Below are 72,089 nucleotides of genomic sequence, written 5' to 3' on the forward strand. Positions count from 1 at the left end.
AGATCTTCCCGACCCAGGAATCAAAGTGCCTCCATTGCAGGCAGATTCTTTACTAACTGAGCTATCAGGGAAGCCCAAGAAAGATAGTACTGTCTTGTGATCCCATGAACTGTAGCCTACCAGGCTCTTATGTCCGTGGGATTCTCCAGGCAAGAATACTGGAATGGGTTGCCATTTCCTTCTCCAGGGGAACTTCCCAACACAGGACTGAACCCAGGTCTCCTGCATTGCAGGCAGATGCTTTACTGACTGAGCTATGCAGAAAGTCCAATGTTACAGCATTAGGATACAAATATTCAGATCTATAATGAATAAATATTAGCAATGTGTTCCTTGCAATGATTTTCAAAATTAATCTAAAAATATGTATTTTAAATTATTAAACAGTACACAAAGGCAATCCACATAAATACACGTTATTCTACTTGGTAAGACAAAAATTTCCCACATTTAATGTTCTATTAATTTACAATTAACTTTGAAAACTGTAGTAAAATTAAATATAAATTATAGCAACTTGTGTTTTTCCTTAATTCTTGATAATGAGATATTTATACAATGCATTTCTATTTAATTTATATTTGTTTCACTTCATACTTCTGGAAATTTACCATAAAGTTTTTGGCATCGTGTTAAAAATGACACGTCCAAGTAGAGGGTATATTTGATAAGGATATGCAGATGACACCACCCTTATGGCAGAAAGTGAAGAGGAACTAAAAAGCCTCTTGATGAAAGTGAAAGTGGAGAGTGAACAAGCTGGCTTAAAGCTCAACATTCAGAAAACGAAGATCATGGCATCCGGTCCCACCACTTCATGGGAAATAGATGGGGAAACAGTGTCAGACTTTATTTTTCTGGGCTCCAAAATCACTACAGATGGTGACTGCAGCCATGAAATTAAAAGACGCTTACTCCTTGGAAGGAAAGTTATGACCAAACTAGATAGCATATTCAAAAGCACAGACATTACTTTGCCAACAAAGGTTCGTCTAGTCAAGGCTCTGGTTTTTCCTGTGGTCATGTATGGATGTGAGAGTTGGACTGTGAAGAAGGCTGAGCGCTGAAGAATTGATGCTTTTGAACTGTGGTGTTGGAGAAGACTCTTGAGAGTCCCTTGGACTGCAAGGAGATCCAACCAGTCCATTCTAAAGGAGATCAGTCCTGGGTGTTCTTTGGAAGGAATGATGCTGAAGCTGAAACTCCAGTACTTTGGCCACCTCATGTGAAGAGTTGACTCACTGGAAAAGACTCTGATGCTGGGAGGGATTGGGGGCAGGAGGAGAAGGGGACGACAGAGGATGAGATGGCTGGACGGCATCACTGACTTGATGGACGTAAGTCTGGGTGAACTCTGGGAGTTGGTGATGGACAGGGAGGCCTGGCGTACTGCGATTCATGGGGTCGCAAAGAGTCGGACACGACTGAGCGACTGAACTGAACTGAACTGATATTCATTATAAGAATTATGACCTTAAAGGTTTTACTGTGTTTGGGAAGGTTTGAAAGTGTTAAGAAGTATTAGTTAAAGGGCTTTTATATGTTTGCTGGGGAGACTATGAAGTTATATGAGATTTACAGCAAAAGCCTGAAGTATTTAACCATAATTCAAGCCTAAAGCAGTATTTTCTAGTATTCTACAGGCAAAGAGGAAGGCTTTTCTTAAGTAGCACTGAGACACTAAAACATTATGGTACTTCCCTATCTAAGCTTGCTTTATTCTTGGATACCTAAAACAAATAGAAAATCATAGACATTTTGCTTATTTTTGCCAAATTTGTGTCTTTCTCTTAAGAAATGAATGCTCATGGGATTTATGATGGAGCACACTGAACAGCTCCCCAGTAGAAATCATTCTAGTCTTTTAACACCTTGGAAATGGCAGTGTTTTATATGGCAGAAACTAATCACATGTGGCTTACTGAGCACTGGAAATGCGGCTCGCCTGAACTGGGATGTCCTGCAAGTATAAAATACATACCAGATTTCAAAGACTTAGTATAAAAAAAGAAATCTAAAATATCATTATTTTATTTGATTAGACATTTAAATGGTAACATTTTGGATATATCGAGTTAAAAAAATATATTTTAAAAATTAATTTCACCTGTTTTTTTTTTTTAATTTGGCTATTAGAAAATTTTAAGTAACACATATGGCTTGCCTCTTATTTCTAACTAGACAGTACCACCTTAGAATCTGAGGATACCAAGCCAGTAAGTGCTAGCATCTCAAAAATAAATGATAAAGAGATAACTAGTATGTGGACACAGAGAAGGCAATGGCACCCCACTCCAGTACTCTTGCCTGGAAAATCCCATGGACGGAGGAGCCTGGTAGGCTGCAGTCCATGGGGTCGCCAAGAGTCGGACATGACTGAGCGACTTCACTTTCACTTTTCACTTTCATGCATTGGAGAAGGAAATGGCAAGCCAGTCCAGTGTTCTTGCCTGGAGAATCCCAGGGACGGGGAGCCTGGTAGGCTGCTGTCTATGGGGTCGCACAGTGTTGGACACAACCGAAGCGACTTAGCAGCAGCAGCAGCAGCAGTATGTGGCAGAGGTTAGGGGCATCCATGAAAAGTGATTTGGTTACAGGTAAAATGTGTTTGGAGTAGTCCAAGGAAATCACATCAACTAATATTACAGAACTAAAAAGGTATTTCCTCTAATTATTAATGGAAATTATTTAACCTTATAATCCATTTCTCTAGTACCCTAAATACGGATACATCCTAAGATTCAATTCTCTTACTTTTGCTCATGGTCTCTACACTCTTCCTCAGAGACCACGTTCATCATCAAAGTTTCATCTATCAGATCCGTTCTTCAATTTTCCCCAACTTTACTGAGATAAACTCACATATAACATTGTGTAACTTTTAAGGTTAACAAGGTATTGATCTGATACACATATATTGCACTATAATTATGACTGCAGTGTTAGTTAACACCTCCACCACTCCACATACCATTTCTTTTTTGGGGTGAGACCATGTAAGATCTATTCTCTCTGCAACTTTCAATTATATAGTATGGTATTTTTATCTATAATCACAATGCTGTGCATGAGATCCTCAGAACTTAGTCATCTTCGAACCGGAAGCTTGTACTCTTTGACCAACTTCTCCCTATTTCCTGCTAATCCACAGCAATCCTTCATTTTTCCACACATTCTCATCTCTCCTTGTACTTCTTTCAATTACACAATACAGGTTTAAGCAGCTACATGCCTTAAATTGAGATTAAATGCCCTAAAAACTGCTCTAGATGTCTCCACTTCTATGAGTTTTATTGTCATCTTAATCATTGTCTTCAGCTATTTTCTCTTTTCTCCATTTCTAATCACTGCTGCTGCTGCTGTGGCTAAGTCACTTCAGTTGTGTCCGACTCTGTGGGACCCCATAGATGGCAGCCCACCAGGCTCCCCTGTCCCTGGGATTCTCCAGGCAAGAACACTGGACTGGGTTGCCATTTCCTTCTCCAATGCATGAAAGTGAAAAGTGAAAGGGAAGTTGCTCAGTCGTGTCCAACTCTAGCGACCCCAGGGACTGCAACCCACCAGGCTCCTCCGTCCATGGGATTTTCCAGCCAAGAGTACTGGAGTGGGGTGCCATTGCCTTCTAATCACTAGGCAGTATCAATTGTTCTTCTTGGTGACTGCCACCATCTCAGATGGTAAAGCGTCTGCCTGCAATTCGGGAGACCTGGGTTCGATCCCTGAGTTGGGACGATCCCCTGGAGAAGGAAATGGCAACCCACTCCAGTACTCTTGCCTGGAAAATCCCATGGACTGAGGAGCCTGGCAGGCTACAGTCCATGGGGTCACAAAGAGTCAGACACGACTGAGTGACTTCACTTTCACTTTCACCATCACTACCAATGCCCTGATTCTTACTCTCTCTCACAGAATTACTACAATAATCTCCTATCTGGATTTCCTGCTCCCTACCTCTAACCCCTTTACATTCCCCAGTACGTTTTCCACATTGCAGTCAAGAGTCCTCTTCCTGAAGCACAGCCCTGTCACTTAAATACCCACTTCAAAATTCTCTCAAATTCTGTTACCTCAGAATAAAATCTAGATTCTATTATTCAAAATCCTCCATCAACTGGCCTTCACCCAATCTCTAAATTAATCTTCCACCAGTCCAAATGCTACCCAATTAATGACCTATTAATACCAATTACCCCAACTTTTCTCCTTTTTTTTCTTCTACATATGAAGTGAAATATATTTTAAATTTTAACATCAAAGAGGATGTGAAAATACTGATGGAAAAAATGAAAGGAGAACTAATAAAATAGTGTATGGCATCAGCAATGCCGAATGTATAATCAGAAGGGTTCTGGGGTTAACACTTCATAGAGGTGGTACTTACATGAATAAAAATTTATCCAGCTATACGTTTAGCAACAGCGCACTTTACACTAGCATTATACTTAGTGAAAACTTTAGGAACAAAAAATGACTTCCTTTCAGCATTGTTCTAGTCCGTCCACAAAATGCTGACAGCTGCTGTTGGAGGAGGAAAACAAACTTTTCACCTTTAATGGCTTCCCACTGCTAGAGCATTTTAAAAAAATTTAGCTCCAACCTACCTTTTATAGCCTTCATCCCCCTATTCCTTGCAATAAATATTCTGTACTCAAACAAAAGGAATTATTCCCTCTTCCATAAATAATCACATACTTTGATGCCTCTGGGTCCTACTTCAGATTTCCCTGTCTGGCAAAAACCTACTACCTTTCAATGTTACCTTCTATTTAGAGTTTTCCCTAATGCAGTTCCAAAGAGGAAAAAATTTCTTTTTCTTCTCTTTTTCTGTGAAACTTCTTCATGCTGCTAATATAGTACTTAGTACCCGTATAACTGTCTCCTCCCACTGAACTGTAAATTCCAAGAGGTCAAGGAATATGAATACAGAAGGGGGAAATGTGCAATCAGTGACAGGTTTTATTTTCTTGGGCTTCAAAATTACTGTGGACAGTGACTGCAGCCATGAAATTAAAAGACGCTCGCGCCTTGGAAGGAAAGCGATGACAAAACTAGACAGTGTATTAAAAAGCAGAGATGTCACTTTGCCAACAAAGGTCCATGGAGTCAAAACTAGGGCTTTTCCATTAGTCATGTAGGAATGTGAGAGTTGGACTACAAAGAAGGCTGAGCACTGAAGAATTGATGCTTTTGAACTGTGGTGCTGGAGAAGATGCTTGAGAGTCCCCTGGACTGCAAGGAGATCAAACAAATCAATCCTAAAGGAAATCAACCCTGAATACTCATAGGAAGGACTGATGCTGAAGCTAAAGCTCCAATACTTTGGCCACCTAATGCAAAGGGCTGACTCACTAGAAAAGACCCTGATGCTGGGAAAGACTGAATGCAAAAGGAGAAGGGGGTGGCATAGGATGAGACGGTTGGATAGCATCAATGGACATAAATGGACTCAATGGACATGAATTTGAGCAAATGCCAGGAGACAGTGAAGGAATGACAGGGAAGCCTGTGCTGCAGTCCATGGAGTCTCAAAGAGTCAGACACGACTTATTGACTGAACAACAAAAGGAATATACACCTAGAACAGTGGGTGGCACAGGTTACTCAATAAAAATTGGTTTAAATGAATACATGATTCTGCAAATATCCAAAAAGCAAAAAATTGTGTTACAAGATAAAGAAGTAACCAGAATGAAAAAAGCCATAAAGATAACAGATTAAAACAGAAAAACAAAAAAATATTTTCTATATGCCCGTGTGTGTATGTACGTGTGTGCATGCATGCTCAATTGTGTCTGACTCTTTGTGACACCACAGACTGTAGCCCACCAGACTCCTCTGTCCATGGGATTTCCCAGGCAAGAATACTGGGTAACTGCCATTTCTTTCTCCAGGGGATTCTTCCTGATCCAGGGACTGAACCCAAGTCTCTTGCGTCTCCTGCACTGGCAGGCAAATTGTGTACCACGAGCGCCACCTGGGAAGCCCTATATTTGGGAAAAACAAGTTCTCAAGGAATTTATAAAACAAACCTGACTGGTTGTCTCTGGGAAAGGAGTCTGGGCTCTGGGTAGGGATGAAGATTAATTTTATATTACAATCTTTTCTATTATCAAAATTTTTTGCCACATCAAGGTATTTAAGAATGACTAAAAATACTAATTACAAAGATTATGAAGGATGAAGAAAAAGTTATGTCAATGTTAAGCATTTAAAAAAAGGAAGCAACAAAATGACGAGTAATTAATAATATATCTGAAGGTATATAAGGACTAGAAGAAAAACATGAAAAGCAAAAAGCTTATAAATTATAAGGTGTCAATTTTAATTTTAAAACAAATTACTTTGATCTGTAATTTTTCAAATTTCACATTCTCCAACATTTCCTCTAAAATATACAAAGTAAATTATAGACATTAGACTATTGTTTATAATAGGCTGTAGTGAATAAGGAAAAATAAAATATTGTAAGTGGCTTCAACTTGCTTTACTTAGTTACTATATTTAGTTACTATCGTTCTGCTGTGTTTTTCAAATAAACTACATCAAATTTTTATTTAAAATCTTTTATCAGTGATAGCTTTGCTACGACTCCCCTACAGCAAAAAATGGCAAATGAGCAATACTAAGCACTATAAATTTTTACTGATACTATGTACAGGAATTAATTTTGTAAATAAACGCAGCCCTTTGCACTCGAAACATTAAATTTTTAAAAGGGGTTTTAATGTAGTCCCTAAAGGCTGATTCCTTCTCATGTTTTAGGTCTCAGCTCAAATGTTACCTACTCAGAGAAATAGGGCAAAGGCTAACAGACTTTTGCCAAGAGAATGTACTGGTCATAACAAACACCCTCTTCCAACAACAGAAAGAGACAACTCTACACACAGATATCACCAGATAGTCAATACCTAAATCAGACTGACTATATTCTTTGCAGCCGAAGATGGAGAAGCTCTATACAGTCAGCAAAAACAAGACCGGGAGCTGACTGTGGCTCAGATCATGAACTCCTGACTGTAAAATTCAGACTTAAATTGAAGAAAGTAGGGAAAACCACTAGACCATCAAAAATGAAAGTGAAAGTGAAAGTCACTGAGTTGTGTCTGACTCTTTGCCACCCCATGGATTCCTCCATGGAATTCTCCAGGCCAGAATACTGGAGTGGGTAGCCTTTCCCTTCTCCAGAGGATATTCCCAACCCAAGGATCAAACCCAGGACTCCTGCATTGCAGCCAGATTCTTTACCAGCTGAGCCACAAGGGAAGCCCTCTAGACCATTCAGGTATGACCAAAATCAAATCCCTTACAATTATACGGTGGAAGTGACAAATACATTTAAGGGATTAGATCTGATAGACAGAGCACTTGAAGAACTATGGACGGAGGTTCGCAACACTGTACAGGAGGTGGTGATCAAAACCATACCCAATAAAAAGAAATGCAAAAAAAAAAAAAAAGAAATGCAAGAAGGCAAAACAGTTGTCTGAGGAGGCTTTGCAAAAAGCTGAGAAAAGAGAAGTGAAAGGCAAAGGAGAAAAGGAAAGATATATCCATATGAATGCAGAGTTCCGAATAGCAAGGAGAAATTAGAAAGCCTTCCTAAGTGACCAATGCAAAGAAATAAAGGAAAACAACAGAATGGGAAAGACAAGAAAATTAAAGATACTAAGGGAACATTTCATGCAAAGATGGGCACAATAAAGGACAGAAATGGTATGGACCTAACAGAAGCAGAAGATATTAAGAAGAGAAGGCACGAATACACAGAAAAACTATACAAAAAAGAGCTTCGTGACCCAGATAATCATGATGGTGTGATCACTCACCTAGAGCCAGATATCCTGGAATGTGAAGTCAAGTGGGCCTTAGGAAGCATCACTATGAACAAAGCTAGTGGGGGTAATGGAATTCCAGTTGACCTATTTCAAATCCTAAAAGATGATGCTGTGAAAGTGCTGCACTCAATATGCCAGCAAATTTGGAAAACTCAGCAGTGGCTACAGGATTGGAAAAGGTCAGTTTTCATTCCAATCCCAAAGAAAGGAAATGCCAAGGAATGTTCAAACTACCACACAACTATATTTACCTCACATGCTAGGAAAGTAACGCTCAAAATTCTCCAAACTAGGCTTCAACTGTACGTAAACTGAGAACTTCCAGATGTTCAAGCTGGATTTAGAAAAGGCAGAGGAACCAGAGATCAAATTATCAACATCCACCAGATCATAAGAAAAAGCAAGAGAGTTCCAGAAAAACATCTACTTCTGCTTCACTGACCACGCTAAAGCCTTTGACAGTGTGGATCACAACAAATCGTGGAAAATTCTTAAACAGATGGGAATACCAGACCACCTGACCTGCCTTCTTAGAAATCTGTATGCAAATAAAGGGGCAACAGTTAGCAGCAGACATGGAACAATGGACTGGTTCCAAATTGAGAAAGGAATACGTCAAGGCTCTATATTGTCACCCTGCTTACTTAACTTCTATGCAGAGTACATCACATGAAATGCCAGTCTGGATGAAGCACAAGCTGGAATCAAGATTACAGGTAGAAATATCAATAACCTAGAGATACAGATGACACCACCCTATGGCCAAAAGCAAAGAGGAACTAAAGAGCCTCTTGATAAAGGTGAAAGAAGAGAGTGAAAAAGCTGATTTAAAACTCAACATTCAAAAAACTAAGATCATGGCATCTGCTCCCATCACTTCATGGCAAATACATGGGGAAACAATGGAAACAGTGACTGACTTTATTCTTTTGGGCTCTAAAATCACTGTGGATGGTGACTGCAGCCATGAAATTAAGACACTTGCTCCTTGGAAGAAAAGCTATGGCCAACCTAGACCACATATTAAAAAGCCAGAGACATTACATTACTTTGCTGACAAAGGTCCATCTAGTCAAAGCTATGGTTTTTCCAGTAGTCATGTATAGATGTGAGAGTTGGACTACAAAGAAGGCTGAGCGCCGAAGAATTGATGCTTTTGTACTGTGGTGTTGGAGAAGATTCTTGAGAATCCCTTGGACTGCAAGAAGATCCAACCAGTCCATCCTAAAGGAAATCAGTCCTGAATATTCATTGGAAGGACTGATGCTGAAGCTGAAGCTCCAATACTTTGGCCACCTGATATGAAGAACTGACTTGTTAGAAAAGACCCTGAAGCTGGGAAAGACTGAAGGCAGGAGGAGGAGGAGACCACAGAGGATGAGATGGTTGGATGGCATCACTGACTTGATGGACCTGAGTTTGAGCAAGCTCCGGAGTTGGTGATGGACAAGGAAGCCTGGCGTGCTGTAGTCCACAGGGTTGCAAAGAGTCAGACATGACTGAGTATCTGAACTGAACAGAGAATCCTTTCCTGACCTATCTATCCAGAGCAGCCTCTTTCTATATATAGATATCAAGGACTGAAATAACCATGCTTATTCTTTGTTTACACACTTATTTTCTATTATTTACCACTTGAATAGAAGATTTCAAGAAGACAGGAAACTTATCTCCTTTCTATTGCTGTATTCCCATAGGAATTCAATATTTACTGAATAAATTGGGGGGCATTACAGAACTGATCTGTTCACTTTTTTTCCTGTTTATTTTTTAAAAATATTTATTTACTCAGCTTCATTGGGTCTTAGTTGCGGCCCATGGGCTTAGTTGCTCCCCAGGCATTGTAAGGCTGATTCTTAACCACTGGACACCAGGGAGGTCCCCCCTTCCCACCCCATCGCCACCCAACACTTTACTTTTAACAAGCATTATTACCCATTTCATTCTCCCAGGGACTGTTTGGAATTTAAATCTCTAGAAGACACAATAATGGACCTACCTTTAAGAAGCTTATTAAAAGAGTCACATCAGGCACCATTTGCAAAGTATAAACCACACATGCTACAGAAATATGAGACACGGGATTAAAATGAGAAGCTGCTACGGAGGTAATTGCCCCATTTGTGCTGAGTCTTGAAGGCTGGCTAACTTGGATAGTTGAAGAATAGGAGTAAGAGGAGCATTCTAGACAGAAGAACTGCCATCAAGATGTGGAGGCAGAAGATTTTGACAAGAGTCAACAGGATGGACTAGCCAAACATCAGTATTATATTAGGAAAAGTTGATAACAAAGTAGGCTGGAGCAGGTTATAAATCTTCAAATGCAGACTAAGTGTCTGAAAAGATCTTTAGGCACAAGTGCAGGGTATCTCTCTGCAGGTCTTTTTAAGCATGATCATAGCTCAATACTATTACAGGAAAACCAGTCTGGTCAGATGAACTGGAGTGAGAAAGAACAAGGCTTGGAGGCTCATATAGGCTACTGAAACAGACTGGGCAAAAAATAAGGCTCTGAACTGAAGTTTAAACATTATAGAAAGTCATAGGTCACATAGAAACTCTGCAACCAAAAAGATCTGGATTGGAATACTAAGTCTATATTTAACAGATGTATAAGGTTTTTTTAAAAAATGGCTTTATTATGATTTACATATCATATAACTCACCCAAAATATACAATTAAATGGCTTTCAGTATATTCAGAGCTGTATGCTTATCACTGTAATCAATTTTAGAACATCGCATTACTTCAAAAGGAAACCCAGTTCCTTAGCCATAATTCCCACATCTCCCCAGCCTCCCTAGACATAAGCAACCACAAATCTACTTTCTACTAATCTCTATATATTTGCCTATTCTGGACATTTAATATGATTGGAGTCATATGGTTCTTTACGCCTGGCTTCTTTTCATTTGGCATAGTTTTCCAAGGATCATCAATACTGTAGCATGTATCAATACTTCCTTCTTCTTATTGCCCAATAATATTCCATTATATGGACATACCACATGTTATTAATCCATTCACCAGTTGATGGGCATTTGGGCTGTTCTGACTTTTTGCGTATTTAGAATGCTGCTACTATGATAATAGGTATATTAGCTTTAACATCTGTTAAAGAGATAATAATTCTTATTAAGTTTTAATGTTTATAAAGAATAGTGCCTGGCACAGAGTAATGTTGAAAAAATATTAATTCCCTTCTTCCTACTTTGCAGGTAAACTGAAAGTTACTTATCTTTCTACCCTCATCAAACTGTACTACCCTGCTACTGCTACTGCTGCTGCTAAGTCGCTTCAGTTGTGTCCGACTCTGTGCCACCCCATAGACGGCAGCCCACCAGGCTCCCCCGTCCCTGGGATTCTCCAGGCAAGAACACTGGACTGGCTTGCCATTTCCTTCTCCAATGCATAAAAGTGAAAAGTGAAAGTGAAGTCACTCAGTCATGTCTGACTGTTAGCCACCGCATGGACTGCAACCTACCAGGCTCCTCCATCCATGGGGTTTTCCAGGCAAGAGTACTGGAATGGGGTGCCACTGCCTTTTCCGATACTACCCTAAGCCGAGCAAAACCTTTTCCCAGTCAAATATGATTCTCCTACCTCTGAAGAGATGTCCTCATTTCTTTCAGACTCCATCTTCTTTAGCTAACAGAATTCAGGGGCTCCCACTTCTCTACTCACTAAATGTTGAATGAATATTATCCTTTTAGTTATGGTCCTGTTTACACAGGACTTCCCTGGTGGCTCAGACGGTAAAGCATCTGTCTACAATGCAGGAAACCCAGGTTTGAGCCCTGGGTTGGGAAGATCCCCTGGAGAAGGAAATGGCAACCCACTCCAGTACTTTTGCCTGGAAAACCCCATGGACAGAGGAGCCTGGTAGGCTACAGTCTATGGCATCGCAAAGAGTCGGACACGACTGAGCGACTTCACTTTCACTTTCCTGCTTACACTACAATTTCAAAAACTATTTTTTTGAATCCTTATAACACTTTTCTTCGTTCATCATCCCCTCTTCTTTATCTTACACTCCATGTTTATATCCTGGTGCTACATCAAGTTAACAGCACAAGATGGAAATTTTGTTATCTGTAAACTCCCTCTTGCCTCGTTTCCATGCTATCAACACTAATGTTACTAACATTAACCTTTTTTTTCCTGACAAATGCTGATGTTAAGGACCGTTTTGGAAATTATTTATACAACACAATTCATTACCTATTTTCATATATATATATATTTAAATACGACTGTGATTTTAAAACATTATCAACTCTTAAAAGTGACCCATATAAATTCTGAAAAACAAAATGGTAACCTTATAATTGTGTGTAAGTCACTCAGTTGTATACGAATCTCTGCGACCCCATGGACTGTCCATGGAATTCTCCAGGCAAGAATACAGAAGTGGGTTGCCATTTCCTTCTCCAAACCTTATAATTATCCAATTAAAAAAAATGTTACAACTTTTTTCCCCCTTTCTATTTATACACTTGTTTCTAGTACCTGATATGTTAAGGAATACGACAGCTATCGATTTGGAGTTTTAATTTTACACAAGAAACTCTATAACCCCCAGAATTTTATTAACTCAGTCATTATTTCTGTTCTTGCTCAACAAGCCAGAACCAGAAATACTAATTAGATGTTATACCCCTTTCCACTACTGGGCCATAATTACTTTGAACCCAGCAAGGCCAAACAATGATGGTTCTTCCTGTCTGGCCGTTTCATTCTCTCTCTAAGGTCGCAGACACAGGTTTGGAGTGATATTTACGAAAGTTGTAGACGACACGGCAGAATGGCAGAGTGTCAGTCACCAGTAAGTGGTGAAGCCCTAGATGAAAGGCGTGGCTCCGAGAGTGTAAAGAAAGAGGTGAAGGTGCAACTTTGCCCCGAGATACACTCATTCCCGTGGTCCCTTCTCAAGAACTCTTGAGAAAGTGGGTTCTTCTAGAAAGAAAGAAGGGTCTGTTTTTTTTAAAGGACAGGCATGGCAAAGTACAGGTGTAAAATTCTCCCGGATACTAAGACGAATGAGCAGAATACGCAGTCTTCGGAAACTCAAGTGTGGGGAGACGCGGGGGGACGGGATAAAGGAACACAGTGCTCAGATTGTCTCGGGTGGAGAGACATCGCCTACTGGTGGGGCCCAGGCAGGGGTGCGGCCGAGATCCGCGCAGGGGCCCCGGGCGGAAAAGCTGGGCCGGGGGCCGCTCATCCAGGACGGGACGTCGCTGTCAGGGCCCGGCCGAGCAGAGCCCAGACGGTGGCGGACGCCGGCATTCAGGCCTCGTCCTCCCGCTCCCAGCCTATCTCTGGCGCCGCCAGAACGCCAGAGGGCTGGGAAGGAAAGAGGAAGAAATCCTAACAGGAAAAACAGGAAGAAATCCTAACAGGAACCTGGGAGCCAAAGCAACAAGTGCCCACCGCGGCTCTCCAAGACACTGCTGGTCTGGGAAAGGAAAGCAGGGCCCGGAGCCACGGCATGCTGGCCTTCCCTTTCTCAGCCTCTGCCCCACCGAACTCACTCTGCCACACGACGCTCTTCAGCCCCCTTTCCGTCACCGGCGGCGCCATCTTCCCAAACGCTGTGGAGGAGCAGCCACCGCCTCCCACTCGCAACCTACTTCTCTGTGAGAGGGAGTTCTGGAGGGCCCCGCCCTTCGCTGCGGGGACAGCCCCGCCCACACCCACGGGTCACGCCCACAAGTAACTTCACGAGCTTCTCATGGGATTCCCGCCCAACCCCGGACTGAGGCTGCGCAGTGTGGGTGAATTCTCCGTGGGCAATTGCGCGCCCCCTAGCGGGAGGCTCTCAGCCGAATCTCGGCGTCCTGGGATGTCAGAAAGTGAAACCGTACCAATGGATTGTGAGCTAACACCGCCTAAGAAACTCGAATTCACGCATAGGATTCATGAAAAAGAGAAGGGTTCTTCGGTTTACAAAAGAATTCTTCACTTTGAGAAGCGATTTATAATAGACTTCACTCAGTCAGCTACCGAATAGAAAATTTAGCCTCCAAAAAGTTTATTCACTTTTCAAGGACATAATAATTATGTAGAACCATGAGGTGCAGCCCACTGTGCCCAGAACTGTGTAGGACGTTCAGGCAAGGCAAAGAAAGGAGAGACCCACTTCTGAAGAAAAATCTAATTAGCTCAGTTCCTGGCATGCTTGAAGGCAGTCAAATATTGGTTGAAATAGTGAATGCCATAATGATGACAATATACATAAATGAACCAATAAAACAATACTTAGTCAACAAACATTAATTCATGTGGAAGGGACTATCAGTGCTTTCGATTTAAAAGAGGGCAATTATTGCTGATTCACAAAGGAGATGATCTGAGCTCAGACTTAGAGAAAGTTTAGGCAGAGATCTGTTTCTTGAGACGGTCATTTTGAGACTTGAAATCAAGGTAATCAATCATAGGGGAATTCCTTGGAGGTTCAGTGCTTAGGATTCCAGCACTTTCACTGATGAGTGGGTGGGTTCAATCACTCATCCGCGGAACTAAAATCCCACAAGCCCTGAGACCAACAACAAACAAGTTATCAATCATGAATTAAAGCAATTTAGTTTCTGAGACCCTCAACTGTAACATAAACAGCATATACACTAGCAAAAAGCAGACTTTCTCACAACTGATTTGCAAAGAACAAATGGTCTTATTTCGAGTTGGTCACATAGGGAAGTGGAAATGGTTAGTTACTACAAGTAATAATATTGGCTAATATTTACTGTGGATGTAGTATATGCTAGGCAGCATGCTAAATGAATTATCTCACTGATCCTCAAAGCAGTCCTCACAGTCAAGGAACCTGAGGCTTAGTGAAACTAAATAACTTGCCAAGGATGCACAGGAGTGGTGTAGTGGGAAGGAGAATAAGGTTTGAGTTACACAGATAAGGCAGGCTGTGAGATGACTTGCAATTTTTGCTCTTTAGGAGAAGGAAAATGAAGAATAAAAACAACCATAAAATGGGTTCAAGTAAAAACCTATGGCATGAATGACTTTCCATTATAGACTTGATTGGGCTCTGGGGCTCTGGCCTCTTTCAAATCTACTTTAAATAGACTTAGCTGCTCAAAATTTTAAACAAATGCATATATTATATTTCTCTACCTTTTCAATTTTAAATCAGATTCTGCTCTGTATAGCAGGGTTGAGCCCCCAGCCATAAAAAAAAAAAAAGACATGTTACAGACTCACACTTCTAAAATGAAGCTCCTTGTCCTCAAGGGTCAAACCGAGACAGAGGAATGAGGTGGGTGAAAGTGTCTTGAGAAGAATGACCACGTGCCAAGGGTAACACAGAAAGGACCTTCTGGGTTGGAAGTTTGACTTGGGTCACATGGGGTATAGCTGTGATTCATGCTCCTGAAGGCCAGATTCCAAGGTGGCAATGCGTGGAGCAAATGTGGGCATTAGGAGCATGTAGACATGTGTCCACAAACCCTGGATTGGCCTCTTATTAGTAGCATGACTTAAAACAATTCAGTGTCATTGCATTTATATATTGAAGGTGAGTATAGTATCTCAAACCTCACAACAACCCAACAAGATGATAATCTTTATAGCAATTTTACAGATGTGAAAACTGAGATTCAGAGGGAGACATTAAATTACGTAAGATCTCAAGACGGCTCCCAAACCACTGGCTTTTCCATCATACTACGTTGCCTAACCTCACTTGCCCTCCTAGTTTCGCATAACCTCTTTGAGCTGTCTCTCTAGTCTCCTCTAGTTGGTTTACCTAAACAGATTGAACGAAAAATTTGAATTCCCTGAACAGGATATAGCAGAGTGGAAGACAGAATCCACCAATGCTAATCAGAGATGAAAAATCTGCATTGCATAATTTGTAGAGCAGATACACAGTTGAAATAATTGAGACTGAATGTAAAAGCTCTTGAGTTAAGGCAGATCACTCACTCACCATCCTATATCCAGGTCTTCTTTTCTAATAATTTATCAATTAATCATGATAACCCAGATAGACATTTTCCATAAAAATATCATAGATTAGCAGGTCTGATCAATGCTACATACATACTTGGCCCCCTGATAATCTGTGTTTCAACTGGTTAGCTGTGAAAACATGGATGAATTCCTTGACTTTTCTGGGTCTCATTTTTGTTATATATATATAAAGGAATATTATCATTTAGCTCAGAAAGTTGTTATGAGAATGAGTATAGGAAAAGCACTTAAAAGCATGTAGTATGTGTGACATCCATGTTTTGGTTTTACATTCACCCAATATGGATCACATTGTCTTCTGTGGAATTCTGACCAAAGCAGCCCAGAATTAGATGCCTAGCTAAGTAGACAGCCATTTCATTTTTTCTGTATTCTGGTATTTGTAGGGTATGAGTGCACTGGTCCCAGCAGCCCCCTAGTGTCCTGGGACCAGGGATCCTGGCCTTCCATTTGGCTTTTGCCCTCGGCTCTTTGCCTGTTCCAGTCAGCCATGGACACAACTCTTATCAGAGGGCACACATAAGACAACCACTATAGCTACATAGCTATTGGTTTTATAGCCAGTCAAATAATATCCTTGCTTTGCTTCCACCTCTTTTCAGTAAAAGTCTCCCCCTCCCACCAACCCCTGCCCCCTGCTCCTGTCAGTAGAGTATTCCTAATCGTCTCAGTTTTGGTGCTGCTGAATTCAAATCAATTTTTGCTCAAATAAACTCTTAAAATTTTTAACATGCCTCAGTTTATCTTTTAACATGTTTCAGCTTCCCATCGCTGAAATTTTGCTTCAAGGAAGAATGGGGCCAACGCAAGTCTTTTAAGGTTCCCAAACTTGGCCACCAGGCAGAAACACTTTGTGAGTTTGTTAGAAGTATAGATTCCCAGGTCTGGTCCCAAACCTGCTGAGTTAGAATCTCCAGGGGATGATACCAGGAAGTCTGTATTAAATAATGAGCTCCCCAGCTGATGTCAATGCACCTAGTCCGACTCCTGTTCACCCAGTAGTGCTTAGGAACAAAAGTGAACTAAATTCGGTCCTCTTCTGTGTGTACTGTCTGACTCAGTGATTTCTATTTTTCTGGAATCTAAGTTCTTTGACTTGCCTTCTTTTCAAGTGCAAATGCTCTTGAGTATCTCATCAGTGGCACATTTGTATCTCAGTCTCACACAGAAAGGGAAAGCAGACACAGAAAAGGAAGTTTGCTGTTCCCTCCCAGTGTACCTCAAGCCTAATTCCATGCTCCAATTCCCTCTGGGCAGAGTTCCATGGTTGTTCCTAACTACAGACAGTCTTAGTTCCACAGCTAGGCTTCTGGGGAGCAAACACTTTAGTTACATGTGTTACACAAGTCCAGCTTGCACTATCTTTTAATAAGGTTTCTGGCACTCAAAGCACAATTTTTTTTTAGGTACAACAGAGTTATCATTGTCTTTTCTCTCGAAAAAAAAAAAAATTACAGTGTGAGTGAGCAATAGAGCCAACAAGATCAATGGTCCTTCCCTCCAAAGATGCATGTATGTCAGTCTGCCACAGTTTGGGGCTCTGGCTCTGAGTATCCCTCCATCTGAAGTCTTTGCTCATTCAAAAGCATGACTACAGTCATTCCAGTAACAGGCTAGCAACTCTGCTTTCCCAGACACTCACACAGAGGCGTCAACACATGATGCTTTCTCTCGCTTGGGAAAGCCTGCAAGTGGCTCGGCTTTCTCCTAACTTTAGATGAGGGTGTTATTTCCTACAGGTGGCCCTGGCAGCTGCTGCTATCCAACCTCAGCCGAAGTCCTTGTCGAGTTTTGTTCTGGATGAGTGCAGTCAATGTGTGGTGGCTTGATTTTGACTTCTCTGGGAATGGATGCTTCCAACTCTTGAATGGCTAGAAAGCTGCATGGCAAGTGCTGGGTCGTTGAAACACTTATGAAGTGGGTGTGTTGTAGTATGTACTATGTCTGGGTGTAAGAAATCTCCAAGAATTTCTGCTATGCAGACCTTTCATATCTCCAGGACTTTCCCCGTGTGCTGGCTCATTCTGGCAGCCTTCCACAAGACTTTCTGGATTAATTTCTTCCCTGAGTCTTCTCTGCAGCAGATCTTGAACTCCTTGCCATTGAGGACACACCTGACCTTGAACTCAGGAAGTGGAGTCAGAGCAGTTCTTCTAAAGGCCAAAGGAGCTTGTCCTAGCCTAGAGGAATTTTGTATTCTAATAGACTTTTTCCAGCTCTAATCACACTAACAATTAAAGAACCTCTGCAAAAGATATGGGAAGAAATTTTTAAAGCAAAAAAAAAAAAACCACTTTGCCTTTGAATTATAACATTTCAATTTAAATTACTCACTAGACAAGTCTCTGTTTTTATCCGTGGTTTACTGTGTCATTCCACATTTCTCTTCCCTCTGTAAATCACTAAAAAGGCAAGGAAGGGAGGAAGCCACAAAATGCATTAGTATGCAGACATTTTCTTAAGTTAAAAAGCCCTCAGATGTCACTGAGGTTCAGATTAGCGTTTCGATTTGAAATGCTATTTTTGCAGCACTTCCCAGCAAGTAAGCAGAAAAGTAAGATAAACTGAACCATTCAAAGGGCAAGAAGAAACTGACCATCAGGGTCTAACTAACCAGGATGTTCTCTCTCCTGCTTTGTGAAATGAATCCTCCCCAAGAGTCTCTTGGAGCTCAGACTACTGACCCAAGACAAAGGACTTTCCTCTCCACCCCCAAGACTTTTATTTACTGAGCCTACTTTGAGCCTGTCATTGGGTCTAACAATTTATATCTCCTTTAATCTTCATAACATCTTATGAGAAGTTTGTTCCAGTTTTCAGATGAGGAAACCTGTACTTAGAATTGAAGCACCTTACCTAAGGGAAAGGGACAGTGGCAGGATTTGAACCCAGATCTGTCTCTTAAAAAATCCATTCATGCTGTTGAAAAGCTTTAGGATAACCCAAGAGTTAAGTAAGACCAAAAGCCTTAGACCAACAAGATTCCCAAGGTTTCCCTTAGCGTATCTAGAGGCCCCATGCCAGCTAGGGACCTACTCTGACTAGTCCTGTGTATAGAGAGGAGAAATGCTGAAATTGGACAGCAATTTAGAATTTCTCCCTTAATACAGTGAATTATATATGATGTAGAGACCCCCAAATAATCATTTTTGATAGTCTTGCAGAATTTCTACAACAATCTCTTAAAGAAAAGGTCAGATCTCTTCAGGTTGAAGACTGAAACTCGCTAAGAAAGGAGAAGTAATAATCAAGGCCAGCCCAGAGGGACATAGGAAGTGGACAGCAGTGACCTAGAGCAGTGCTTCTCAAACTTGGAGAGTGTCAGAATCACATAGGAACCTGACAGAAACACAGGGGCCCACTTCAGCAGGCATGGGTCCCTACAGCCTTTGCTAGCTCTCTAAGAGATTTTGATACACACCAAAGTTTGAGCACTACTACCCAACAAGTAACCTGCAAACTTTAATATGCATGTGAATGAATCACCTGGGGATTTAGTAACTCTGTGTGGGGCCTAAAATTATACATTTTGAACAAGGTTTCTGGTGATCTCAAATAGCAAGGTCTTAAGAAAGACGGTTTTCAAGCATTTTTTAAAAAGTATCATCTCTTTAACAAAATCTTAGGGAAGACCAATATATAATACACCACTCTTCACCTCCTAGGGATCCCCAAGGATCCCCATTCTACTACCCCTCTGGGGCTCAGGAGAAATATTGAATTAAAACCACCATAATACTGGAAAGATGTTCCAAGAATGTAGACTCAGGCCCATGTACATTTTCCTGAAGACCAGAGCTTATGGGCATTAGTACTCTGGGAGTTTTTTTCAAGTAATTATAATTTAGAACTTTCCTCATAATTTATTTTTAATAAGCCAGGTCTGTTTCCCTGTAATCACTGGAAATAGAAACCCTTTAAAATTAATAGGGATTATTCTTATTTCAGAACTGCTGGTGGGGCTCCCCCGGTGCCTCAGCAATAAAGAATCCTCCTGCCAATGCAAGAGATGCAGGTTCAGTCCCTGGGTCGGTAAGATCCCCTGGAGAAGGGAATGGCAACCCACTCCAATATTCTTGTCCAGGAAATCCCATGGACAGAGGAGTCTGGTGGGCTACCTACAGTCCATGGGGTCGCAAAGAGTTGGACATGACTTAGTTATCTAGACAACAACACCAGGTGGGGCAAGAATTAGAAAACATGTGTCTTCTGTGCTCAGAGAAGAAATGGACTGGGAGAGGAAACAGAGAACCGGCAGCAAAGAGAAGCATATGTCCTACCGGTGGCAGGAAGTGTTGGAAGGGAGCTAGCCCAGGCTGGAAGGCTATCCAGTGGGGTTTGCTCAAAGGAAGGCTTCATTTTCTCTTAAATCCTCTGAAGTCAGCCATGTCTGACTATGTGTGTGTGGTGTGTGTGTTTACATGTCCGGTCTGTATTTTGGGTTTTATAATATTCCCTAGGGGTATTCCCAAGGCCTCAAATCAAGCAATCCTCCTAGAAGATGGTGGCAAAGATTCCTCTTGAAGCACCATATGCTACTCACGGGGTCAGCACACACAGCTCTGTGATCATCTCTACAGCCCCAAGCCAAGAATAGCCCCCATGGGGCCCCCAGAATAGCCTAGATGGGATCAGTCCTGAGCACATCTGAATGGCAGTGAGGGTTACCTTTACTCCAGGTGCCCTTTCAGCACCCGTTTACCTCTGCTGGCCACGTCCACCCATGCAAACTGGAAGCAGGCATCTTAGGACTCTGCAGGCCGTTAACAGATTCTAACACCTGACTGCCAGAAGTGTGGTCAGACCAGCAGCATCAGTGTCACCAGCTTCACCTGGACCTTGTTAGAAGTGCAAAGTCTTAGATCTTTCCTACACCTACCAAATCAGAATCTGCTTTAATAAGGCCCCAGGTGATTTCTATGCACAATAAGCTTTGAGAAGCTCTGCTCTAAAGCAGCAGTTCTCAGCCGTGGCTACACCTTACAATCACCTAAGAAGCTTTTCCCCGGTGGCTCAGATGGTAAAGAATCTTCCTGCAATGTAGGAGATCTAGGTTTGATCCCTGGGTCGAGAAGATCTCCAGGAAGATCCTGAGAAGGCAATGACTACCCACTCCAGTAATCTTGCCTGGGAAATCCCATGGACAGAAGAGCCTGGTGGGCTACAGTCCATGGGGTCGCAAAGAGTCGGACATGACTTACTGACTGAAAATCAACAACAAATCGATTAGTTTTAAGCTCTCTGGGTGACACAATGTACAGCAGGGCTAGGAACCACTCTCTCAAGTGAGGCATGAATCAGTTGCTTCTCTGAAGCATGTTTTTATTTTCCTGGAAGACTGAAATAATTTCAGAATCCAGTGGAGTTCCTCTCCACTGGTGGAATCTGAGGGGAGGCAATGTAAGAGGGGAGAAAAAGTTATGCAAGAGGAGAGCAGGGACCCTTTAAACCACAGAAAGAAAGCATTTGCCTCTATAATTGAAGAGTCAGCTTTGATTCGGACTTCATTAAGTCACCCTAAAGAACAACAATGAAGAATGAAGAGGTGGAGCCAAAGCAAAATCAGCACCCAGTTGTGGATGAGACTGGTGATGGAAGTAAAGCCCGATACTGTAAAGAGCAATATTGCATAGGAACCTGGAATGTTAGGTCCATGAATCAAGGTAAATTGGAAGTGATCAAACAGGAGATGGCAAGACTGAACACCGACATTTTAGGAATCAGTGAATTAAAATGGACTGAAATGGGTGAATTTAATCCAGAAGACCATTATATCTACTACTATGGGCAAGAATCCCTTAGAAGAAATGGAGTAGCCATCATAGTCAACAAGAGAGTCTGAAATGCAGTATTTGGATGCAATCTCAAAAACAACAGAAGGATTGCTTTTTGTTTCTGAGGCAAACCATTCAATGCCACAGTAATCCAAGTCTATGCCCCAACCACTAATGCTGAAGAAGCTGAATGGTTTTATGAAGTCCTATAAGGCCTTCTAGAACTGAAGCCTAAAATAGATGTCCTTTTCATTATAGGGGACTGGAATACAAAAGTAGGAAGTCAAGAAATACCTGGAGTAACCGGCAAGTTTGGCCTTGGAGTACAGAATGAAGCAGAGCAAAGGCTAATAGAGTTTTACCAAGAGAATGCACTGGTCATAACAAATACCTTCTTCCAATAGCACAAAAGAAGACTCTACACATGGACATCTCCAGATGGTCAGTATCTGGATTGATTATATTCTTTGCAACCAAAGATGGAGAAGCACTATACAGTCAGTAAAAACAAGACTGGGAGCTGACTGTGGCTCAGATCATGAACATCTGATTGACAAACTCAGACTTAAATTGAAGAAAGTAGGGAAAACCACTAGACCATTGATTACCTAAATAATCCCTTATGAATATACAGTGGAAGTGGCAAATAGATTCAAGAGATTAGATCTGATAGACAGAATGCCTGAAGAACTATGGACAGAGGTTCATGACATTGTACAGGAGGCAGCGATCAAGAGATCTCCAAGAAAAAGAAATGCAAAAAGGCAAAATGGTTGTCTGAGGAGGCCTTACAAATAGCTGAGAAAGGAAGAGAAGTGAAAGGCAAAGGAGAAAAGGAAATATATACCCATTTAAATGCAGAGTTCCAAAGAATAGCAGGGAGAGATAAGAAAGACTTCCTCAGTGATCAATGCAAGGAAATAGAGGAAAACAATAGAATGGGAAAGACTAAAGATCTCTTCAAGAAAATTAGAGATACCAAGTGAACATTTCATGCAAAGATGGGCTCAATAAAGGACAGAAATGGTATGGACCTAACAGAAGCAGAAGATATTAAGAAGAGGTGACAAGAATACATAGAACTATACAAAAAAGATCTTCATGACCCAGATAATCACGATGGTGTGATCACTCACCTAAAGCCAGACATCCTGGAATGCAAAGTCAGGTGGGCCTTAGGAAGCATCACTACGAACAAAGCTAGTGGAGGTGATGGAGTTCCAATTGACCTATTTCAAATCCTAAAAGATGATGGTGTGAAAGTGCTGCACTCAATATGCCAGCAAATTTGGAAATCTCAGCAGTGGCCACAGGACTGAAAAAGGTCAGTTTTCATTCCAATCCCAAATAAAGGAAATGCCAAAGAATGCTCAAACTACTACACAATTGCACTCATCTCACACGCTAGTAAAGTAATGCTCAAAATTCTCCAAGCCAGGCTTCAACAGTACTTGGACGGTGAACTTCCAGATGTTCAAGCTGGATTTAGAAAAGGCAGAGGAACCAGAGATCAAATTACCAACATCTATGGGATCATCAAAAAAGCAAGAGAGTTCCAGAAAAACATCTATTTCTGCTTTATTGACTATGCCAAAGCCTTTGACTGTGTGGATCACAACAAACTGTGGAAAATTCTGAAAGAGATGGGAATACCAGACCACTTGACCTGCCTCCTGAGAAATCTGTATGCAGGTCAAGAAGCAACAGTTAGAAATGGACATGGAACAGCAGACTGGTTCCAAATCAGGAAAGGAGTACGTCAAGGCTGTATATTGTCAGCCTGCTTATTTAACTTATATGCAGAGTACATCATGAGAACTGCTGGACTGGATGAAGCACAGTCTTGAATCAAGATTGCTGGGAGAGATATCAGTAACCTCAGAGACACAGATGACACCACACTTATGGCAGAAAGTGAAGAAGAACTAAAGAGCCTCTTGATGGACACAAAAAGGAGAGTGAAGAAGTTGGCTTAAAACTCAACATTCAGAAAACTTAAGATCATGGCATCTGGTCCCATCACTTCATGGCAAATAGATGGGGAAACAATGGAAGCAGTTTGAGACTTTATTTTCTTGGGCTCCAAAATCACTGCAGACGGTGACTGCAGCCATGAAATTAAGACACTTGCTCCTTGGAAAAAAAGCTATGGCCAACCTACACTGCATATTAAAATGCAGAGACGTTACTTTGCTGACAAAGGTTCATCTAGTCAAAGCTATGGTTTTTCCAGTAGTCATATATGGATGTGAGAGTTGGACTATAAAGAAAGCTGAGAGCCGAAGAATTGATGCTTTTGTACTGTGGTGTTGGAGAAGACTCTTGAGAGTCCCTTGGACAGCAAGGGAATCCAACCAGTCATTCCTAAGGGAAATCAGTCCTGAATATTCACTGGAAGGACTGATGCTGAAGCTGAAACTGCAATACTTTGGCCACCTGATGTGAAGAAGTGACTCATTTGAAAAGACCCTGATGCTGGGAATGATTGAAGGCTGGAGGAGAAAGGGACGACAGAGGATGAGATGGTTGGATGGCATCAATGACTCAATGGACATGAGTTTGGGTAAGCTGTGGGAGTTGTTGATGAAGAGGGAAGCCTAGCGTGCTGCAGTCCATGGGGTTGCAAAAGGTCAGACATGACTGAGCGACCAAACTGAACTGAACTGAACTGAAAATTTAACAAAAAATTTCTTTCTAGTTTATCCATGAGAAAAATGACTTACCCATTCCAAGTGTACTTCCAGAGCAGGTTACTGTAATAAATAAAAACACAAGCGTTTAAAACAGATTCATTGACGTATTTGAGATACAATTTAAGAAAGAATAATAGGAAGTGAGTGAAGAATGAATAAGAACCAACTTGTGTAATAAGAGAAGGAGACACCTGCTAACACTGTTAACTTGGATAAGTCATTTCACTTTTCTGTGCTTCACTTTGTTAGGTGGCAAGAATAAGAATGCCAACCTCATAGGGTTGTTATAAGTATCAGTCAAGCTAATGCACATTTAGCACCAGCTAAAGCCCTTAGAATAGTGGCTAGCACACTACACTCAAAAAATATTAATCATTGTTATCATTTACAATATCATCCTAATTATAAGATTAAGGCATCACTAATATTGGGGAAAGAAAAACAAAAAACTAAAGCAACAATCTTCCCCCAAATGCATGGTTTTTATCAAGGAGCCAGAGCAAAGATAGATTCCCTAACCTGAGTCTGGACACCCAACCCTTACTAAAGGGCAAAGACTATAGGCTTGAGATGGCACCCCACCAAAGGATATCAGAGTTCCAACTAACAAACCATCAGAGAGAGTGTCTCTCTAAAAGTTAAATTGTGAGTATGAATTAGGAGAAGAAGCAAAGACTTCACTCACTCACTTACTGGCTGTATTATCATAGAGAAACACATAAACTCTTATTCATTCTTTTTTTTTTTTTAACTTAAAATATATAGGGCAACAGTTATATGCAAAGTACTGAGAGTCTAAGAGATTGCCATTTAGCAGAAATTACAGACATTCAACTCACAGAAATATGGTGTGGTGCCAATAATGTGTGCTGTGGAGTTATAAAGGAAAGAGAGAGATGAACTCAGCCTATGAGAACTGGAGAAGACTTCACAGAGGAGGGGGAGTTTGGGCTGGTGGAGTTCCCTTGGTTGGGGGAGGGGCAGAATTCCAGGCAAAGCGAGGAGTGCTGCATTAGCCCAGAAGCATGTTGTGGCATAGTATGCATGTGTGGTAAGGGCAGAGGAGTGTGAATGACTCCATAGGACTAGAGAATAGAGTCTTCTCAGTAAGGATGTTGGGGAATGAGCCGAGAACTGTACTGTCCAATAGAGTAGCCACTCACCATATGTAGCTATGAGCACTCCAAATGTGGCTGGTCTAAACTGATATGTGCTGTCTTAAACAAACACACACAAGATTTTGAAGACTTACTATGGAAAAAATACAAATTTTTTACATTGATTCCATGTTGAAAATTAGAATATTGTGGATATATTGGATTAATGAAAATATATGCAAATTAATTTTGCCTATTTCTTTTTATGTTTTTAATGTGGCTACTAGAAAATTTTAAATTTTCAGACTTACATTAAACTTCTGTTAGTACAGGTGTAGAAAGATAGAAGAGGGACAGATTGTAAGGGATGTTAAATGCCATGCTCAGAGGACTGTATTTTATCCTATGGAGCAATGGAAAACTTCTGAGAATTTTGTAGCGTGAAAGAAAGACAGTTGGGTCCGTGTCCTGGAATAATAACTCTAGTGATAGCATGAAGACTGGTAAGAGGGCAGGAGGATAGGACTGGTGTAATAGTATAGGGGAGAGGTAGTGAGACCCTGAAGTACTGAAGTAGCTGTAGGAATGAAGAGAAGAAGTTGGATTTAGAGACCATCATGGAGTGAAAAGAACAGAGCTTGGAGACTATTTAGATATGGAAGGTGAGGGAGAGGGGAAGCTGACGCCAGGGTTTTCAGGCTTGAATACCTGAAACAAGGATGATGGGAGATCAGAAACTGCATGGGATCAGAAGTTCCTTTTGGTCTTGAGGAATTGAAATGCCTGAGGTGTATCTCTAAGTAGAGATAACATGTTTGAATATGGATTTAGAGATCAGAAGAAGAGAAGGGTTATAGATAGAGATTTGGGAGCCTTTGAATCTCAGTTTTCTCATTTATAAATTGGAGAAAATAAAACCTGTTGAACCTGCCTTATAGAGTTATTTGAGCATTCAGTGAAATATTGAACGTGAAAACACTTGGTAAATTTTGAAGCATTATGCAAATACAATGAAGTATCATTATTGACCTGTAGGCTCTGCTTCCTCAGAGCTCATCTTCAACCCAACAACCTACTCCTGTCCCTTCTCATAGGGCCATGCTTTGGGCCAGCTTGTCCTCTGGACAAGATAATGAGAAAGCAAGGAATCAGAGCATGACAGCCAAGGATAGTGAGAACACCCCCGAAGAGGAACTGGCCTTGTTCCATCACCAGGAGCCGTCTTGAACCTTCTTGTCACCTACACATAACTGGAAATTTTAGATTCTGGTTACTAGTAAAGCTTTCTAAGCCAACATTTATTACTCTTCCTGCATTCCCCTGCAAAGTTATAGGACCTCATCATCTCTTTATTTTATAAATATATGAAAAAAATATGACAATGCCCTGGGCAAGGTAGCAGAAGGTGCTGGAATACAGAGCAGGAGAATTGCTCGTCTTTTTCCATCAGCTCTGTTGAAATGGCAGTTGCTGACAGTCATGTTTTGTGATCACAGACTGTCTGCCCACTCGTACTTCCAAACCTAGCTTATGATTTATAAATTTGTTTTTCTCTGATCCTCCAACTCTCCCTCAATCATGAGTCTGAATCTGTGCAAATAAAGGTTCAAGTCTCTTAATTTCAAATATTCCATGTTGTCTGTCATTACCTCTAACCATGAATAAAACCTATCTTCAAATCTCAAAGCAGAAAATTGTTTTAAATCCATTTTACTGTTTAAGCAAGCATCTGTTCCTTTTTCTGAAGAGAGGGAGAGGGATGAAAGGAGTACCTCCAAATCAAATTATAACAAAGCATCACAATTCCAAAGGAGCTTGGGGTCCCCTGTTGCCAGAATCTGCCTATAGGATGTAGAAATGTCATGCCCTTTTTGATCTTCCTACATAGCGAAGTGTGATTGCTCTTAGCCTTCATTCACAGATTGAGTCAAGGGTTAGTTTTAAATAAAGGGTCATAACTTTCTCTACCTGAATATATTTTTTTTGGACAGAAAGTAAGCTTCAGTCCTGTCTCAGCAACTGGTGACACCATCACAGTATACACATCCCCGCAGGGTATCTCGGTAACATCACAGAAACTGAGGCCAGCGCTTGGGGCACATGTGAAAATGCCTTTGGAACCATAGAGGTCGGTGCTGTAATTGGCAGAGCCCCTGGAGGCCTGCCAGTGGATCCGGATGCCATTAGGGCCCAGCCTGTATAATTTCACCCCTAAAGGGCAGCAGGCACCTGAAGGATAAAACAAACACATCACTATTCCACCACCACCACAAACCTAGCCTCTGCTACTATGGGAAACAGCGTAAGTGTCCTGCTCTAAATGACAACCGATTAGAGCAAGATTTGAGGGGGTATCAAGTTCCTTCTGTACTGGGCCACATGATTAGAGATCCATGTGTGAGGGTGAGGTGGGGCATGAGTTTTCAATAGAGAGCAATGGTGAGTCCAAGTACTTGGCAGATATGAAGGGTATATGACTCAAACTGTATGAGTCAAATACACAGAATCCTTGTCAAGATCCTTCATAACATCCTACCCATAGTACCCATAATATGATTTTTGTTGTTGTTTAGTCACTAAGTCATGTTTGACTCTTTGCAACCCCATGGACTGTAGCGCACCAGGCTCATCTCTCCATGGGATTTTCCAAGCAAGAATACTGGAGTGGGTTGCCATTTCCTGCTCCAGGGGATCTTCCCAACCTGGGGATTGATTTGTGTCACCTGCAACTCTCTTGCATTGCAGGCAGATTCTTTATCACTGAGCCACTGGGAAAGCCCATAATGATTTTAGTGGGATTCAATTTAGATATAATTAACTGCATTCAGCTTTAGTTGAAAAGACCTAAATTTTGCTGAGCTGAGTAACATGATTCTTGTCGCTAGTCCACACTTCATCTGTGCTGACTGGGTACTTTCCCTTTTTCCTTTACTGAATACCTTGAGCAGGCCACACATTGGGTGTCAAATGGTGGATTCCTCAGTAAACAAAATAAAGATGTTATTGTATAATAAGTATTACAGATAATTAGGTTCCTTTGATTCATTCTTTAAAAAAAAAAAAAAAGGTTTTTTTAGGTGTGAGGGTAAGCAGTGGACCGTATTTCCAGAACTAGATATCAAGGTGAGAACTTAGGCAGCAACTCTAATGAAAGAAATTATAAAGCAGATTACATATGTGTTCTGGGCTTCCCTGGTGGCTCAGATAGTAAACAATCTGCCTGCAATGCAGAAGATCTGGATTCAATCCCTGGGTTGGGATAATCCCCTGGAAAAGGGAATGGTTACCCCTCCAGTATTCTTGCCTGGTGAATTCCATGGACAGAGGAGCCTGGCAGGCTACAGTCCATGGGGTTGCAAAGAATTGGATACAACTGAAGTGACCACTCCAGTATTCTTCCCTGGAGAATCCCATGGACAGATAAGCCTGGCAGGCTACAGTCCTTGGGGTCACAAACAATCGGTCATGACTGCTGCTGCTGCTGCTGAGTCACTTTAGTCGTGTCTGATTCTGTGCGACCCCATAGACGGCAGCCCACCAGGCTCCCCCGTCCTTGGGATTTTCCAGGCAAGAATACTGGAGTGGGGTACCATTGCCTTCTCCATGGACATGACTGAGTGACTAATAAATGCACACAAGCAACTTAGTACATAGCATGCAGCAGGTTTTAAATGCTTTCACACCATAATCATTCCTATTTCTCTTACCAAGGAGGAAATAGAATCAGGGAATAAGATAAGGCAGGACAGTTTAAGAAGCCATATCTTTAGACTCCTAAGTTGAAGACTCACTCTACTACCTTTGGGATGCCAAAATTTCATTTTTTAATTAATTTATTTCTTTTTTTTTTGTTGAAAGACTTATGGGATCTTAGTTCCCCAACCAAGGATCAAACCTGAGCCCCTTGTAGTGGAAGCATAAAGTCTTAACCACTGGACATCCAGGGAAGTGCTATGAAAATTACATCTCAACTCTCCCACCTCATGCCTCAGAACACATGCAGCTAACTGGTTGCGGTACTCACGCTCCCATTAAGCCTGAGAGGCATCCCATTAATCTTGAGAGTTTTTTTTTTTTTTTTTTCCTGAAACAGCGCTCTAAACAGCCACTGTAGTGGACTAGAATCATACCAGTGAAATCTTATTTGTTAACCCTGTACCACTCCTTACTTCTCCCGCCATTCCCTAATTGGTCTTTGTGAAGAACAAAATGCAATACTTGCTCTTGAAGCCTGTTAAAATAAGATACCATAGGAGAAGCTGGAGTGGTTTAGAAGAGAGAGGTAGTAGCGCAATACTATTGAGAAACAAAAAATTCAAGCCAAATAGAATATGTGATCTAAATGCTTTCTGAAAACTCTGCCAGACTGAGTTACTCTGTGCTGCACATAGCTAGATCATATAAAAACCAAGCCTTCTTTCAGAGAAAGTCCACTTGAACCTTGTTATCAGGGAGTTCATTCACCAACTACCAAAAGGGTTTCCCAGGTGGTGCTAGTGGTAAAGAACCTATCCATCAATGCATGAGACAAGAGACACGGATTTGATCCCTGGGTTGGGAAGATCCCTGGAGGAAATGGCAACCCACTCCAGGATTATTGCCTGGATAATCCCATGGAAAGAGGAGCCTGGTGGGATACAGGGCTACAGTCCCATGGACAGAGAAACCTGGCAGGCTATAGTCCAGGGGGTCGCAAAGGGTCAGGCACAACTGAAGTGACTTAGCATGCACCAACAAAAGCCTCCGAAGCTTTGAGGTTCTGAATCAAGAGGAAAATTGCAAACATTTTAGAAAGTAATCTGAATTTATCATGCAAGCGTGGTGGAGATGCAGCATGCTTTTAAACGAGATGGAAGGGCTTATGTCTGGATCTATAATAGTCAAGGTCCTTGATACTCTAGAACTAGAGTCTAGATTTCACTTACTAGAGGAGTAACTTTGGTAGGCGCAGTCCGCAGTCAACCCAGTGGCACTAACTGCTTTTACTGCCACTGTGTAATTGATGCCGCATGTGATGCATCCCAGGAGGCAGTAGTTTTGATGGGTGTGACACTTTGACTGTCCCGTGTGTGACTGCAGAACCGTCACATAGGTTAGGGCCCCAGTCCCAACAGTCCAGCTCACGTTGATTACTGACTGAGTGACCTGAGTTACCGTCAGACTGGCTGAGCAGCACGGCGCTCAAATGGGGAAAAAGAAAAAATTGGGAATTTATTTCCACTAAGGGTTATTTGTGAAAAACAACCAAGTATGGTATTCTGTCTGTCTTTCAGTCAGTATCCTAGATTTCTCAGACCTTTAACTGTTAGTCAAAATATCCTTAATAACTATAAATGGAACATACTTTTAAAAATTGTGAATCACTATATTGTGACTTATATGACATTGAACATCAACTATACTGCAATAAAAAATTTTTAAAAACTTTAAAAAAACTTAACTTTTGTTAAGCAAAATCTCATTCTCTCTGATACATTATTTAACATCACTGTATATAGCAAGTACTTTCCCCGAGAATGAAGTTCACTAACTGGCTGTGGGTAATTAATGTGAGGTTCTCCCCAACTTTTTTCAGTATAAGAAAGAAATCCTTTGTTGTTCTTCAGCTTTAATGATTCCAGTTGCAAATTTCAATGCAATGGTTGCATTTACCTCTTCTCCTAATACGTATTATCACATTTGCAATAAAATGTGTTTTGCCTTTCTCATGCATTTCATAGTACATAGTTGATCAGTCAGTTCAGTCGCTCAGTCGCATCCAAGTCTTTGCAACCCCAAGGACTTCAGTACACCAGGCCTCCCTGTTCATCACCAACTCCTGGACCTTGCTCAAACTCATGTCCATCGAGTTGGTGATGCTATCTGACCATTTCATCTTCTGTTGTCCCCTTCTCCTCCTGCCCTCAATCTTTCCCAGCATTAGGGTCTTTTTCAATGAGTCAGTTCTTTGCGACAGGTGGCCAAAGTATTGCAGTTTCAGCTTCAGCATCAGTCCTTCCAATGAATATTCAGGACTGATTTCCTTTAGGATTGACTGGTTTGATTTCCTGGCAGTCCAAGGGACTCTCAAGAGTCTCTCCAATACCACAGTTCAAAAGCATCAATTCTTCTGCACTCAGCTTTCTTAATAAGCCAACTCTCACATCCATACATGACTACTGGAAAAATCATAGCTTTGACTAGACAGACCTTTGTTGGCAAAGTAATGTTTCTGCTTTTTAATATGCTGTCTAGTTTGGTCATAGCTCTTCTTCCAAGGAACAAGAGTCTTCTAATTTCATGCCTGCAGTCACCATCTGCAGTGATTTTGGAGCCCCCCAAAATAAAGTCTGTCACTGTTTCCATCCCATCTGTTTGCCATGAAGTGAAGGGACCGGATGCCATGGTCTTAGTTTTATGAATATTGAGTTTTAAGCCAACTTTTTCACTCTCCTCTTTCACTTCCATCAAGAGGCTCTTTAGTCCTTCGCTTTCTGCCATAAGGGTGGTGTCATCTGCGTATATGAGGTAATTGATATTTCTCCCGGCAATCTTGATTCCAGACTGTGCTTCATCCAGCCCGGCATTTTGTGTGATGTACTCTGCATATAAGCTAAAAAAGCAGAGTGGCAATATACAGCCTTGACATACTCCTTTTCCGATTTGTAACCCAGTCTATTGTTCCATGTCCATTTCTAACTGTTGCTTCTTGACCTGCATACAGATTTCTCAGGAGGCAGGTCAGGTAGTCTGGTATTTCCTATCTCTTGAAGAATTTTCCACAGTTTGTTGTGATTCACATATTCAAAGGCTTTGGCATAGTCAATAAAGCAGAAGTAGATGTTTTTCTGGAACTCTTGCTTTTTTGATGATCCAACAGATGTTGGCAATTTGATCTCTGGTTCCTCTGTCTTTTCTAAATCCAGCTTGAACATCTGGAAATTCTCAGTTCACGTACTGTTAAAGCCTGGCTTGGAGAATTTTGAGCATTATTTTGCTAGCATGTGAGATGAGTGCGATTGTGTGGTAGTTTGAACATTCTTTGGCATTTCCTTTCTTTGGGATTGGAATGAAAACTAACCTTTTCCAGTCCCGTGGAATCTCAGTCACTGCTGAGATTTCCAAATTTGCTGGCATATTGAGTGCAGCACTTTCACAGCATCATCATGAGCATCTGTAATTCCATCACTTCCACTAGCTTTGTTCATAGTGATGCTTCCTAAGGCTCAATTGACTTCACATTGCAGGAAGTCTGGCTCTAGGTGAAAGATCACATGATTGCGGTTATCTGGGTCTTGAAGATCTTTTTTGTACAGTTCTTCTGTGTATTCTTGCCACCTCTTCTTAGTATCTTCTGCTTCTGTTAGGTTCATACCATTTCTGTCCTTTATTGTGCCCATCTTTGCATGAAATGTTCCCTTGGTATCTCTAATTTTCTTGAAGAGATTTCTAGTCTTTCCCATTCTATTGTTTTCCTCTGTTTCCTTGCATTGATCACTGAGGAAGTCTTTCTTCTCTCTCCTTGCTATTCTTTGGAACTCTGCATTCAAATGGGTATATATTTCCTTTTCTCCTTTGCCTTTCACTTCTCTTTTCTCAGCTATTTGTAAGGCCTCCTCAGACAACCATTTTGCCTTTTTGCATTGTGATATAAAACACATCATAGTTGATATAAAACCTTATAACATGGTTTATATAAAAGCTTAAAATATTCTTAGCCACCTAAGAGTACCACAATCAATTCTCAACTCTTCAAAGATCCATTATACAGCATATAGGATATCTGAAACCTTCCTGCATATTTGGCATTGTCCCTATTGGCTTTTTATGTTTCAACTTATCTGCTCCAAAGTGCCATCTATCGTTATATATAAGAGAAAATAAGACCCAAAGGCTTTAAGTAATTTGCTATGTTTCATTCACTCAAATGTTATCAAGTAATAACAGCTTTCTTTTATCCAGCTCCTACCATGCAAGCAGGCACTATGCTAAGTGCTTTGCAGCATAAAAAATGTAATATTCACAACCACCCATTGAAGCCATTATCCTCTTCTACCAATTAGGAAACTGAAACTCAGAAAACCTTTTTAAGAGAAAGATTTGAAAGGTTGAACCAAAGAAATAAATGACAAGCCAGCTCATTTGGTCACTTGTTAGATGCTTTGGTAGATTGTGTCATGGGGGAATATGAAGTCAAAGAAATGTTTTTGCAGAGTCAGTGGATTCCTCCTTTGATGTTGGTGTATGAATATATTAGAGCCTTCAGATGATATTTATATGGAACCTGTGTTGAAAGTTTCCTAAGACTGGGGCTCTTTGAAAGGCTTCTCTGAGATTAATGTATTTCTACCACACTTAGGGTAAATCAAGTGATAAAGTTCATATCCTAAAACAATTCCTAACGACCCCACTGGAACTAAGGTTCAAGTTGCAGTTGCTACATACCATTTCTTTCTTTTTTTAAATTATTTTTTATTGGAGTATAGTTGTTTTACAATGTTATGTTAGTTTCTACTCTTCTGCAAAGTGGATCAGTCATACATATACACATATCCCCTCCATTTTGGACTTCCTTCCCATTCAGGTTCCCATAGTGCATTAAGTAGAGTTCCCTGACCTACACAGGAGGTTCTCATTAGTTGTCTATTTTACACTTAGTATCAGTAGTATATATGTCAGTCCCAATCTCCCAATTCCTCTCACTCATTTCCCCTTTCCCCCTTGATATCTATACATTTTTTCTCTATGTCTGTGTCTCTGTTTGGGCTTTGCAAATAAGATCATTATACTATTTTTCTAGATTCCTCATGTAAATGATATTATACAATATTTACTTTTTTCTTTCTGACTTCACTCTCTATGAACCCTCTAGGTCCATGCATGCCTCTTCAAATGACCCAATTTCATTCCTTTTTCTGGCTGACTAATATTCCATCGCATTCCATTGTATGTAGTTACATACCTGTCTCTAGAGGTACACTGTAGCTGGGCAGGCTCCGTCCTGCGGGTGTTTCAGCCACAGCAGTGACAGAGAACACTGAGCCACAGGGCAAGCCCCCCAGGATGCAGGACTCTCCGGTGCTGCTGCACTGGTGCAGCCCATTCTCTCCCTGGGCAGTCACCGTGTAAGTGGCCTCATCATTAGTGGATTGCCAGCGCACATTAATCATGGAAAAGTCATCCTTTGAAATGTTTTTGATTTCAGGACTGCAAGGAGCTAAGAGATTTTAGATTATGAACTGAAACAGAGTCAAGAAATATCACACGTGGCATTTGGTCTAAAACTTGTTTTCTCTCCTAAATGAGATGATTACTTTCAACCATACCTTGTGCTCAGGCCATATTCCTAGGGCCTTTGTGTGGAAACCTTGCTGACATTGACAGATGGTATTAGATTCCCATAGTGTTGGGCTAACTGGAAAATGTTAAGGAGCCATTTGAACTCCAAAAGCAAAAGTAATTAAGACAAACATTTGCACCTTCATGGTGTGACTATAGGCAGGTGCCCCAAGGCTGCTGCTGCTGCTGCTAAGTTGCTTCAGTCGTGTCCAACTCTGTGCGATCCCATAGACGGCAGCCCACCAGGCTCCTCCGCCCATGGGATTTTCCAGGCAAGAGTACTAGAGTGGGTTGCCATTGCCTTCTCCGGCCCCAAAGTTAGGAGGATGTGAATGGCTGAGGTAATCACCAGCCAATCCTTCCACTCTCCCCAGGGTTTCCTGTTTCTTGCTGTCCTCTTTCCCTCTTCCACCTTCTCTTCTGCCTCTCCTTAGTAAGAGGGGCTCTCAGGATCCCTACCAAGAGTCATTAGTGGCAGTTAACCTTTTTACCATACTTGCTGAATGCCTTTCCTGAGGGACATAGAGGTGAGCCATCCAGACGTCGGTGAACAAAATCCTTGTTGTATCATACCTGTGGTTATGAATTGGGAAGTACATGACGTATTGCTGCCCCGGACTTCGCTGAAGGAATATACCGTGATGTTGTACTTGGTGTCACACTCTAGAGCAGAAAGCGTGCAAGCCGGAGCCGTGTCATTACACTCAACCACATTGAACCCATCCACAGCCTTTGTTTCATAAAGTTCGGCACCTCGGACGGGAGACCAGACAATCTCGACTCTGTCACTGGACACCAGCACAGGGTTAATGTCACTAGGACAACAGGGAGCTGCAAGCAGGAGTAGAGAGAAGGACGTCAGTACAGGAGCCATGCTGTCAGAGGGGCATTGAGTCCCGGCGTCTCCGTGCCCAGGAGTCTCTGCAGTCACTGTAAGAGTCTCCTACAGGTCTGCCCAACAGTGATCCTGGCCTGACACCCACTACATAGAGGATAGCTTCTCTCTGCATGACATTCAAGGTTATAATAAGCGCTACCCTGTCGACACATCCAGCTGCTCCCCACACCCCCTGCCTCACCTGACTCCTTAATTCTCCACCCAACGTGCATGTTTTTTCCCGTGTTTCAGAGACTGTGTCCCTTCTACTGGAATGTGGGACCCTTCTCCTGACAAAATCATATTTAGTCTAACTTCTAGATCCTATCAGTCTTTCCAGACTCTAAACTAGATAAAACTAAGGGGTGGAGGAGAGGAGGAAGCCTTGCATTAGTACATTTTAGAAGAGCCCTACATTACCTCATGGACAAATTGTGACAAATGTCTAACTCATATGGGGTTTCTCTGGAATGCTCTTGCTCCACCAACATTCCATTCATCCTTAAAGATCCAGTTCAAAACCACTCCTTCTGGAAGGCCCTTGAGACCTTATTGATGGCCTCTGACTCCAAATTCCAAAGGCACCAATTATTTGATTCCCTCATCTGGATAAAAATGTATGTAATCCAGCTATAATTGTTATTTATATAGTTGTATTACTGTATTCTTATTTGTACATATAGTTAATTTTAAGTCTCTCACTCCATTCATTCTTTAAAAATCGAGCATCTCCCATATGCCAGTCACACTATGATATGCATTCAGGATGAAAAGATGAATGAGATATAATCCCTGCCCTGTAGAAGGCCCAAGTCTAGTGCAGGAGAATAATAGTAACAGCAATAAAGCTGCTAATAAAAATATTTGCACTGTACTTTTCTTATGTATAAAGACCCTTTCACATTCATGTACTCCTGATTATTTGTCCCATTTTGCAGTCGTGGATACTAAGGGACTTAACAAGGTAGACATCATTATTTCCACTTTACAAATGAGTTAGTGGTCAAGTTAGGACTCAAGCCCAGGTGTCCTACTCCAGAACTCTCTACACCATGAGGCATCTTTGCCATTGCACCTCTGTCTTCTGGGCTTAGAGAAAGAGTGAACTCTGAGACCTAAGGTTTGCCTCCCCTTCAGCATCCAGAACAGGGATGAACAATGAGTAGATCTGGATGGAGGGTTCAATTTTTCAGAGCAAGCCTGAATAGCAACAATCTTTCCTTTCTTCTTACTCCTAAACCTTGTATTCTTGTTAAGGTTGAGTCCACTTAGTCCAAATTCCCCAGGAAAGAACGTGAAAGAAGAGATTCACTTTCCATTCTTGGACTTAGAATGACTCCCAAATAGTCGAAGTCAAGGAGTGCAATGAGTGGTCCATTCTGCGACTGAATTTAGTGAACTCAGAACTCCCTTTACAAGCATCAAGCGCAACTCACCTGTGGTATAATTAAACACATCACCCAAAGGACTCTGCCCTGCCTTGTTATAGGCAAAAACACTAATAAAGTAAGTGAAGCCACACTCAGATAAGAAATTGCACTGGGTGAGGGAAGTGTTGCAATGTACTTCCAAGCCATCATCACTCTTCACGAAGGCCACGTAGTAATCACCCAGATCTACATTGGACCAAGCTACGGACAGGTGGCCAGGAGGATCTTCTTGGATCGCCACTCTTCCAGGTGCACAAGCAACTAGGAAATGATAAACAAAAAGGAGTCTGAGAGTACTACAAGAGATTTTCTTTGTGGCTTTGCATAGTAGCTGTTCACTAAATGTTAGTTCACATTCTCAAAACACACAAATATTTCTAAATTGAAGTGTAGACTCCCACATATGTATGTCTTTATCTCTTTGATATGAATGAAAGAGGGCAGATATCTAAACACATATTCCAAACTATAGACATTCCCTGTTTATCTTAAAGAATAGCTCCTACCAGGCCTACGTCTGTGAAGCATGATGTAAATAAGGGGCCGCACAGTTAGGGTTGTGATCAAACTGGATCTTAGAATATTTACAACTTTACAAATGCAAAAGAAAATAGACTGATTAGTGAAAGATTTGGAAGAGGAAACAGGCCTCTTAATTTTCAAAGTGCTTTTTCCAAAGCACAAGATCTCATTTCACTATCAACATTACTCAGACTCATCAGAATGTTCAACTCTATGCTTTCATTTATTTATTTTTTTTGAGGGTATTAAATCTTTTATTGATTACACATGATAATGGATGATACACAAGCTTCATTCCCATCTATAACTTTATCTGGTACCATAATTCAATTTAGATATATTGCATAGGATGTGCCAACAATCATTAATAACCAAAAAAAAATTTAAAAAACTCCATGACTTTGCATGGGTGACCCTTTTAATGGTGAACTCCAGGTCACAACACAGTAACTGTCAGTTCAACTACACCAAGGTTCTGAAGATAACAGCTTCTCCACCAAGCAGGTTGTAAATAAATTTCAAATGGAACCTGGCATCACCCTGAAGGAATTCTAACTTCACACTGTTGGGGTAGTTAACCAAAATGGCTTCAGAGTAGACTAACTTTACACAGCACATTAAAAAAAAAAAAAAAAAAAAGACATTTATTCAGCATCATGATCAGACTATTACATTTAGCAATCAACAGCATGGGTGCAAAAAAAAAATCTACATTAAAACCCTTTGTTGGAAGGCTTTACACTTTCCACAGAACAGAAACTAAAATAACCTGTTATACAATTAGTCACAAGTACAGTCCTTGAGTTTTTTGCCCATACACATGAGTATTGTCTAAAACATGTCTTCTTTGTAGCAGCTAGGCCCTGCCACCACTGTGCTTGGCTGAGTTCACAAATCTGTTGTCACCTGTAGCTTCCCTGTCACTTCTCTGGCTCTCCTCTCCTGCTAAGCTTTGTTTCCTGGCAGTAATTAAAACCTTCTGCCACTGCCATAGCTACTGCTGCTGCTGGAGCCACCATAGCCACCTTGGTTTCGTGGTGTGGCAAAGTATTGGCCTCCACTACCATAGGGGCCAGAACTTCTGCCTCCAAAGTTTCCTCCTTTCATGGGTCCAAAATTTGAAGATTGATTGTTGTAAATGCCAAAATCATTGTAGCTTCCGCCACCTCCAAAATTGCTTCCGTCATTACCAAAACCATTATATCCATCCCCACTGCCACCATATCCGCCACCACCACGACTGCCACCAAAGCCACCTCGACCACTGAAGTTTCCTCCAAGATCAAAGTTGTCATTCCCACCAAAACCACCTCCACGACCGCCACCAAAGTTTCCAGAACCACTTCAACCTCTCTGGCTGGATGAAGCACTAGCCGTCTCTTGCTTAGACAGGGCTTTTCTCACTTCACAGCTGTGGCCATTCACAGTGTGGTATTTCTGAATGACAATCTTGTCTACGGAGTCACGGTCATCAAAGGTTACAAAAGCAAAGCCTCTCTTTTTGCCACTGCCTCGGTCAGTCATGATTTCAATTACTTCAATTTTCCCGTACTGTTCAAAGTAATCTCTCAGGTGATGTTCTTTAGTGTCTTCTTTAATGCCACCAACAAAAATCTTTTTCACAGTTAAGTGGGCACCAGGTCTTTGAGAATCTTCTCTTGAGACGGCCCTCTTTGGTTCCACAACTCTTCCGTCCACCTTGTGTGGCCTTGCATTCATGGCTGCATCCACCTCCTCCACCGTGGCGTATGTGACAAACCTGAAGCCTCTGGAGCGCTTGGTGTTTGGATCCCTCATTACCACACAGTCTGTGAGCGTTCCCCATTGCTCAAAATGGCTCCTCAGACTCTCATCGGTTGTTTCAAAGCTCAATCCTCCGATGAAGAGCTTCCGCAGCTGTTCGGGCTCTTTGGGAGACTCTGATTTAGACATGATGGCAGAGGAGGCGGGGAAGACTTCAACGATGCTTTCTCGGCGGCGTCCGCGGGCCTATGCTTTCATTTAGAGTAGGCTTTCGCTTTCATTTGTTCTAGAGCATTCTGGAACATTGTCATGTAATTATTTGTTTCCCTAAGGTCAGCCACTTGGGCTTGCCAGCCCCACAGTGATCTCGCTCCTGTTTACTTACCGGTTTTCAAAGTCACTGCTGAAGTCGATCTGCTAGATCCGGCATCATTACTTGCTGAAACTGAAATCAGGTACTTGGTTCCACACTGGAGAGAGTAAATGATGCAGGAACTGAAAGTTGTACTGCAGCTCAGCCTAGAAGAGTCACTCAAAGCCATCACGGTATAGTTGAAAGCTCCTTCTGTCGGTGCCCACGAAACAGACGCCTTCAGAGCACCACTATCAAAAGAGACTTGAATGTTTGCAGGAGTACCTGGACCTACATTTTTGAGAAACAATTGATATTTTGCAGTAGACTCAAGAACCCAAGTAAGATTTGGCCTAGCAATATTGTGGAGCTTGGAGGATGAAGTCCTCCAGTAACAGGATAATTGCAAGTGTACAAAGCATGAAACTGGGATTCAGGGTACCTGAGAACTGGTAATATATCCACCATTGACTATGCAAACTCGTAACTAGCTATGACTTTGCCAGGTTATTTAATCTTTCTGTTATTTATTTTTTTAATGTGTAAAATTGATCTAATATCAGTCCCTAGCACATATAAGTGCTGAATAAACATATTTTGAGTTTTTTGCACTTAATTTATTTGGCTATGCCAGGTCTTAGCTGTGGTGTGTGGGATCTAGTTCCCTGACTGGGGATCGAACCTGGCCCCCCTGCATTGGGAACATGGAGTCTTAGCCACTGGACCACCAGGGAAGTCTCAATCAACATATTTTGAATATGTGAATGAGTAAACACACAATCTGATAAGTGATTGAAGTAATTAAATGAAATTATAAATACGACAGGCTAGGAGAGCCAAGTGGGTATGTCATTAAGATGTAGATAAAGCATTCTATTATAGATTGATAAAGTTAGATTAGCTTCAGCAGCATTTCTTCTTTACTTTTGATACATGCTAAGACATGTAATAGCTTTTAGGTACCTGTTGTTAAAAGAAAAGCAGACTTCCTTTCATTCTAAACCAAAGGGAAGGAAGGAAAGTGTCAAGTGTGATGGCCACACAGGAAGTCAGTTTTTTAATTGTCTCCAAAACAATTTCCTCTACGTTCTTAAAAGTAGGCCTTCCTTTCCTCAGGGTCGTCCTCTTAAAAAAAAAAAAAGCTTGAGGAGTGTTCTCCTGGGCTGGGAAGGAGAAAAGTTGGCCTCAGTTCTCTGGAATCTGTGCTATAATAAGGCCCACCTCACAGACCTTCAGTTCAGTTCAGTTGCTCAGTCATGCCCAACTCTTTGCAACCCCATGGACTGCAGCACGCCAGGCCTCCCTGTCCATCACCAACTCCTGGAGTTTACTCAGACTCATGTCCATTGAGTCGGTGATGCCATCCAACCATCTCATCCACAAACCTTAGAGAACAGCTTATGTGCAGAGACTAGCACCCTTCAGACACATATGGTGGGGTTGGCGGTATGGGGTTAAACAGGAAAGGCTCTGTGTGAGGAAACTGGGACTCAGCTCGTCCTCTGCAAGGCAGATACGAGCCATGTTTCTCCTGTAGGCCATCTTGACAGGCCCCTTCTTCTGCTATACAGTCAACTCATTTGCAGAGGCAGATCTACTCTGGGGTAATGCTGGGCCCAAGGCCGGTAGTGGTCATCTGCAGTATTTCAGGACAATCTGATTTTCCCACGTGGGGCACGGGAAGCACCAAAAAAACATGTGTCTAAGTCTTCATCCCTAGTACTCCAGAATGTGATCTCATTCGGAAATAAGTTCCTAGCAAATGTAATCAGTTGAGATCATTAGGTTGATCCTAACCCAATATGACTGATAACCTTATAAGAGAAATTTTGGGACGTCCCTGGTGGTCCAGTGGTTGAGAGTCCACCTGCCAAGGTGAGGGGAAACAGGTTTGATCTCTGGACTGGGGAGACTCCACATGCTGTGGGGCAACTAAGCCTGAGCGCCACAACTACTGAAGCCCGTGTGCTCTAGAGCCCGTGCTCCACAATAAGAGAAGCCACTGCAGTGAGAAAGAGCCCACACTCTGTAGCAGACAACAGCCCCCACTTGCCACAACTGAAAAAAAAAAAAGCCTGCATGAAGCAACAAAGACCCAGAGCAACCAAAAATAAATAAATAGATAATTTTTTTTTAAGATAAAATCTGGACACAGACATACACATACAGGGAGAATGCCATGTGAACACAAAGACAACCATCTACAAGCCAAGGAGAATGGCCTGAATTTCCTCACAGTCCTCAGAAGGAACCAATCCTGCCAATTCCTTGATTTCAGACTCCTATGCACTCCAGAGCCATGAGATAATAAACTTCTGTATCACCTAGTTTGTGGTACTTTGTTGTGGCAGTCCTAGCAAACTAATACAGAGTCTAGGTCTAAAGTATCTAAAACTTTTAAAACATAGGGAAACAAGTGAAGAGGAAGGCTTTGAGAGACCTGTCACCTTTAGGAGATGGCTCTCCCTGTTCCCCAGCCTGAAGTAGATGCTCCCCTGTGCCACCCCGTGCCTGTTAGTTAGTGTTAGTCACTCAGTCATGTCCGACTCTCTGCTACCCCATGGACTACAGCCCACCAAGCACCTCTATCCCTGGAATTTCCCAGGCAAGAATACTGGAGTGGGTTGTCATTCCCTTCTCAAGGGAATCTTCCCAACCCAGGGGTCGAACCCAGGTCTGCATTGCAGCCAGATTCTTTACCATCTGAGCCAACCAGGGAAGCCCCCCTGTGCCTGTGCATCTTTCCATCAAAGAACCTGTTATACAGAAATGTAACCATTGATTTACACATTGGCCCCTCCTGGGACACAATTCTTTGGGTGTAGAAATCATGCCTTTTTTGATTTTGTATGTTCATCAGCTAACGATGCCCAGCATATAGCAGGCCCTCAATAAATGTCTGTGGAAGGAAAGAATGAGTGAATGCCTTGGAAGAGGCCCAGGGAGACTGGTTTATCATAGACATCCTAACTCACCAGGCCCATCATGAATCACCTTAGGGTCACCTTGTTATAATTTCTCCCTAGAGAAGTATTATAAAAGGCAAACCCTTCTCCCTACATTTCAGCCTTGGCTCATAGACAAGGCAACTTTCACTGCCCCCCAAACTTAGGCACTGTTGGAGAGGACATTTCTGTTTTCTTTCCGCCTTTTCCTTGGACATCCTCAAGAGATGAAAGAGTTAATCTGATTGGTGAGTCTGGCATCTATTAGGCTTCATTGTGGACTTCCCTGGTGGCTCAGTGATAAAGAATCCATCTGTCAACGCAGGAAATGAGGGTTCAATCCCTGGGTCGGAAAGATCCCCTAGAGGAGGAAACAGCAACTCACTCTAGTATTCTTGCCTGGGAAGTCCCATGGACAGAGGAGATTGGATGGGCTACAGTTCATGAGGTTGCAAAAGAGTCAGACATGACTTGGAGACTCAACAACAGGCTTTACTGTCAGAGGATGGCTCACTCTGCCTCAAGAGAAGGAAAAATCTCCCCCCTTCCCTCTCTCTCCCTCTTATTCTTTGGGCTCATAGCTGCAGCTCAATTTGGGCTTCCAGTTATCATGCAGTCGGAGGCCCTGGTTGGGTCTCCCTGGGATAGTGATGGTAAGAACACACACCGTGCTCCAGCTTCTCGGCCTACAGCTGGAGGAGAGGTAGTGGGAAGCCCCGTGTTGGCCTCAGGCCTGTGGTGAGGGCTTTGGGAAATATGTCTGAAATATCAATTCTTACCACATCAGGAAGTTTAAAATTCTCATCATAACAGGAAGTTTATTTTGCTTGCTGCTATGTCTCTAGGGTAATACCACCTCAAAATTTGGACACACTCATTAAATGTCTGCTGAATAAATCCTTGTTCGGCCCAATTCTTTTTGTCTATACTCTTGGTCTAAACCTAGGAAGGGATGAGAGGTAACTGGACAACCTAACAAGAATTGTTTCCTGCTGTGTGATATTGAACATGTATGCTGAATCAGCTACGGGGCAGTGGGGGTGAGGCAGACATGGGGTTACCACGCTCTGTGTACTCTGAGCAGCATTTCTTTACACATGCAGAGAACATTGAAACTACTTGGGGGGAACTGCCCACACACTATAAATAAGCTCATAATAAGTTTAAATATCTGCTGCCAGCTGCTCTGTACTTATCACTTATCGCTGCTCTCAGTGGCTGCAGTGCACAGCCCTTCTCATTAATCAAAAAGGAGAATGTCTGGAGCTGAGCTGAGAAGTCCTTACTTGTTCTCTGATTGCAGGTGGAGTCATCCCCAGGGGTTCCATTGGCATTCCATGCATAGGCCTTTATGGTGTAGAGAGTCCCGGAGTCTAAACTGGTGAATGTCAAGGAGGTGTTGGTGGTATTCTCTTTCCATATTCTACCCAAGCCATTAGCTTGCATAATGGACACAGAGAATCCAATGGCCATATATACAGCTTCCCACTGCACAAGAATAGAGTCTGAACTTGGAGAGCTTACTTGTAGAATAGGTGCCGCCAGTACTGCAAAGACAAAAACATGTCCATTTGCATTATGAAAGTGAGATCAAGGATAATTCAAATTTAGGAATAGAAAATTTGAGCTTGATTATCCATATTATGAAAAAATTATTTGCTTTGCAATAGGATTCATGTCAGAGTTGTTATAATTGTTATTTAAATGTGTATTAATTCCAGATGACTCAGCAGATGACTCAGAGTGGCAGGTGGCGCTAGTGGTAGAGAACCTGCCTGCCAACGCAGGAGACATAAGAGACGTAGGTTCAATCCCTGGGTTGGAAAGATCTCCTGGGGGAGGATATGGCAACCCATTCCAGTATTCTTGTGTGGAGAATCCCATGGACAGAGGATCCTGGCAGGCTACAGTCCACAGGGTCACAAAGAGTCAGACACGACTGAAGAGACTTAGCACCCACACACAGCAGAGGAATGGGAACAGAAATTCTAATATTAGGCATACCTTCAACTGGAAGTTGGTAAGAAATTAGATAAAACCTCTTAATCATAAAATAAATTAATAAAAGAAATGACAATTTATACTACTTTAATGTGCACACAACCTTTCAGAAGTATGCCAAGGTATAACTTCATCAAACCAATGTAAGTCATGCTGATGATAAACTTGAACGGGTTTTATTTAAAATAAGTCAAAGAACAGCAAAATCACTTCTACGTGTTTATCATACCCCACGGTCTTCATAGATAACCGAGGTTAAAAACAGAAATCCCTTTTTCAGAGATTTTAAAGCAGGGATGCTTTTAACAATGCCCAAAAATGGGTTTTATTTTCCAAAGCATCTGGAATTTAAATACCACCTCCTCCACAGTTATTTGAATTTAAAAAAAAAGTGTCACTTGGTGGCTTTCACTTCTGGGCCCTGAATCATCAGCACTCACAAGACAAAGAATTACATCATGCATTTGCAGCCTTAGTACAATTGATTCAGGTCACAAGCAATTGCTCAGTAGAGGATGAGCATCGAGCTACCTGTCTTTGCCTGTTTTGGAGGTGATGCTTGGCTTCTCCCCGCAGGACTGATGGATCTGATGGTGATCTGGTACAAGGTTGCAGCTTTCAGGCCAGTCACAGTGCCTGGGGAATTGGCCACCATGGTCTCAACGACAGTGTTCCCGTCTTTGGCCGTGAGGAGGTAACTGGTGGCCCCTGGCACTGTAGCCCATTCCACAGTGATACTGTTGCTGATTTTTGAATAAGCCTGATCAATAGTGGGTATTTCGGGAGCTAAAAGAAATTTTGAAGATGTACATTAGTTAGAGTACCTATAAGGATTACTTCTTTCATCATTTTACTCTTCAAACTAAGTCATTCTCATGCCATCCTTCAGACATAAACTTTGCCCTTATTTTCCCGATCAAGAAAAAAAAAAGAAAGATGGGAAAAAAAAAAAAAAGAGAGGGTAAAGCCACTACTTTTCAGAAGAGTCAGAAAGCTCAAAGTTCCCATTCGGGAATGGGATTTCAAAGAGGTTTTCCCCAGTTGCTTCTTTTTGTACTTTTAAAACAGTTAAGAATGGGGAATAATTTTGAGAAAGAACCCTGAGGGGAGGGAGAGAGTAAAGGAGGGACTTCACTCTGGAGGATTCTACTCCACCTTGTGAATCCCCAGCCTGCTTTGTCCCTAATCTTGCCTCCCTGCCCCACAGCTGTGCTCCACTGCCTTCAGTGATGGTCCACCTCCATCCCCCATCCCGCCACAGCTTTGACTTCCTTTCATGCACTTTGCACACTTCCCAAGTGGTATTTCACCTAATGGAAAAGGAGGGAGAATCGGGTTGTTTCATAATTGCTCCATTGTACTGTTTTAGTACTATCAGAATGTAACAATTTTAAGATTCTTCTATATAAAATATTAAAAATTAAACATTATTCTCTCCTTCTCTATCAAAATATCTGCCCCAGAATAAGAATGAGTTGCTGTGGTCCCTCCTCACCTGGACCTGGCCATGGTTTGCCAGGAGGCGATGAATGCTTATGTTATGAATTTACACTAGGCATTCCTATACTTTGGGAATGGGGTAGGAGATACAACATGGCAATCAGATTGATTACTCTGCAAAACTCCGCGGACACAAAAATGCTCTAGGTGTAGGAGGTCCAAGTGGAAGAAAAGGTCAAACCGAAATTGCTGAGTTTTATGTTTAATGAACTGCAATTGTGGGCTTCCCTGGTAAAGAATCTGCTTGCCAGTGCAGGAGATGCAGGTTCGATCCCTGATCCAGGAAAATTCCCTGGAGAAGGAAATGGCAACTCACTTCAGTATTCATGCCTGGGAAATCCTACGGACAGAGGAGGCTGGCAGGCTACCGTCCATGGGGTCGCAAAAGAATCCAACACAACTTAGCAACTAAACAACAACAACAACTGCATTTGCTGGGTAAGATCACTGTATGCCAAATTCAAAACTAAAGGGCAAAACAAAACTCGAGGGCAAAGAGGAGAAGGAGTAAATACAGTGTGAATGTGTGATTTGCCAGTATCAACTCCCTCCAGCAGACCCCCACCTGCCAAATCGCCTTGTGCATGACACAGACAACCTTCTCTTTCTGTCCCCAAGGCCAAGAGAGCTGGCTTTGGCAGCATCTCAGAAATAACCATGCTGCAAGAATGGACAAAGAGTCCACTGTGCACTGGCCAGACATTCCTTGAACATCACCCAGGACTGTCTCCTTCACCATCAAAAGAAAACTCTGATGGCTTATATATCCTGGGGAAAAGTTGCAGGGATTCATCTTAGCCATTTGCCAGCAGAAGCTGACTCTGCAGGAAGCGCCTATGTCCCCGCCCCCCTGCAGGACAGAAAGCCCCCCAGGGGTCTCACATTCATTTCTCCTCACACTCATCCCTTTTCTGTGCCCCAGTTACTTGTCCTTGGCTAGTCCTTGGCCTTCTTTCTTCTGACTTTGTGGTATCTCTCAACCTCTGCTTCTTCCTTTGACCCCATTATTCATCTTATCTCCTGTTAGCCAGTCCTGCTCATTGCAATGGCCTGATTTCCTGGACAACTGACAACCAAACCAGACGTTGTTGTGACAGTGCCTTCATGGAGTGGTTCATTTGAAAGGCATCTAAAAGGCTGGCATAACACAGACTATCTCCCCACAGGCCTGTCAAGGAGCCTGAGGACTCCACAAACTTTGTCCTATTGAATTAATCTGGGAGGGGCACAGTTGCCCAGCATAGTAGTACATAAAGCCAGTATCAGCAGGATGAAACACAGAGTTTCATGGCAAGAAAACAGAAAAGGATTTAGATTCCAGAATGCTAGGTTGGAGCCTTGGCTCTGCCATTTGCTTCTGTCTGTGAATGTGTACTGGAGAGGAGTATGGCAACCCACTCCAGTATTCTTGCCCGGAGAATCCCATGGACATAGGAGCCTGGTGGGCTACAGTCCACAAGGTCGCAAAGAGTGGGACACGACTGAAGCGACTGAGCACACATGCATCAACATGTACAAGTGACTTCACCTCTTCCAGTCTCAGTTTTCTGTCTTGAATATACGGAATACTAATAATTCCTACATCTTTGAGTTTACTTTGAAATGTAAAATGTCTGCATCTTAAGATAGTAAAGATTAAGTGAAATAGTGAATGTAAGGGCACATTGAAAGGGAGGGAGGGTTAGTGTGTGTGTGTGTGTGTGTATGAACCAGGGCTAGCAAGTTTTGGGTTTGGAAAAGCCAGGCCTCATGGTACTGCCATGGGGGTGGGGGTTGCTACCCGAGGAGGTGGGATTCTGGAGGGTCTGGGATAGGCACAGGCTGGAGAGACAGAGTGCCTGTTTACACATGGCATCTATAGCAGCATCTGACCAGTAATGGCAACGAAAAAAGATCAACATCACTGTACTATGTTTCCCTTAAAAGATAGATTGAGTAGGACGTGTAAGTCTCCATAAATTAGCAGTGGTTCTTCACTCTTCCTTAGTTCTATATTTGGCCCACTTACTGCATTGATGAAAGAGAAAAATTTATTCCCTAGATTTGCAATCAACCAAAAGTGAAACCCTTTGAGTCTCAGCATTTGTGCATTCTACCAACTCAGAGATCTAAATTATCTCAGCTGGCCCCAGTGATCAGACACAGATAAGTAGCTGATGCCAAGAGCCCAGAGAAAATCAAAATACACACACACCAAATGAAATCTCCTATGCAGTATCAATAAAACACTTTGCATCTGTTGAAAAGACAGGATGAATCAGTTGACAGCATCATCAGTATCTCAGCCTGTCCCATTCCTTCTCTCAAATAGTGTGGAGAGTGGGGTTGAAAAGGGGCCCATTTTGAGGGCTCACTGTGTCTGGGTGTTCTGGGAGGACCCTCTAAGAGACAGCAGAGCTAGATTTCATCCATTTAAAGGCCACTTATTATTTTAAAAATTACTTCGTGTATATGGCCAAATAGTTCTTCTCACAGCTTCCTAGTCAGCACTGAAGGTGTCTTAACAATAAGAATAAAGCATGGCATAATAATTTTAAAAAACCTATTTTATAAGCACAGATTTTTATGGCTCAGTCATAAATCTCTATCACATATTTTAATTGCTTTATTTATACTTCCTTTTCTGTGGAATGAACAAAATAATAAATAAAAACTGTTCTTATTTGTACTGAATTGCTAAGAGAGTTTATTTGTGATATAATTGATATAATATGGTTTCTTCAGATAATCTAAATCTCTGAACATAAATTTCCATTCTAGGGACTTAAATTTCTAGAATGTATGAGCCAGGAGAAGCTCGTAGAGAAATAATCCTTGCCTTCAGTCATTTATTCAAGAAAAATGGTGATAAAATCTTCTAAAAGAAAGAATTTTTCTAGCTCTGGGTTATCATTATCTATATTTTATGGATGCAATATTAGAGGTATAAAATCTTTTTTACTAAAGTAGAGAATCTTGAAATTTTGATCAAAACTGTTTCTAGCTCTCTCCTCTAATTCCTTAGAAGACAAATAAGAAAACTTTTATAAATTAGGCTCTTCACTATAATTTTTTTTCTTTGACTGGAATGATAATCATTGCAATATTTTCCTAATGGGTAACTATGTCTGAGAAAAATCTATGACTGCATGACTCTATATAGCTCAAGATGAATATCTTATGAGGATGTATCTTTAAAGTTTGATCAATGTATTTGTCTTACCAGTTACACTCACAATACGAGTACTCAAAAAATGCTGAATATTTTTCTTGGTATAGCCTTTCTATTTTAGGGCAGTATAAGAATTAATAGTGGAAATGAAAATGAAATATGGGTAGGGTAAACTTGCATTTCAGGGAATGTTACCTGTTTTTGTTGAAGCAACCTGAAAAGAAAAGTTTAGAAAGTTAGAACTATAAAGAAAAACACCATTTGAGGAAATATAAAACCTAAATCAGAGCAGTAATACACTTAGAACAACATGTTTATACATAATGTGAGCAATCTTCCAATCCATACACAGTAGCGATTTGCACAAACTATTTCCCCAATACTAAAATCTACCAGAAAGCAATCCTAAACAGAACTGAGAGGCTGGAGGCAGATCGTATTTCTATTTCATTTTTCTTCCTGAATCTGCCTACTGATTAATTCAGTAACTGCTGACAGATTTTTTAGAAACCTTTGTCTTTAAAACATAATGATATTCTTGTTTTCTTTTACTAGTAAATTGCATTAAATTTTAAACACACAAACATATACAATCTTGGTATGGTCCCAAAGTATCTTGATTTCTATTTCTCCACCCCCAAAGCCTTCAAAAAAAGAGAAAGATATTGAATGTATCTTTTCCCCCCCTAAATAGTTGCAGGTAGGTCAGAATGGTGAACTCACCATTTTAAGGCAGATAAGACTGAAGCCAACCACAGATAAAAGTTTCACCGGTGCACCAGCCATCCTGTTGAACTGAGCACTCACATGGCACACAACGAAGTGGGCAAGGTCCTCCTTGGTCTCCAGATGGGCAGCACTTCTGGTTGCTGGGATGTGGGGCTGCAAGGCTGGAAACAGACCCTGGGAAGTAGCTCCTCCCCTTCTGTGTGGAGCTGACCTGTAACTAGGGGCACCTGGAGACTGGCAGGTACAGGTATTGCAAAGGCTGAAAAAAAGAAGAGAGTGGAAGTAAGCCATGCCAAGCGGGCCAAAAGGCTACTGTAACTGGGTGTAGAATGCTCTCCTTTTCTATTAAAATTTTTTTCTAAATAAAAATTTAACAAAGCTGTATAGAAATTATTGACATAGTGGAATGACTATTTTAAACTTGGGGATTCTGACCAGTTTTAATTTCTTCTTTGTCACCTTTATTTGTTATTCTTTCTGTTGTTTCAATGCAAAGTGATCAGTTCTGCTGTGGGCTGGTCCTGGGGGAACTGGAGAGATGTTGTTTACGGGTACAAACTAAAAACTAGTAGAAAAATATATTTGGGGGATTTAACATGCAACATAGTGATTATATTAATAGTTAATGATATAATATTTATAAATCTCAAAGTTGCTAAGAGACCAAATTTTAACTGTTCCCAACACAAAAAAGAAATACTTATGTGATGTGATAGAGGTGTTAGATAATGCTACTGCAGTAATCATACAATATGTAAATGTATCAAACTAACACTTGTACACTTCAAACTTATGTCTCAAACTTGACAGTGTTATACATCAATTATATGTTTAAAGAAAGAAAGAGAGAGACAGAAAGGAAAAGAAAGGACAGGAGCATGTCCCTACACTGAGAAAGACAGTGGGAGGTCCTTGATGAGCACATTAAATTCATTCATCCCAGCACTGCCCTGACATTCTAGTACCTTTTAGATTCAGGGCCATCTTTCTAGTTCAGATCCTTACTAATAATTAGCATTTAATCCAAGCACTATAATATTAATTCTAACAATAAACAAGGATGTAAATGAGTAATAAACATTGTTAACTGACTTGTATGAAATCATACTAGTATTAAATGGTAGAGCTTGGACTAAAACTCATCAATCTGACTCCACTTCCAACCAAAATGGGATAAAAGGAACTGATTTTACCCTCTCTGACTTCAAAACTTATTATACATCTATAGTAATTAAGACAAGACTAATTATAAGGATTGGTATCAAGATAGATAAGTAGATCAATAGAGCAGAATAGAGTTCAAAAATAGACCAATATATATATGTGACAATTGATTTTCAAAAAGGTGTAAAGGCAATCTAATGGGGAAGAGTCTTTTCAACAAATGATGCTGAGGGAATTCCCTGGCAGTCCAGGGGCTGCCATGGTGGTTCAGATGGTAAAAAATCTGCCTGCAAAGCAGGAGACTTGGGTTTGATCCCTGGGTTGGGAAGATCCCCTGGAGAAGGGAATGGCTACTCACACTCCAGTATTCTTGCCTAGAGAATCCATGGACAGAGAAGTCTGGTGGACTACAGTTCATGGGGTTGCAAAGAGTCAGACATGACTGAGTGACCAAGCACACACACACCAGTGGTTAGGGTTCCACACTTCCACTGCAGGGGACATGAGTTCAATCCCTGGTCGCGGAACTAAGATTCCCAAACAGAGCTGTGCAGCCAAAAAAAAAGAAAAAAACAAAAACAAAAACCCAAAAACAAATGATGCTGAAAAAAATTGGACAACCATATGCTAAAAGCATAAACATTAATCCATACCTCACACCATATAAAAATTAATTCAAAGTGGAGTATAGTCCTAAACATAACATCTAAAAATATAAAACTTCTTTTAGAAAAAAAAAAGAAGAAAATCTTTGTGACATTAGGTTAGATAAAGATTTCTTTGATATAATACTGAAAGCATGATCCATTGCAAAAATTTGATAAATTGGACTTCAACAATATGAAGAATTTCTGCACTATTCCATGAATGAAAAGACAAACCAGAGAGTAATATTTGGGGGAAATATTTGCAAATCACATGTTTTACATAGGCCTTGCATCCAAAAAATTTTTAATTAAAATTTAGAAAAAACTCCCAAAACCCGGTAATAAGAAAATAACTCAATAAAAAACAGGCAAAAGATTTGAACAAACATTTCACAGAAGAAGATATATACATGAAAAATAAATACATGAAAATGTCCTTAGGGAGTTCCCTGGTGGCCTAGTGGTTAGGATTCAGCTTTCACTGCCATTGCTAGGGTTCAATCCCTGGTCAGGAAAGTTCCTGCAAGCAGCATGGTGAGGGAAAAAAAAAATCCTTAACATTATTAGTTATTAGGAGAATGTAAATTAAAACCACAACGAGATACTACTGCATACTTACTACACATCTAAAATTAGAAAGACTGATGATACCAAATGTTAGCAAGGAAATCTCATTCCTGGTAGGAACATAAAATGGCACAACCAAAAAACAACTTGACTATTTCTTAAAAAGTTAAACACACACTGATTATATGACCCAGTCATTTCACTCCTAGTTATTCGCCCAAGAGAAATAAAAGCATATGTTCATATAAAAACTTGCATACAATGTACATACAAAGGAATATTACTCAGCCATAAAAAGGAACAAAATTGGGTCATTTGTAGAGTTGTGGATGAACCTAGAGACTGTCATACAGAGTGAAGTCAGTAAAAAAGAGAGAAACAAATATATTAATGCTTATATGTGGAATCTAGGAAAATGGTATAGGTGATCTTATTTGCAAAACAGAAACAGAGACACAGACATAGAGAACAAGTGTGAGGACATCAAGGAGGAAAGGTGGAATAGGAGGTGGGATGAGTTGGGAGATTGGGATTAATACACATATACTATTGATACTATGTATAAATTAGGTAACTAAAATTCTGAAAGAAATGGGAATACCAGACCACCTGACCTGCCTCTTGGGAAACCTATATGCAGGTCAGGAAGCAACAGTTAGAACTGGACGTGGAACAACAGACTGGTTCCAAATAGGAAAAGGAGTACGTCAAGGCTGTATATTGTCACCCTGCTTATTTAACTTCTATGCAGAGTACATCATGAGAAACGCTGAGCTAGAAGAAGCACAAGCTGGAATCAAGATTGCCAGGAGAAATATCAATAACCTCAGATATGCAGATGACACCACCCTTATGGTAGAAAGTGAAGAGAAACTAAAAAGCCTCTTGATGAAAGTGAAAGAGGAGAGTGAAAAAGTTGGCTTAAAGCTCAACATTCAGAAAACTAAGATCATGGCATCTGGTCCCATCACTTCATGGGAAATAAATGGGGAAACAGTGTCAGACGTTATTTTTGGGGGCTCCAAAATCACTACAGATGGTGACTGCAGCCATGAAATTAAAAGATGCTTACTCCTTGGAAGGAGGGTTATGACCAACCTAGATAGCATATTCAAAAGCAGAGACATTACTTTGCCAACAAAGATCCGTCTAGTCAAGGCTGTGGTTTTTCCAGTGGTCATGTATGGATGTGAGAGTTGGACAATAAAGAAAGCTGAGTGCCAAAGAATTGATGCTTTTGAACTGTGGTGTTGGAGAAGACTCTTGAGAGTCCCTTGGACTGCAAGGAGATCCAACCAGTCCATCCTAAAGGAAATCAGTCCTGGGTGTTCATTGGAAGGACTGATGCTGAAGCTGAAACTCCAGTACTTTGGCCACCTCATGCGAAGAGTTGACTGGAAAAGACCCTGATGCTGGGAGGGATTGGGGGCAGGAGAAGAAGGGGACGACAGAGGATGAGATGGCTGGATGGCATCACCGACTTGATGGATGTGAGTCTGAGTGAACTCCGGAAGTTGGTGATGGACAGGGAGGCCTGGCGTGCTGCAATTCACGGGGTTGCAAAGAGTCAGACATGACTGAGTGACTGAACTGAACTGAACTGAATGAGAACCTATTGCATGGCTCAGGGAACTCTACTCATTGCTCTGTAGGGATCTAAATAGGAAGGAAATCCAAAAGAGAGGGGATATATGTATACATATAGCTGATTTACTTGGCTGTACAGTAAAACTCACACAGTCCAACTATACTCAAATAGAAAATTTTTAAATTTTACACAAATATCTCTAGCAGTATTTTTAAAATAGCACCAAAATGTAAGCACATCAAGTCCAACAACCAAACTGAATGACAAATGGACTAGTACTTAGTAAAAAAAAATGAATGAACTACTGATACATACAACATGAATGAATCTCAAAATAATTATTCTGACTGAAAAATAGCCAAGCCAAAAAATATATATATATGTAGACCTATCCGATTATATAAAATTCTAGAAAATGCAAAGTACTCTGAAAGCTGAAAGCAAATCAATGGTTGCCTGGGATGGCAAAGGGCAGAAAAGAGGGATTACAAAAGTACAATATAGAAATGTATCAAACCAACACTTGTACACCCCAGATTTATACTTCAAACTTGACAATGTTATATGCCAATTATATTCAGAGAAAGAAAGACAAAAAAAGGACTGGAGCATGTCCCTGCGCCGAGAAAGAGTGGGAGATCCTTAACAAAAACATTAAATTCATCCAGCCCTATTACCACCTGCCATTTACAAGAGGGATTACAAAACTGGGGATGAAGCACATGTATGTTATCTAAATTATGGTGATGGTTTCATGTGTGTATACATATGTCAAAACATTGAGTTTATATTATAAATATGTGCAGTTTATGGTATGTCAGTTTATCTCACTAAAGTTGTTTTAAAAAAATCAGTCTAACTCTACACTCTAAGATCCTTCCACTAAACCATTCTTCTGTGAGTTGACTACTATGCATTCAAGACATTTTCACTTGTGCATTTAACAAGTTTCTATGGGGCTTCCCTGATGGCTCAGGTAGTAAAGAATCTGCCTTCAGTGTGGGAAGACCCCAGTTCCATCCCTGGGTCAGGAAGATCCCCTGGAAGGGGGTATGGCAACCCACTCCAGTATTCTTGCCTGGAGAATTCCATGGAGAGAGGAGCCTGGCAGGTACAGTCCAAGGGGTTGCAAAGAGTGAGACACAACAGGACTGAGTGACTAACACTTTCACTTTCATAGAGTACCTACTGCATACCAGGCACTGTTAGGGGCACTGGGGATATAAACAGAAGCAAATCAGAGCTCTGCACTCATGGAGGACTCTAGTAAGAGGAAGACCAAAAGAAGCAGCTAATGTTAGAACTATTTAATGCCAGGTATCGCTAAACATGAACAAAAAGCAGAGTAACAGGAGAGAATATGGAGGGATGGAGTTGAGTTTGTATACCACAGTCAGAGAGGACTTCTCCAGCAATGATGTGCTTGAGCATGGACATCAGGGAAGAGAGGATAAGTCCCTTGGAAACAGGAAAAGAACATGCCAGGCGGAGGGAGGAGGAAAAGGAAAGGGCCTGAAGAGCAGGAGGGTTTGGCCAGAGCAAGATGAGCACTCACGCCCCCTAGCTGCGGAAGTGTTGGTGGCTGGAACGCTAGCTGAGCCTCTCTCAAGCTTGCCCTTAGCCTAGAGTTCCTTGCTCAAAATCACACACTCTTCCCTGGGGCAACCACATCCAAAGACTGGGAGATGAACAAATACAGTTTCTCCTTGCCTGATTTCAGGAGGGGAGATTTACCAAAGTGAATGGTGCACTATGGCATCTACCAGGGTCAGATGAGGGTGAGGCTAGAGAGGCAGAAAAGGAGCAAAATTTGAGGCACCATGCTCAGGCTCACACAAGCCCAGAGTTCCACTCATTCATGGTCATGGTCATGAATTTAAAGAGATGCCAGTCAGCATGGTTGTCTATTTTTCTGGTCATGTGCAGGCACAGAGAAGACTGAGAGTTGTATTTAAGTAAGACTAGGGTATTACTTCTAGTCCTAATTGGGGGCTTCTCTGGTGACTCTGACGGTAAAGAACTTGCCTGCAATGCAGGAGACCAGGGTTCGATCCCTGGGTTGGGAAGATCCCCTGGAGAAGGGAATGGCTACCCACTCCAGTATTCTTGCCTGGAGAATTCCACAGACAGAGGAGCCTGGCAGGCTACAGTTCCTGGGGTTGCAGAGTTGGATGTGACTAACACACACACATAGCAGTATTATGAGGCAGCCATGATGGAGAGAGACTGCAGCAAGGGAACTGAGAATGTTTACAAAGAAGTGATTTCCAATAATGGATTGTGGAAACTAAGCTGGGTGGGCAAGAAAGTGAGGCTTGCTGCCTTGTGACCATGGAGGTGGAAGGAACCACAGTGGAGAATGAAAAGGTGGCAGGAACAATAGACAGGAGGACCCAGTGGAGTTAAAGAATTGTTGGAAAGGATATGCGAGGGAAGTAAGCAGAAAATGGGGAGTAGATGAATAGAGAATGGGATGTTTGAAATGGAACTATGGAGAAGTTTGCTATTGGTGATGGTCCAGTTCTAAGATGTTAACCATGGGAAACAGCAGCTGAGTTCAGGTGGAAGAAAAAAAAAAAAAAAGCATTACAAGTCAGGTGATCAAGAAATTGAAAGGCCTGATTGGAAAAATTGTTCGATGGGTACTGGAATCACTAAGAATTCTGGTAGCAGTGAGGAAAGAGGTATTGAGACATTTGTTAAGCCTTAAGTATTGAACCGGGGCTTCCCTTGTGGTTCAGTGGTAGAGAACACACCCGCCAAGCAGGAGACATGGGTTCAATCCATGGGTTGGGAAGATCCCTTGGAGGAGGAAATGGCAACCCACTCCAGTATTCTTGTCTGGGAAATCCATGGACAGAGGAGCCTGATGGGTTATAGTCGCAAGAGTCAGACAGACACAACTTACTGACTAAACAATACCAGGGCTTTCCTGGTGGCTCAGTGGGAAAGAATCCACCTGCCAATGCAGGAGACACAGATTCGATCCCTGGTCTGGGAATATCCCACGTGCCCTGGAGTAACAAAGCCCATGTGCCCCAACTACTGAGCCTGTGCTCTAGAGCTAGGGATCCACAACCACTGAGCCCATGTGTGCTGCAACTCCTGAAGCCCATGCACCTTAGAGCCCGTGCTCTGAAACAGGAGAAGCTACCACAATAAGAAGCCCATGCGTGGCAACTAGAGAGTAGCCCCAACTCTACACAACAAAGGAAAGCCTGCATAGCAACAAAGACCCAGCACAGCCAAAAATAAAGTTAAAAAAATAAACAACCCACCTACTGCTCCCAACAAGCATTAAAATTGTTGGGGAATATCTTTTGAGGTCTATGGATGACATGAACAACTGAGAGCAGATGATATAATCTGTGGACATGAACATTAGAGGAGCTGAGAGGTTCAGAGAAGAGGTAGAAACATATGATGATTTTATGTCAGCAGCAACTGATTTCTGGCTAAAGTCAACTTCTTAGTTGTAGTCAAATAGATTATGAGTGCTATTGCTGAACAGTTCCATCAGGAAATAATCATATAATGCAGTTGCTTTCTATAAATTTATTTTAAAATTTTGAATTCCTATGCTTACCAACTGTCTGAAATTTTCCTTTCAGAAATGGGAATTCTGCAAAGCAGTAAATGCTTGAGTTTAGGTCCTAAGGGATATGGAGTCTGTTTAAACATTGTGGTGGTTCAGTTGCTAAGTCATGTCTTTCTCTTGTGACCCCATGGACTGTAGCCCACCAGGCTCCTCTGTCTCCAGGATTTTCCAGGCAAGAATACTGGAGTGGGTTGTCATTTCCTTCTCCAGGGGATCTTCCCAACCCAGGGATTGAACCCAGGTCTTCTGCACTGCAGGCAGATTCTTTATCAACTGAGCTATTAGGGAAGCCCTGTTTAAACATTCTTAGGGCACTAATAGGATAATACTAGGAAAATCAAGGTTAGTCAGTCATCCAAAGGCCACGAGAAGGGCTGAAAATAAAAGCTAAAAGAATGAGGTACTTCCCTGACATTTCTGTGGTTAAGACTCTGCACCCCCGTTTGCAGGTAGCTCAAGTTTGATCCCTGGTCAGGGAACTAAGATCCTACAGGCTGCACAGCATGGCCAAAAAGTAAAATGTTAAAAAAGATAATGAAAGAAAGATAATATTTTATGATGCTGCATAATAAGCATCATCAGCTTTCCAGCCCACAATACCTGTGTCCATGTTTCTTGATGCCCAACCTCCAAGCTAATGTTAAGTATTTTAGGTTTTATTGTTGTTCAATTGCTAAGTTGTATCCAATTCTTTGGGGACCCCCATGGACCCCCCACCAGTCTCCTCTGTTCATGGGATTTCCCAGGCAAGAGTACTAGAGTGGGTTGCCATTTTCTTCTCCATGCAGATTCTTTACCTCTGAGCCACCAGGGAAGCCCCTCAGTTTTGTTACTTAGCATACAATTCCAGATTTCAAATATATAATGCTAGGATTCATTTTGCTGAGAGTGACTGAAAAACTATAAAGAAAGTGGCTTAAACAGAAGTTTCTTTTAAGTTTCGTAAGTATTGGAGCAGAGCATCCAGGAGTTGCGACTCTATTCCATGGAGTCCTGAGGAAGCCACGTTCCCTTAAATTTTTTAGTCGGCCATCCCTAGGATGAGGCCTTCTTTTTACTAGTCCAAGATAAAGCTCCAGCTGTCAAATCAAAGTTCTAAGCAGCGGAATTCAGCAATGGTAGAGGGAAAAGAAAAGATGAACTATATGCCAGTAAGCTTTTAAAGAAAGGTTCCTGCTGCCACATACATCCTGTTGGTGAGAAGTTGGTCTCCTGGCTATGTCAACTGAGCTGAAAGAAAAGAAAATGGCATACACAATCAAAAAGTTCTATTGCTAGGGACTTTCTTGGTGGTCCAGTGTTTAAACTCCATGCTTCCATTGCAGGAGGCAGGGGCATGGGTTCAATCTCTGGTCAGGAAACAAGTTCCCTCATCCCATCATGTGGCTAAGAAAAGAACAAATTCTATTGCTAGAAAGGAACAGAAAATGGATATTGAACTGGGGAAGTCTCTGACACATGAATGAACAAATAAGGTATAAGCACAAGGCATAAGCTTCAGGCCGAATTTGCAATATTTAACAGATGGATAAAGAGAAGTAGGAGGAGAACAGGATAGATGTGACCACAGTTCATCTTTTAGTTTGGAGAAGAGAAGGCAGCAAGTGTAGGAATGTCCACTGGGTAGTCTGTGTGTGTGGAAAGTGTGGAGGTGGAGTAGAGGACTTAAGAAACTAGTGAATATCTGAAATACCCACCGGAAGGTAAATAAAAAGAAAGTAGGAATACAGAGCAGAACTGATTGTCCAGAAAAAGACTGGACACTATGGAGATTTATGGTTGCCCTCATTCATACTCCATTCTTCCACCATTTCTGTACCTCCCCTTCGAGGAACTCGTTTCTACCAAGGAAAGGGAATTGTACCTAGGACTTCTTTGCCAATCCAATCAAATAGAGGACATAGTCTTACTTGTACCAAGCACAGACAGGTTAAGAATTAAGTGTAAAGGAAATTGACAAGACCTCCAATGATCAGGGATTCTTGGTGGTTACAATAAAACAAACTACAAGGCTCATGGGTTTCAAGGAAGAGAAATTCAGGTAATCTTATGGGAAACAGAGAAATTGCAAGAATATCCACTGACCATAATGGAAATGGCACCCCACTCCAGTACTCTTGCCTGGAAAATCCCATGGAAGGAGGAGCCTGGTAGGCTGCATCCATGGGATCGCTAAGAATCGGACACGACTGAGCGACTTCACTTTCCCTTTTCACTTTCATGCATTGGAGAAGGAAATGGCAACCCACTCCAGTGTTCTTGCCTGGAGAATCCCAGGGATGGGGGAGCCTGGTGGGCTGCCGTCTATGGGGTCGCACAGAGTCGGACATGACTGAAGCGACTTAGCATAGCATAGCATAGCATAACGGAAAACAAAAAAACACAAGAAAGTCAGCCAGAAGCAAGGGAGCTTCAGGAAAGTTGTTTATCATGGTATCCCTTTCACATGAGCATCTTCATGATGACAACTCTACAAGTCTTTTCCATTCTTCTAAGGACTGAACAATTCTTAGTTCTCAGGAGTCAGTATGATTCACTTACATAATTCTCAACATACTTCTTCGATTGACTCCTTCATACCAGACTACATCAGGAGTTACCAACCAACCTAATGAAGTGGCACCCTTATGACTGGTATCTTAATCTACTATTAAAGTATCAGTCAGGGTCCAGTCAGGAGAGAGAAAACACACAGTAATTTGAACAAGGAAAATTTTATATAAAGAATTACTAACCAGTAACAGGGCTACTAAGGGTAAAGAAAGCTCTTAAGAATACAGAAATAGTGGCTATAGGAGCAGTCACTGCCTCTAGGGCTAAGGAAGGGGACTTAAGAGAAAATCTGGAAGAAATTTCCATTGCAAGGCTGAGATCCAGTTTTTGTTGGAGAGGGCGTGGCTGTGATCCACTGAGATCCAGGGCTTGAGAGGAGGTGTCAATGAAACTAGTTAGGAAGCCACCCACTGGGAAGTTGCCAGCTGGAGCACCAGCAAGACAGGCTGGGAAGTTGGCAGGGGGACCAGTGGGCTTGCTGGGAAACCCCTCCTGTGAGGCAACACTGGGTGTCCTACATGCCACAGGCCCCTACACTGCAAAAGAAAAAAAATATCAGAACCACAAAGAGAAGTGCCTTCTTTCTGCAGCAAGCCTCCAGCATCCATTGACAAGCTTAACAAAACTTGCCAACAAGCAAGAGAAGTATCTGAAGGGCTCAGATCCTGTTATTACAAAGCAGAGCAATGACCGGTGGATTTAGCAGCTAGGAAATAGGTAATTGACCCATAAATCAGTGGTAGTCCTACAAGGCTCAATTTAACTCAATTTACCAGAACAGGGGTCAGAGATAAAACAATTTATTCAGGAAGAAATGTTCACTGAACCAGTACTTGGACTGGGTGGATGAGTCCAGCATCTAAGAAATCTCTTTTGGCCCTCCTGAGTAGCAAGCAACTGGTGATTTCAGAATTTCTAAATAGGAGGGTAGGAAGAGAAGGCAAGAGTATTTCTCTTGCATTTGCTCAGCAAGCACTGTCATATTTTTGTTTTCACTTACATTGTTTATTCAAAATGTTAAGAATTTATTTGTGGGTGTCAGCTAAGTCCACGGACTCAATAGAGAAATAATTCAGCTTCCCAATGTCTGAAAAAAGTACTAACAAAGGAAAGCCCACTGTATGGATTACTGGACTTTAGGTATTTGCTGATCAGGGAAGCTGATTAATTTTTTTTGGTCATACCAAGCAGCTCGTAGGATCTTAGTTCCTCAACCAGTGATTGACTCCAGGCCTTAGGCAGTGAGAGCACAGAGTCCTAACCACTGGACTGCCATGAAATTCTCTTTCCTGATTCTTATAATAAAATGTCATGGCTTGTATTATATGAAATGCAAAAGAGGTCAGTTGTTGAATAATTCAAGTTTAACTCACTTTAGACACCACCCTGCTTCTCAATCAGTAAAGAATCTGCCTACCGAACTACAGGAAGAGACCTGGGTTCAATCCCTGGATCTGGAAGATTCCCTGGAAAAGGGAATGGCTACCCACTCCAGTATTCTTGCCTGGAGAATCCCATGAACAGAGGAGCCTGATGGGCTCCAGTCCATGGGGTTGCAGTTAAGACACAACTGAGTGACTAACACATACACACATACCCCCCCAACCTGAGTAATTTTACCTGTGCAATACATTATGGATCATTATTATGAAATAGAAATGTAACAATCAATGCTCTGGGAAACAAGACTAACGGATTTTAAGTCAGCTACGATGGTGATGTTTTTCAGTTGGTTGTATTCATGTTGCCATGTTTCCTGCAGTAACAAACGCTGACGGCCAATTATCCTAAAGTGAAAATGCCACCTCAGAACTATTTGTAAAGTTCAAGATTTCACGATGAGATGAAGGAATTTTAGACTATCAAATGCTCCCTATGCTCTAGTGGTTAGGATTCGGTGCATTCACCACTGCCTGGGTGATTCAATTCCCAGTTAGGGAAGCCATTCTTCTTGGGCTTTCCAAGGGGCACTAGTGGTAAAGAACCTGCCTGCCAGTGAGGGAGATGTGGGTTCAATCTCTGGGTCAGGAAGATCCCCTGGAGGAGGAAATGGCAACCCACTCCAGTACTCTTGCTTGGAGAATCCCATGGACAAAGGAGCCTGGTGGGCTATAAAGAGTCAGACATGACTGAGTTGACTCTCAGGTCCCAAATGTGTTGTTCATTACCAACTACATAATACTGTTTTTTTAAACACAGATTAAAAAAAAAAAAAAAAGGAAAGGAATGGAACAACTGTAGTTCTTTTGAAATTACGAGTGAATTTTAGAACCCTTTTTATTTTTCTAGACATAATCGGTAGGTTTCATTAGATTCCAAAAAAGAAGTCTATGACTCAGGTTAAGGACTACTGCCTTAGAGGATGTAAGAAACTAAACCCAACTAATAGATTATAAATCAGGAGGTATTAAAATGTAAATTTTGTATTAAAATCTTAAGACTAATAACATACTAGCTCATGTACTGGATTTAATTGCAAACTGAACATTAGAAAATAGATGCAAGATGATACATGGAAAAGTGAAATTTTAGTAAATTGAGAAAACTGCAGAGAGGCTGCTGATTATACTGCTAATTATATTAAGCTCTATCAAAAGCTTTTTAATAAGTTTTCTCAAAAATTGCAAGAAACAATCCTGAGATGTCTTTCAGAGCCACTTGTTTTCAGTCTTTTAGAAAGCTATTCTCCGCATTAAGTCATGCATATGTCTGGCATTAATTAGTATTATTTACATGTTTTCCTATATATCAAAATGCTCAAAAGCAAAATGACAGGAAACTAAATGCAGTGATATTTTCACTTCTATTTGAAATAAATTCTTTCCATGTTTTACCAAAATACACCACCAAATTAACTATATTCAAAAGAGTAGCACCATCCATTTAGGTATGCTAAATATTTGTTAAATCTACTGGCTTTCATCATTCAGGAAGTTTTCTAATTTCTACCTATCTAGTGTTCATTCACTTGATACTCAGCTTAAAAGATCATTGAATATTCTACTCTTAAGAGTATTTTCTTAGAATTCCTTCATTTAATGAGATTTTTCTCAAGTTAAATAAGTACAAATGTTAAGCCCACATATGAAGAACTCTGCCAAATGTACTTTGTCCCATTTAATGGTTTTTTGCAAGGTGGCATCTGAGTGCCCATCTCACTGGCCAATATGAATAGTGAGAGAAAACAAATGTTAATATGGTCAGTTAATACTGTTAGAAGACTCCCTTATAGTCCTGTCAATGGCTGATCTTTGGGCCTCTGTTATAAGAATTGGAAGAGTTATTTTTAAAAGCTCTTTCAAGTCCAAATTTTAAATGATTCTAATATATAACCTAATTGCAAAGTCCTGCAATAAGGACGTCTGATGTGAAACTAATTATTCAAACCAAAAACAACCTGTTGATGCAAGTAACACCCAAGGATAAAGGGAACTGTTATTAAGAACTCTAGTAAATATTGCTGGCCATCATGTATGTCTAATTTCATCTACACATTTAAAATTTACTTATCATTTGGGCACTAAGATATCCTTCTGCTCAAAGTGTGACTCTACTAACATTGTATCTATTTCCACAATAAAGTTAACAAAAGGGGGAAGCCAACACCCAGGATAAAGGATTTAATCCAGTAATTTATTCCACACTCATGATCGTTCTTTGTAATCAGAATACAAGTCATAAGAACAATCTATCAAATAATTTGCTGATAATCTTAAATAATGCAGCAAAGCATTACTTTTAATACTTCTCTCTTCTAGATTAAGTTTAAAAACTCAAACAGCAATCTTCATTTTCATAAAAAAAGTTTTGAATTTAAAAAAAGGACACTATATCAAGCTGTTTCATAATTTAAGTATTTTCCATTTATAAAAACACTTTGGAAGCTTGAGGCTTATACCCATTTCTCTACTCACCTGCCCCACCCTCTCCCAATCTCACGTTAGTATAGGGTTGCTGTAAGAATGCTAGGCTTTAGACATTAATCTCTCCTTTAATATAGTACTTTAAAATCTGAAAAATTCAAGAAAAAGATTACATGTCATGTATTTTTTTCAAATAAAAAAGGAAAACTAAGTGAATCAATTTTAGGCATACTAACAGTGTCCCTTTGAGGTAGAATGCTAAAAGGACTTTTGATCAAATCATAGCCTAATTGAAGCCTCTGCATCAGAAACTAACTTCTCATAAATTCTCTCTAAAGGTAACTGTAGAGACTATTAGGTTTAACATATTAACAAGAGCCTTCCAAGACAATATACAGTGGGCAAGAATGTTAATCCTAAAACTGCTGCCTTCATGTACACTGAAAGCATGTTAATTCTCCTATAATAGACATCCTAGATCCATTTTCAAAGTCTTTAGCATTCTATTACGAAAAGCACAGCCATGCTAACTTCAGTACACAAACCATAATCCCACACCTACAAAACAAAAATAGAATTAGTGGCAGTTTATTGCCTTATACAAATTTAACCAACATGGCAACCATGCCAAAGGAATTAAAACATTTTCAGGACATATGTACAGACTGTACATCTCAAAAACAGTTAAACAATAAAATGCAAGAACAATCTGTGCATCATGTATCAAACTCAACAATTGGGTGAAGACATCAATGCAATAAATGGGATTACAAAGGCACTTCCCTACACAAAGAGGAAATGAAAATGCAGCCTACAGGGAGCTTGAAGAGTGCGTAACTACTGCACAATCTCAACTTGGGAGGAAAAAAAAAGCAGATTTAATCCAACGTTTATAGGATTCAATGTGATCCACTTTTACAAAAAAATTGTCACACAGTCTCCTCTTTGTCTTTATGTTGTTTTTCTTGGCTCTCTGTTTCTATGCTTTGGCTCCTTCGGCGATCACGTTTGTCAGACTGGTCCTTGCTATCACTGTGATCTCGTTTGTGGGAACGTTCTTTGCTTCCGCTACGCTTCCTGGATTTTTCTTTGCTGGGGCTATGTTCTCGTTTTCTTTTTTCAACACTGTCAGTTCTTCCTTGACTGCCACTTCTACTTCGTTTGTTTGATTTTTCTTTACTGTCATTTTTATGTTTACTTGATTTCTCTTTGCTCCTGCTTCTACTTCGTTTCCCTGCGTTTCTACTTCTACTCCTACTTCTATGTTTCCTTTCTCTGCTCCTACTTCTACTATGTTTTCTCTCTTTCTTGGAATCTTTTTTGTCATCTCTATGTCGCCTATCATCTTTGTCTTCTTTATGTTTCTTTTCTTCTACCTCACCCCTACTTCTCCGCTCCTTGGACCGTTCTCGTGATCGCTCCTTTTCTCGGTCATTACCTCTTTCCTTATCATAGTCACGGTCTCGTCTTCTACCTCTCTCGTTTTCTTTCTCTCTTTCTCGATCCCTGTCCCTTCTATCCCCTTTCCTATCACGACTTCGACTACGGCTTCTATGTCTTTCCCTACTCCTGCTATGTCTGCGTTCTAGTCCCCGATCAATGCTCCGGGATCTTCGCCTTTCTTTCTCCCTTTCTTTGGCTTCACGCTCTAGTCGCTGGCGTTCTTTCTCTCTTTCTAATTCTCGGTCAAAACTAGAAGACCCATGGCCTTCTCGATGATGGCTTCTACTTCTGGATCTTCTTGGGGACCTTCGTGGACTCAGTGATCTCCTTGGAGACCTAATATTCAGGAAAAAGGAGGAAGGGGAGAAAAAAATTGAATAAAACATAAGTATTACCCACCAAGAATAATTTAAGCAAAATATCTGCCTGTTCTCATTTACAGATGCATAATTTGTTGAACATGCCCTTAAGGGTAGAAAATGGGGAAAAGATGACAAATTATACCTAAGAATGTGATACTAATTTCCAAGAACTTTTGCGTAAAGCACGTTTTAAAGCTACAGTAGCTCAAGGGTTACATTACCTTGAGCGTCTGCGCTCAGCATGTCTGTCTATTTCCTCAGTGCCTTCCTTTCCGTCCTTCTTGATTTTCCTTGGCCTGGTTTTAATCTGTTGATCAATATTTTTCTGAACTGGAACTGGAATTCTCGGAAACAAAGTAGAAAACCACTCCAGTTTTGTGAGAAAAGATCGCAGCATTTCACCAATGGTCATTACGCAGCCTCCACCAGCCTTCACATCTAGGTCCTACAGAAACACAAAAGATATCCTGGCCGTCAAAAAATTTATCTGAGTAAATACAAGAATACTATAAAAAATATAACCATCTTTGGAATCTCAAATACAAAAAAATTCTAACAGAAAAATTTCAATTTGTGTACCTTTCTAATCTGGTAATGAATGATACACAGAAATATCTGGGCTCAGTGTGTGCATGCAGGTGAGAACAAACCCTGCAACCTCATGGACAGAAAGAGAAGTGACCTCTCTCAGTTAAAAAAGAATATGAAACACCCCCTTACATTACTAGACTATTTGGAACAATCAAATTTACATTCCACATACCTACTAACTATACATTTTATTTCTGTGGACACGTTTGCATACATTGTTCCTAGCGGTGTAACCTAGCTACATATGAACTACTTTAAACAGTTCCTGTCTAAAGATTATCTTTTAACAGCTCTAATATAAAATGAAGCCCTAATAAAACTGGAAGCAATAGCAAACCAACTGCCATGAAGCAGTGAGGTTTCTAATTTAGAGTTATGTAGAAAATAAATAAATAAACAAATAATTGGAAACGCATAATCCATGATGACCATTGTCTCTGAAAAGGGTCATTACCGCATGAAGGCCTTCTTGCTATGCCCTCTCACAGCTCAGGACATGTTAGTCAGCTATTGTCAGTCCCAAACCTATAGTGCAAGCACACAAGGAAAGTGAGATTTGTTATCTAAACAGGAAAACAAGAGCTAAAGGTAAAACTGCTTGCACTCACACACATTTAAGTGTTCAGATATACAGTATTTCCAAATATAATCGCTGCAGATATCTAAGGAAGAAAACAATAAGTTAGCTTAAATAGAAAGCCTCAGGTTTGTAAATACAATAAAAAACAGATTAAACAGAAGCATTCAGAAACAAACCTAATACCAATTATGAAGCGGGACATGCTTTTTAAATATAGAAAGGAGAAGCGCCCTAGCCTGAAAAATCTTATCTAAAAAGAAAAAACTTTAAAGATTGTGAGTTATCATCTAACACACTTTTGGCCTCTTCCGAGATAATAAACAGACTGTAAATTGCCTATTTACCAAAAAAAAATGTGCAGAGAAAAATTCCCCATGTCTATATGAGTGAGATTTTTTTAGTTGTGCGTGTAGTAATAAAAACACACCAGAAAGATTTCCATTAGGACTATCCTTTAATACAACCAATTCTTTGGATACACTTTAAATAGGACTACTAAAACACCACTCAGTTTACTTTATGAACCTTAAAACAAAGTGTAATGGTGGGGATAGATATATGGACACTGATCATTATCAAGGTCTTTTTGTGATTTTGGACTTTAATACATGTATGATTTAAATCTGACACAGTAATGTCTTCTGAAGTACTTTCTGAACAAATGTAACAAGTTCAAACTTAAGCTTGAATGCTAAGTTTTACATTAAAAAAAAAAAAATTCTGAACTACTAAAGAGAGGTTTCTTTCTGTAAACATATATAGTATAGTAAGAGTTAGAAAGCTGGGACTGAAATAGTCTGATCATGTTGAACAAGTGATCTAAACCCTCACCCTATTTAAATTCCACGTAGCTCTAAAATTCTGCACTTCTATGCAAATGGAAATATTACTATTTGGAGGAAGTTATAGGGTAAAAAACCGAAAAGTCCCAGAATATACATGTAAAAAAAAGCAATAATTACTATTTCTATGTGCATGTCTTACCACCTCAATCTTGAACATGGCCAACTAAAAAGTCACTATCAACTGTACAAGTCAAGATCAATACACAGAACACAACTAGGAAGAGAAAACTTTCAATAGTTAGCAAAATAAATCTAAACAATTTAAAAATGTGAAAACAAGACTTAAAATTTAACCTAAGACATATAAAATCCACCCTAATTTTAGTAACAGGACATTAATTCCAAAAGTATGTGAGTGAAATAAGTTTAGGTACAGAAAATTCTGGAAGATGTTAAATCATCAATAAATAAAAAATATTAAAAAAGAATAATCAGAAGAAAATTAATTATTACCCTTGTTGACATACCTCTTCATCATCAAGGAAGGATTCAAACCAGTCCCACAGATCTGTAGGGGGCTGTGTGTACCTAGAATCACAAAAGACTGATTAAGCCTAAGTCAATTAAAATAAGATATTGAAAATGTAGAGAAACGTATGCTCACCTTATATACATAAATCCAAGGGCTCTAATATATGGAGAGTCTGTGTGTGTTATAAGACCCATCACTTGCTTGCGAGTTAATTTCAGAGTAAATAATTTGTATAACAGGCAAAAAGCTGTAGAAACAATTCCTCCTGTTCCAACACCTCGAACCTTTAAGGGAAAGAATTAAGAAAGTGGTAAAGTAATTAACAGAGATACTTAATACCAATTGATTAATCCTGTTAGGTATTAATACAAGATATAATCCAGAACTGAGAACAGACCATTAAAAAAAAAAAATGCTTTTCTAACCCCAAGGAACACTTGAATTTAGATTTTTAAAAAACATTAATTGTAACTTGGTATGTAATTGACAAACTTTTAGTTTTCCAAATATAAACTTAGTTATTAGACACAGAAAAACTGAAAAATGCACGTACTTCTACTTACCCCTCCGCACATCCCTGTTTGACCAGCTGTTTTCCTGCTTCCTTTCTCCCATGGTTCAACATGCGTGACCTGAAAGTAGAAAAGAGAAACACAACAAACATTCATGCTTTGAATTTTTAAAAAATGATTCAAGTAAACCCCAATCCATAACAGAGCAGCTCTTCCCAAAGTTTGGAAGTTGGGCATTTTGACATGATGTATATGTTTTGTTTACATACATTTTAAAGTATGTAAACCATCTCTGAAAACTGCTTAGATATTTATTTTAAATAGCACCAATAAAGCAACCTAGGGTTTAACAAAACCTCAACAACTTTACACAGCAGAAATCCCATTAAACTAGCTTTGTAGGAAGCAGATACAGGTGGAGATATGAAATTTCTAGTCTTACACACTTAAAAATTGATATTCAATTTTGTATTATGAATTACTTAAAAAAATAAAAATCCTCATTTTAAAATGGATTAAAGCCCCAACTTATAGCAGAAAGTATTAACAAAGTTTAAGTATTAAAAAAAAAAAACAAACTTTAAAATACCCTTAATATTTCAATTTCGTGGTGATTTAAAATTCCACATTATAAAATAAAGAAAAAACTTGAAAGAATTTAAAAAATACAAAAAAGAAAAAATGAAGTATGCTAAAGTAGTAACAAATTACTTCTGAAGCAAAATCATGAAACTTTATATTTACACACTTTTTTAAAACCATGATCAAGCATTATGTTCATTTCTGACTAAAGATGAAATTACAAAGGCCATACCTACACACAGATTATTCTAGTTACTGTATATTTTCAGCCTGATTATGTGAACCAATTCAATTTTCCCCCAAAATATAAACTGGGTCAGAAACGGTAAGTATAACTTGCATTGTCAAGTATATTCAAAGATACAGATCTTTGCTAAAGTGGGGCACCCTATAAAAACAATATATTTCACCTAAAAACAGCAAAGAAAGATTAGCTGTACAACAGATATAACAAAGGTGTTTTGGAAAAATAAGATCCATATTAGTTTCTTAACTTGAAACAAAACCAAATGGTTTTGAAATCCTGTTCTTTTACTACATATTTCTAAAATTTTACTTCCACCCATCCATTATTACATGAAACAGTCCTTGTCAGTGACTCAGACAGAAAAGCATGCATTTAAATGTAAATACTACACTATTTTGCTCAGTGGACTAAGCTGCACTGCTTGAGAGTTTTATTTCCTTCCCCCACCTTGCTGTGAAGAGATGTTTCAGTTCCTTAAAGGCTAACCAAAGGGGTAGATGCCATACAAAATCGACTTACAAAATAGGAAGCCTATATATTTCAATGATTATTTCATCTGGATAACAAAACCCGAGTCTTCAATTTTATAATTAAATTTAAATAATTTGTAGTAGAATCTTGAGTGTTTCAAGACACAGTATGTAAAATTTGAAAACAAGCTTTTCCCTCAATCCTATTAACATTTGCCTAGGTTATTAAACAGAACCTGCCACAAAAAGCAGGAACCCGACCTCAACTGAATAAGGGTTAAATATTCACCACATTGTATCCACACTGAAAAAGGCCTTACCTTAAAAAAAAAAAAAAAAAATCTAGTTCACAATATTACAATTACTTACAATACTTTATTAAGAGTACACCGAAATTTCAGTTTACTTTATATACCCAAAGTTGAACTATATTCTCAAAATAAGATCTCTTATCAAAACCAACTAGTATCTCAAAATCCTTTAATAAGCTATTCACTTATTAGGGGGAAAGGTGGAAAAAAACGTAACCTGAAGGCGAATAAGGAAAATTTCCTCTCTTAAGACCTCTACAGATATGTTCAGGTCAGGGAAGATACTTTATGTGGTCTGTCAAGTGGTTTTTAGGAGTTAATACAGATAAAACGTGTTGTATTATGTCAGATGTCTTAGTTTAAGTATTTAAAGACCTTTAAGATTTACTGATATTCTTTAATAGTATAAGTTTACCTTAGGAGGCCTGGAAGATAATTTTTAAAAACTACATAATTTTTAGGTAAATGGAGAAAGCCTACCAAAATCGTGAGGAAAAGACCAAAACCAATGGTCAAAAAAAAAAAAAAAATCTAAGTAGCCGTTCATGTAACCCGGGAAATGCATTTATGGCGATTGAGCATGATTAATAATGCATACCTCTACCTGCGACCCTGGGCTGCTCCGAGCCTCGCTGCAAGACTGAGTCAATCCTGCTAACGAAACAAGAACTGAGACAAGAGTGCAGTGAGGAGGCGCCAGGTGAGCTCCCCAGCACAGCCAAGCCAGCACCGACCCTGCCGCAGAAGCCCAGGGCCCAGATAATTCTAAATAAGCCCAACGCACAGGTGACTGTAACCACTCACTCCTGACCTCCTGCTGCTAAAATTTCCAGGCCTTCGGTACATCTTTTCCACTTGCACCTCTCCACCCTCGACCCTCCCACCCACCCGACACACACACTGACCATTTCCCTGTCCGGATAGTGAATACCAACAACACGAGGCCAACATTGAAGTCAATACATGAACTGGCCCGGGGTGAGCGGGAGAAGCACCAACAAGTTGGCGCTAAGCAGATCCACGTCAAAAGAAAGAAATTTAAACTGTAAACTGGAGAGGCTTCAGTTACTCGTTTCTCCTCTCCCCCAGTCCTCCCGTCCCAACTCCCCCAGGGGCGGGCAGGAGGTTGGGGGAAGAGAAAGATCAATGGCGGCGGGCTCTCCCGGCCCTAAAAATCTGAAAAGGAAATGAGAGGGCGGCCCCGGTTTGACCCCTCCCTGGCAAACTACAAGCCACAGCTCCCCCTCCGTTCAACCTTTCCTCATCTACAGATCATCAGACCTCGAGGGCCGCCTCCGCCCGTTTCCTCCATACCCCTTCCTCGGAACTTAACATCCCCCCCACCCCGCCAAGTCTAGACGCTTCGTACCTTAAAGTAGATCTCGTCCACCACCTCGTGGTAGGTCTTGAGCTCGTACAGCTGCACTTTAAAGTAAGGCGACGACAGGATATTGGTCAAGATCATGGGGTTGAGGTTCATAGTCTTTTCGTTGCCCCACAGCGGCAGCACATTGCCCTGCTTGCCCGAGACTGCCGGCTTGGTGGTGCCGCCGCTGCCGCACTGCTGCTGCTGCTGGGCTGCGGCCGCTGCCGCCTGGTGCTGCGGCTGCGAGTTGCCTGTCAGCGCGGGGCTGTTGTTAGCCATGTTGCGGCGGAAGGAAAGAGGGAGGGAGAAGGGAGGGGGAGGCGGCCAAGCTCAATCTCGCTCTTCGGGACAACGGTCCGGGACCCTAC

At 40.9% G+C, this 72,089-nt stretch overlaps 3 protein-coding genes and 1 pseudogene across 4 annotated transcripts in view; all 4 read right to left on the reverse strand.

Moving 5' to 3' along the window:
• The window catches only part of LOC113890307 (syntaxin-binding protein 3-like), a 26,752-nt gene extending 13,217 nt beyond the window's left edge, over positions 1–13,535 (reverse strand). The window contains exon 1 of the mRNA XM_027538240.1: positions 13,371–13,535. Within this exon, the coding sequence (XP_027394041.1) occupies positions 13,371–13,419 (49 nt within the window). The 5' untranslated portion in view covers positions 13,420–13,535. The remainder of the gene's footprint in view (positions 1–13,370) is intronic.
• Positions 13,536–17,182: 3,647 nt separating this feature from the next.
• FNDC7 (fibronectin type III domain containing 7) lies at positions 17,183–50,099 on the reverse strand. The gene is made up of 13 exons (XM_027536335.1): positions 49,955–50,099; positions 49,427–49,445; positions 45,112–45,366; positions 43,866–44,126; positions 39,668–39,925; positions 37,024–37,278; positions 35,284–35,541; positions 34,334–34,588; positions 30,318–30,572; positions 27,361–27,621; positions 24,326–24,355; positions 18,163–18,230; positions 17,183–18,073 (listed from the first exon to the last, which is right to left on the reverse strand). The coding sequence occupies exons 1-12, from the start codon at positions 50,015–50,017 to the stop codon at positions 18,199–18,201; spliced, it is 2,202 nt and encodes a 733-aa protein (XP_027392136.1). The 5' UTR covers positions 50,018–50,099; the 3' UTR covers positions 17,183–18,073; positions 18,163–18,198.
• LOC113889533 lies at positions 38,162–39,498 on the reverse strand (annotated as a pseudogene).
• Positions 50,100–63,689: 13,590 nt separating the features above from the next.
• PRPF38B (pre-mRNA processing factor 38B) overlaps positions 63,690–72,089 on the reverse strand; it is an 8,590-nt gene continuing 190 nt past the window's right edge. The window contains exons 1-6 of one of the 2 annotated variants that reach the window (XM_027536337.1): positions 71,725–72,089; positions 68,797–68,865; positions 68,366–68,517; positions 68,229–68,289; positions 65,967–66,190; positions 63,690–65,719 (exon numbers count right to left, since the gene is read on the reverse strand). The exon at positions 71,725–72,089 is cut by the window's right edge and continues 190 nt beyond it. In XM_027536337.1, coding sequence (XP_027392138.1) covers positions 64,870–65,719; positions 65,967–66,190; positions 68,229–68,289; positions 68,366–68,517; positions 68,797–68,865; positions 71,725–72,000 — 1,632 coding nt within the window. In that variant the 5' untranslated portion in view covers positions 72,001–72,089 and the 3' untranslated portion in view covers positions 63,690–64,869. Of the gene's footprint in view, positions 65,720–65,966; positions 66,191–68,228; positions 68,290–68,365; positions 68,518–68,796; positions 68,866–71,260; positions 71,535–71,724 lie in introns of those variants that run through there. The other variant, XM_027536338.1, reaches the window with a different exon arrangement.

This window comes from Bos indicus x Bos taurus, chromosome 3 (genome assembly GCF_003369695.1).
Source record: "Bos indicus x Bos taurus breed Angus x Brahman F1 hybrid chromosome 3, Bos_hybrid_MaternalHap_v2.0, whole genome shotgun sequence".
Taxonomy (NCBI): Eukaryota; Metazoa; Chordata; class Mammalia; order Artiodactyla; family Bovidae; genus Bos; species Bos indicus x Bos taurus.

Bases quoted from the DNA above. Each gene is read 5' to 3' on its own strand.
- FNDC7 (XM_027536335.1), bottom strand. From the start codon at position 50,017: ATGGCTGGTGCACCGGTGAAACTTTTATCTGTGGTTGGCTTCAGTCTT. The intron at 35,542-37,023 runs GTGAGTTGCGCT...TCCTGCTTGCAG, and splicing joins TGTGTTTAATTATACCACAG to CTCCCTGTTGTCCTAGTGAC. The intron at 18,231-24,325 runs GTAAGTCATTTT...TTGCCTTTTTAG, and splicing joins TGGAAGTACACTTGGAATGG to TGATTTACAGAGGGAAGAGA.